The sequence below is a fragment of the Pleurodeles waltl genome, chromosome 2_2 (assembly GCF_031143425.1).
Source record: "Pleurodeles waltl isolate 20211129_DDA chromosome 2_2, aPleWal1.hap1.20221129, whole genome shotgun sequence".
Lineage (NCBI taxonomy): Eukaryota > Metazoa > Chordata > Amphibia > Caudata > Salamandridae > Pleurodeles > Pleurodeles waltl.
In genome coordinates, this window is record NC_090439.1 from 1,153,185,193 (window position 1) to 1,153,257,281 (window position 72,089).

Consider the following 72,089-nt stretch of genomic DNA (forward strand, 5'->3'; position numbering starts at 1 on the left):
TTAGAGCTTAGACAGCAGACTTTGGAGTGCATAGGGGCAGAAACACTGATTTGCACTAAACAATATGTAGGAAAGGCCTCTTTTTTTTGCCTGATCACCCCCACTCTTTTTGGATAGGTACTGGTGGTTACTGACTCTTGGCTGTGCCCTGGGTACTGCTAACCAGTCCCAGGGCCTGTGCTCTGTGTAAAATGGATATGCAAATTAGGCTAATTATAATTGGCTAAGTTAACCTACCTATAAGTCCCTAGTATATGGTAGGGCATGTAGGTTTAGGGACAACAGCATAGGTGGTGCACACCTAGGTGCACTGCTGAGGTGCCCAGTGTCATTTTAAAAGCAAGCCTGCCTTGCTGGCTGCTTGTAAATTAAAGTTATATGCAAATTCGACTTTGGAATTAAAGGTACTTCCAAAGTCTTAAACTACCTTATTTTTACATATAAGTCACCCCTAAGGTGTGCCCTATGTGCCCCTAGGGCTGGGTGCCATGTAACTATAAGCAGGGACTTTATAAAAATAGATTTATAAGCCCTGGTGAGGTAAAAACAGCCAAATTCGTTTTTCCCTCATTGAAGTAAATAGCCTTCATAGGCTAGAATGGGCAGACTTTATTTTAAATGTTAAAGTCTCCTTAAATGTTACATACCAAGAATTTGGTATCAAATTGATTGTTGTAATAAATCCCACAACTTCCAGTTGTTGAATTTAATATAACTTGTCCAGGTAAAAAGTTTAGACTTTACCTAAAAAGTTGCCAATTTCAGCTCTGCATTGTTTTTGCTGCTGTGCTCTGATTGGCCAGCCTGCAGCAGCTTCTGCCAGGCTGCATTGATGAGGTGTGAAGTGGCCTGGCTTCACACAAAGGAATGTGCTTGGGGAGAGAATCTCCCCTCAGCAGATGGTGAGGCAGGAAGGGGGAGGGCTGCCAAACTGGTCTTCAAAGGCAGAGAAGGACATCTGGAGCACCCAGCAACACCCCCACATCCTGCAACCCCAGACAATTAGGTGCCCCCTTGATTAGATTAGGAGAGGGCAGGAGAGGTGTGTGTTTATGATTTTTAGCCACACCAGTGGGTGGGCTCAGCCAGATGTAACCTCCAAAAATCAGATTCATCCATGTTGGATTTTTAGAGACTGTTGCCTTCTGGGATGGATTTTTGCCACACTTCCCAGGAAGTGGTCATCACAGGGGGACTACCCTGTCCCTGATTGGAGAACCAGGGCCCCCCTGCTTTTCACCCAGGAGCAAGGATAAAACTGGCAGACCTGCCCCCACACCTCAGATCCCCACCAAATTTCAAGAAGAAGGAACTAAAGGAGAAGAAGGACTGCCCTGCTGGACCCCTGGCCTGCACCTGGAACCTGCACTCAGAAGGACTGCACCAGCTGCACACTTGGGCTTCACCACAAGAAGGGCTTTGCCTGGCTTCAAATGGTTCAAGGAGGGACTCCCTGTTTGCTACAGGTGAAAAATTGCTATCCAGAGTCCCCTGCACCAACTCCTGAAAAAGTGACCAGCTGACCACTGTCCAGTGGCCAAAAAGGAGTTTGCGCCAGGTGCATTCTGGGAGTTGAAGTCCATCACAGAACTTCTGGACCCTTGGGGTGAGCTGTGGACCCCAAAAGAACCTTAAAAGAACATCTGGGTGAAGCCCCAGAAGTTTGGAGAAGATTTGACAAATTTTGTAAAAAAGCTCCAGAGAGGGACCGACCCGCCGCGGAAATTCTAGCCGGCTTGCCTCAACCGCGACCCGGCCTGACTTCGTGGTTCGTCCCGGTAAAGAAAAACATCCGAAAAAGAGACTAAGTCCGAAGGTAAAAAGTTGACCGGGACCTCCCAGCCATCGTATCCGAGAAGGGCTCCACGGACGTCGGATCAAGATCCAGGTTTACCCCGGTCGAAGGATTTTCATCTCGAAAAAACGACTAAGTCCGAAGGTAAAAATCACCACCGAGGAATCCCACATCGCGTATCCGGACAAGGGCTCCAGGAGGTCGGATTCAACTGGCAGGTTCGTCCCGGTGAAGAAAAACTTCAAAATAAAGACTAAGTCAGAAGGTAACTTTTTAACCGAGGCCTCCCGCGACTTGTAGCCGAGCAGGGCTCCATCGCGGTCGGCCTGAAACTTTGACTTTGCCCCGGTCCTGGTGCAACCAGATGACCCGATTGGCGCTTTTTGTTTCTAAGCGCTAGAAAAATAATAATTCTTTAAAAATTCATATCTCCGGTTCCCCTGAACCGATTTTAATCGTTTTTGTGTCATTTTAAAGATAAAAATATAAACTATTTTTATAAATTGGTTTTGGATTTTTAAACTGTTTCCTGTGTTTTATTTGATTACTGTTTTGTGATATTTGAATGCTTTACACACTGTCTCCTAAGTTAAGCCTTGACGCTCGTTGCCAAGCTACCAAGGGTTGAGCTGGGACTAATTTACTGAGACCTAACTGTACCTAGGTGGAGGTTAGTGGCTTGTTGCTAGGTGTAGGTACCTACCTGCCCTTACCAATAACCCATTTTCCAACATTTTTGGTGGCAGCGGTGGGATGCTGTACTTGTGTTCAGTATCACGTTACAGTTTTAAGTAAAACAAATTAAAAATCCTTTAAATTGTCTTAGTGCAATTTTTTTTTTATTAATTATTAATTTGGATTAATTTCAATTATTGAATTTTTGTAATTTTTCTAAATTCTTGTTTCCAATTTTTGCAAAAAGTTTTTGTTGACACAAAACTAGGGAACCATGGAGCTTGATCTGGCTAGCCTACCCACACTGACAGTAGTCCAGCTTAGGGGGTTGTGTATTGAAAGAGGGTTGCCTGCAACAACAGATCTCAGGAAGCAAATCCTGATTAAATCCCTGACAGCATGGGCTGAGGCCCAAGAGGTAGAGACAGAGGAAGCTCCAGAGGAGGAAGAAAAAGGGGAAGATGCTAACTCTAACCACTCAGGGGAGGGAAGGCATCTGAGCCTAAGTGAGGAAGAGGAAGAACGGTCCTCAGTAGATACAGTCACTAGGGGCAGACCCAAAGCTAGTGGTAGGAAGGGGATCCCTTCAGGAGGAGAGAACCCATCCATCAGAGAAAGAGAGCTGGAGGCCCAGCTAGCATACATAGCTTTGGAAGCAGAGAAGCTGGCCCTAGAAAAGAAAAAGTGGGCAAGCAAAGAGAAAAGAGATGGTGGCAGCGATAAAGAGGCTGAGGTGTCCCTGGGTGGGGGTTTTGCCCCCATATTACCCAAAGGGGTGGTTCCTGCCTATGTAGAAGGAGATGACATAGATAAGTGGCTGGGGGCCTTTGAGAGGGCCCTCCAGATGAGGAAAGTCAAGCCTCAGTACTGGGGTTCTCTTCTTTGGGAGTTAGTTCCCAACTCTGGGAGGGATAGGCTCCTAACCATGAGTGGGGAGGATGCAGACTCATACCCCAGTATGAAGAGTTGCTTGACTAAAAAGTTTGGTCTGACCCCAGAGCAGTATAGGCTCAAGTTTAGGGACACCCAAAAGACAAGCACCCAGTCCTGGGTGGACTTTGTGGACATTTCAGTAAAGGCACTGGAGGGCTGGATACAGGGCAACAGGGTAAGTACCTTTGAGGGGCTGTACAATTTGATTATGAGGGAGCACCTTCTAACTAATTGTGTCCAAGAGAGGCTCCGCCAGTATCTAGTAGACTCTAGGTTGACCAACCCCAGAGAGCTGGGGGAGGCAGCAGATGACTGGTTAAGAACTAGGGTTAACCAGAAACGCCCAGGGGGTGATCAGAAAAAGGGAGGACATGGTTCTTCTCAGGGGAAGAACCAGGGGAAAGATGAAAAAAAACCCAAAGAGTCCTCACAAGAGTCCCCAAAAACTTCTCAGGGAGGGGGAGCCCCGAGCCAATTCACTTTTAAAGGGAAAGGGTATCAGGGAAAGAATTATGATCCTGCTAAAGCAGGAAGGTTTCAGGAGCTTGCTAAGGCCGGCAAGTGTTTTGATTGTCATCAACCTGGACATAAAAGAGGAGATGCTATCTGCTCCAAGAAGCCCCCCACTGGTGGGCAATCCCAGGGGATTGCTAGTGTAGGGTTGGGGGTGGAAGTTGGCCCAGGGGTGGAATCAGGGTACACTGAGGTCACCTTAGTATCCGTGGGTGGGGTGGACATTGCAACTATGGCCACCTTACCTCCCATCATGGAGAGGTATAGGCAGAGGCCTAAAGTCAATGGGACTGAAGTGGAAGCTCTGAGAGATACAGGAGCCAGAGTGACAATGGTCACAGAAAAGCTGGTTTCTCCAGAGCAGGTCTTACCTGGTGTCTTCCACCAGGTGACTTATGCAGATAGCAGAACCAAACTCCATCCCATGGCTATGGTGAGTCTGGAATGGGGAGGTGTGACTGGCCCTAAAAAAGTAGCTGTAGCTCCTGCCCTCCCAGTAGAGTGTCTGCTGGGAAATGATCTTGAAGCATCTGAATGGTCAGAAGTGGAGAGAAGGGTCCATGCATAGATGCTGGACCTCCCTGAATGGGTATGTGCTGTGACCAGGTCACAGGCAGCACAACAGGGAAATGCTGGACACTTGGACCCTGGAACAATGGGCCAAGCCTCCAAGAAAAAGAGAAAGGGCGCTGGGTCTGGATTGCCAGCCCCAACAAGTACAGAGGGTCAGGAAGAATCAAACCCTGAGGGGGAGGATCTGAACTCTGAGGGAGGGACACTTTCCCTGCAAACTATGCTTGACTTGGCAGAACTGCAAGGGTCAGGTGGGCCCACCAGAGAAGATTTGTGCCAGGGACAAAGAGAGTGTCCCACTCTTGAGGGCCTGAGGCAGACTGCTGCCAGGCAAGAACAAGGGGATACCAGTGGGACCCACAAGGTTTACTGGGAGGATGGAGTTCTCTACACTGAGGCAAGGGCCCTCAAACCAGGGGCTACTAGGAGAGTAGTGGTCCCCCAGAAGTATAGAGAATTTCTCCTTACCTTAAGCCATGATATCCCCTTAGCTGGTCATTTGGGACAGACCAAGACCTGGAACAGGCTGGTCAACCATTTTTATTGGCCCCAAATGTCAGAAAAAGTCAGGGAGTTTTGCAGCTCCTGTGTCACCTGTCAAGCCAGTGGCAAGACAGGAGGCAAACCAAAGGCTCCCCTGATACCACTGCCAGTGGTTGGGACTCCCTTTGAGCGGGTGGGGATTGACATTGTTGGTCCCCTAGACCCACCAACTGCTTCAGGTAACAGGTACATTGTGGTGGTAGTGAACCATGCCACCAGGTACCCTGAGGCAATACCCCTCCGGACAGTCACTGCTCCCACAGTGGCTAGGGCCCTACTTGGTGTGTTCACCAGAGTGGGATTCCCAAAGGAGGTGGTCTCAGATAGGGGAACAAACTTTATGTCAGCCTATCTGAAAGCCATGTGGGATGAGTGTGGTGTTACTTATAAGTTCACCACCCCCTACCACCCACAGACCAATGGTCTTGTGGAAAGATTTAATAAGACCCTGAAGGGCATGATCATGGGTTTGTCTGACAAACTCAGGAGGAGATGGGATGTCCTCCTCCCATGCCTGCTGTTTGCCTACAGGGAGGTGCCACAGAAGGGGGTTGGATTCAGCCCCTTTGAGTTACTGTTTGGGCACCCTGTAAGAGGCCCATTGTGCTTGGTGAGAGAGTCTTGGGAAAAGCCTCTCAAAGAATCCAAGGAGAATGTGCTAGATTATGTACTGGGCCTGCGGTCACGCATGGCCGAGTATATGAAGAAGGCAAGCAGAAACCTGGAAGCCAGCCAGGAGCTCATGAAGCTCTGGCATGATCAAAAGGCTACCCTGCCTGAGTATCACCCAGGACAGCTGGTGTGGGTTTTGGAGCCTATGGCTCCTAGGGCACTTCAGGCCAAATGGACTGGGCCCTATCCAATTCTGGAGAAAAAAGGTAAGGTCACCTACTTGGTGGACCTTGGCACCCCCAGGAATCCTCACAGGATCCTGCATGTAAACAGGATGAAACCCCACCAGGACAGGGCAGACATGACCATGCTAATGGTCACTGATGAAGGCAAGGAGGAGGAGGGTGAACCTCTGCCAGACCTCCTGTCCTCAAAAGCAAAAGATGGGTCAGTGGAGGGAGTGGTACTCTCTCCCAAATTGACAGATCAGCAACAAAAAGACTGTAAGCAAGTTTTGGGACAGTTTGCTAGTCTGTTCTCCCTGACCCCAGGACTCACCAATTGGTGTGTCCATGATGTTGACACTGGTGACAGCTTGCCTGTCAAGAACAAGCTGTACAGGCTGTCTGACCAGGTCAAGGCCAACATCAAAGCTGAAGTGGCTAAGATGTTGGACCTCAAGGTAATTGAGCCCTCTGATAGTCCTTGGTCCAGTCCAGTGGTACTGGTGCCCAAAGCTAATCCCCAAGGTGGGAAGAAAGAATTGAGATTCTGTGTGGACTACAGAGGTCTAAACGCAGTCACTAGGACTGATGCTCACCCCATACCTAGAGCTGATGAGCTCATTGACAGGTTGGGGGCTGCCAAATTCCTGAGCACATTTGATCTGACCTCAGGATATTGGCAGATTGCCTTAAGTCCAAGAGCTAAGGAGAGGTCAGCATTTTCCACACCAGAGGGCCACTTTCAGTTCAAGGTGATGCCCTTTGGCATGAAAAATGCTCCTACCACCTTCCAACGGTTGGTGAACAGAGTCCTATTGGGGTTGGAATCTTTCAGTGCAGCTTATCTGGATGATATAGCTGTATTTAGTTCCACCTGGAAGGACCACCTGGTCCACCTGAAGGAAGTGCTTTAGGCCCTGCTTCAAGCAGGCCTGACTATCAAGGCAAGTAAGTGCCAGATAGGGCAAAGCTCTGTTGTGTACCTGGGCCACCTTGTTGGTGGAGGCCATGTACAACCTCTCCAGCCCAAAATCCAGACTATCCTGGATTGGGAGGCTCCAAAAACCCAGACTCAGGTCAGGGCCTTTCTTGGCCTGACTGGGTACTACAGGAGGTTTGTTCAGAATTTTGGGACCATAGTGGCCCCTCTGACTGAGCTTACCTCCAAGAAACAGCCCAAGAAGGTCATTTGGACCCCAGAGTGTCAGAAAGCTTTTGACACCCTAAAGCAGGCTATGTGTTCAGCACCAGTGTTACTGGCCCCTGACTATAGCAAGGAGTTTGTAGTACAAACAGATGCTTCAGAGGAAGGGATTGGGGCAGTGTTAGCACAAGTTAATGAAGAGGGCCATGATCACCCAGTTGCCTTCATCAGCAGGCGACTACTCCCTAGAGAGAAAAAATGGAGTGCCATTGAGAGGGAGGCCTTTGCTGTGGTCTGGTCCCTGAAGAAGTTGAGGCCTTACTTGTTTGGCACTCACTTCCGTGTACAAACTGACCACAGACCTCTCAGATGGTTGATGCAGATGAGGGGGGAAAACCCAAAACTGTTAAGGTGGTCCATTTCACTACAGGGGATGGACTTCACAGTGGAGCACAGACCTGGGACTGCCCATGCTAATGCAGATGGCCTTTCCAGGTTTTTCCACTTAGCTGATGAGGACTACCAGGGTGTAGGTTAGTACCCATCACCTTTCATCTGGGGGGGGCAGTGTAGAAAAGTCCTCTTTTCTTTGCCTGATCACCCCCACTCTTTTTGGATAGGTACTGGTGGTTACTGACTCTTGGCTGTGCCCTGGGTACTGCTAACCAGTCCCAGGGCCTGTGCTCTGTGTAAAATGGATATGCAAATTAGGCTAATTATAATTGGCTAAGTTAACCTACCTATAAGTCCCTAGTATATGGTAGGGCATGTAGGTTTAGGGACCACAGCATAGGTGGTGCACACCTAGGTGCACTGCTGAGGTGCCCAGTGTCATTTTAAAAGCAAGCCTGCCTTGCTGGCTGCTTTTAAATTAAAGTTATATGCAAATTCGACTTTGGAATTAAAGGTACTTCCAAAGTCTTAAACTACCTTATTTTTACATATAAGTCACCCCTAAGGTGTGCCCTATGTGCCCCTAGGGCTGGGTGCCATGTAACTATAAGCAGGGACTTTATAAAAATAGATTTATAAGCCCTGGTGAGGTAAAAACAGCCAAATTTGTTTTTCCCTCATTGAAGTAAATGGCCTTCATAGGCTAGAATGGGCAGACTTTATTTTAAATTTTAAAGTCTCCTTAAATGTTACATACCAAGAATTTGGTATCAAATTGATTGTTGTAATAAATCCCACAACTTCCAGTTGTTGGATTTAATATAACTTGTCCAGGTAAAAAGTTTAGACTTTACCTAAAAAGTTGCCAATTTCAGCTCTGCATTGTTTTTGCTGCTGTGCTCTGATTGGCCAGCCTGCAGCAGCTTCTGCCAGGCTGCCTTGATGAGGTGTGAAGTGGCCTGGCTTCACACAAAGGAATGTGCTTGGGGAAGAGAATCTCCCCTCAGCAGATGGTGAGGCAGGAAGGGGGAGGGCTGCCAAACTGGTCTTCAAAGGCAGAGAAGGACATCTGGAGCACCCAGCAACACCCCCACATCCTGCAACCCCAGACAATTAGGTGCCCCCTTGATTAGATTAGGAGAGGGCAGGAGAGGGGTGTGTTTATGATTTTTAGCCACACCAGTGGGTGGGCTCAGCCAGATGTAACCTCCAAAAATCAGATTCATCCATGTTGGATTTTAAGAGACTGTTGCCTTCTGGGATGGATTTTTGCCACACTTCCCAGGAAGTGGTCATCACAGGGGGACGACCCTGTCCCTGATTGGAGAACCAGGGCCCCCCTGCTTTTCACCCAGGAGCAAGGATAAAACTGGCAGACCTGCCCCCACACCTCAGATCCCCACCAAATTTCAAGAAGAAGGAACTAAAGGAGAAGAAGGACTGCCCTGCTGGACCCCTGGCCTGCACCTGGAACCTGCACTCAGAAGGACTGCATCAGCTGCACACTTGGGCTTCATCACAAGAAGGTCTTTGCCTGGCTTCAAATGGTTCAAGGAGGGACTCCCTGTTTGCTACAGGTGAAAAATTGCTATCCAGAGTCCCCTGCACCAACTCCTGAAAAAGTGACCAGCTGACCACTGTCCAGTGGCCAAAAAGGAGTTTGTGCCAGGTGCATTCTGGGAGTTGAAGTCCGCACCCCCCAAGGACCATCACAGAACTTCTGGACCCTTGGGGTGAGCTGTGGACCCCAAAAGAAACTTAAAAGAACATCTGGGTGAAGCCCCAGAAGTTTGGAGAAGATTTGACAAATTTTGTAAAAAAGCTCCAGAGAGGGACCGACCCGCCACGGAAATTCTAGCCGGCTTGCCTCAACCGCGACCCGGCCTGACTTCGTGGTTCGTCCCGGTAAAGAAAAACATCCGAAAAAGAGACTAAGTCCGAAGGTAAAAAGTTGACCGGGACCTCCCAGCCATCGTATCCGAGAAGGGCTCCACGGACGTCGGATCAAGATCCAGGTTTACCCCGGTCGAAGGATTTTCATCTCGAAAAAACAACTAAGTCCGAAGGTAAAAATCACCACCGAGGAAACCCACATTGCGTATCCGGACAAGGGCTCCAGGAGGTCGGATTCAACTGGCAGGTTCGTCCCGGTGAAGAAAAACTTCAAAATAAAGACTAAGTCAGAAGGTAACTTTTTAACCGAGGCCTCCCGCGACTTGTAGCCGAGCAGGGCTCCATCGCGGTCGGCCTGAAACTTTGACTTTGCCCCGGTCCTGGTGCAACCAGATGACCCGATTGGCGCTTTTTGTTTCTAAGCGCTAGAAAAATAATAATTCTTTAAAAATTCATATCTCCGGTTCCCCTGAACCGATTTTAATCGTTTTTGTGTCATTTTAAAGATAAAAATATAAACTATTTTTATAAATTGGTTTTGGATTTTTAAACTGTTTCCTGTGTTTTATTTGATTACTGTTTTGTGATATTTGAATGCTTTACACACTGTCTCCTAAGTTAAGCCTTGACGCTCGTTGCCAAGCTACCAAGGGTTGAGCTGGGACTAATTTACTGAGACCTAACTGTACCTAGGTTGAGGTTAGTGGCTTGTTGCTAGGTGAAGGTACCTACCAGCCCTTACCAATAACCCATTTTCCAACACAATATAGATACACTTATGATAGAAAGATAATTTCAAGGACCTCTTGAAAGCAAAAAAAATGGATAGGATGTTAGTTGACCTAATGTTCCTTTCTTCAAAGGTGGGGTTCAGCAGTCGTGCACTGTAGACAAAACTGGACCATTGCTTTTCATATTGAAGGTCATCTTAGAGGCTAAGTTGATAATTTGCTAGCATTCAACCATATCCCATACAAGGAAAAAACAGAATCAAAGAGGATCCCTAACATCAGACAGGTTGTATTTTCTTGGGGTCATCATATTAAGATTTTTATATACGTAGAGTGTCAAAATTCAAGAATATCCCTGCATGTTTGTGTCCTAGCAGGGAGATATCAAAAATAGCTGTCCCTCCACACCTAAAACTACCGCAGCAATCCAGTATGATATTCTGGTCTCTGGCAGACTTTGCAGTATTTGCTCAGGTACTTTAATTCTTTGCCTGAGAAAGAAACACACTAAGGGCAGAGCAAGAATCAATTTTTTTCCTAAAAAGTACATACTCTAAGTCTGAATGTTGTAGTGTTTGATATAAAAAAAACTTACAAAGTAGCAACTGGTGATACATATACAATAAACACAATATTTTATATGAATACTGTTAAGTAGTTATTTCTAATTTACTCTAGATACCTTCTGAGCAGTCCCATCAGGATATCGGCAAGCAAACAATAGAGGGGACTAGATGCACAATTGTGCAAAGGACATTTGGAAAAGGCTAGCTGTAAAATTCTTCACGACAATCAGAGACATTACATGCCATATAATTCCACGTCGCTGTATAACATAAAACATTCATCCCTTTATTTACACTGAGATGCAGTAGTTACCTGCTTTCTGCACTGTTGCCACTTTTCTGGTAGTTGGAACAACTAGATCGCCCGCAAAGAGGAAAACAGAAAATTAATGCCAGATGTTGAGATTCCAAGCAATGTATTTAGATGAAAATATATATATTTTTTTTAACTATTTCCAGGCCCGTCTAGAATGGATTTGGGGTTTTGCAGAAAGACATAGATGGTTCTAAAATGCTCCGTCTATAATCAGAACTGATGATAATAAAATTATTAATGCTGTTATTACTTTGAAACTAATGTGGCAAAGATCATAGAGCAACAGAGAATGTGGAACTTTACAAAGTTTTTGGACAACCTTTGGACACTGTTTAATTTTGTTGGAGACAATCTTTGTAATGTTTACAATGCATATAAATCATAAATAATGCAATCTACTAATAAAGAGAGCGGGAAAGCATGAAATATTTACATGTAGTAATGGGCATACATTTATATATCTATTTGTATATACACATGCATACTACTATATAGACTTATTACAAATAGAGCATCTGTCTCTCTGTATTAAGGTGGGCACAACACTTCATAGGAAAGCTAAACTTGACATTTCATAAACTTTTACCTCAATTGACCAATTTGCACAAATTATCTGCTGAACTGTATTTAAAATTACTACTTTGAAACTGGTAAATTTGTAGTATGTTCTACATGGTGAACGTGTAAACTTTGACGTGGGATGTTAGGCAAGGGAACGGGTAGAATTCACACGTGAAATTGCATGGGTACATTCTTGGAAAACATAGCAAGTGTTTTATGAAAGTGTACCAGCTTTCATATCCATGTAATTCTCTATGCCACAAAGAGCCTACTGACATTTTTGGATTTGACCTCTGTATTGAGAGAACATGATTGTAATTGTCCACAGCACTGTGGCCTGAAGTTGTTTTCCTGTACTTGGTAAAAACAGTGATCATAGAACAAGTTTTGAGGATAACAAAACAGCATTATGTGAGCAAGCACAGCAGGTGGCTGCGTGTATCTTAACATTGGATCCAACCTTGCACAAAACAATGGTACTGCATGGATGTCCTAATGGCAATACCAAATACTACTTAAAAGTGGAACATAGGAAAGGAGTTATCCTTTCCTGCAGTTTCTTTTTCTAAAGTACTCAGTATGAATCCTGTGCTACTAAGAAATTTGTAACATTATGCCACTTTTCCAACACTGTTTGAAAATCCATTTTTTGTGTGGTCACCTGTTCATCTGCTGCCTGGTATTTCTGATTCTTCTTCTCTGCACACGCAGGCACTGCTGGTCATTTCTCAATGTATGTGCTTTGACCCTTAAATATGACAAAACTGGCTAATAACCAATTTGCCCATTTGACTTACCAGTAAGGTCTTATTATATGGTGCAGGAGATATACCAGTGACATGGAAGTTATTAATGACTGGTGAACGAAAACACAGACATTGTCATTCACTAGGCTGATAAGCAGAATATGGGTTCAGCCCTACATGGGTAGGTTGACTGGTGCTGCATTTAAACCTGCTGGTGAATCTGTCAAAATAAACTTTTTTGACAGAAAGAGGTCTGCTTTGATATATTCAGTCACGCTACATGTACGTTTTAGACTATATTTTAGGTTGCTATAATTCAAAGGACGGAGATGTAAACATTTCCAATTAATTGCAGTAGTTGGATTTTATATAAATACACAGGAATGTACCATTTATTAACTGACAATTTGTCTGCTTGAAGTTTAAATACGCTAATTATCATTAGCCGGCCTGCTGTTTCCTTTCCACTCTGCGCTGTATTCTTGATGAGAAGTGAAACTGCTCTTGGAACTGAAAGAATGGTTTGAGCACTTTGGTAGAAAAACCTGTTATAAGGTATGTTACTCATGCTCTTCCAGAAAGGAGAGCTGGGGAGGGCTCAGGATCTTCAATAACTTGTAAAGGATCAGGGTGAAGCTTACAATTTGAAAGTAACATGTTGTTGGAAAATGGGTTATTGATAAGGGCAGGTAGGTACCTACACCTAGCAAAAAGCCACTAACCTCAACGTAGGTCCAGTTAGGTCTCAGTAAATTAATCCCAGCTCAACCCTGGGTAGCTTGGCAACGAGTGTCAAGGCTTAACTTAGGAGACAGTGTGTAAAGCATTCAAACATCACAAAACAGTAATTAAATAAAACACAGGAAACAGTTTAAAAATCAAAAACCAATTTATAAAAATAGTTTATATTTGTATCTTTAAAATGACACACAAACGAATAAAATCGGATAAGGGGAACCGGAGATATGAATTTTTAAAGAATTATTATTTTTCTAGCGCTTAGAAACAAAAAGCGCCAATCGGGTCATCTGGTTGCACCTCTACCGGGGCAAAGTCAAAGTTTCAGGCCGACCGCGATGGAGCCCTGCTCGGCTACAAGTCGCGGGAGGCCTCGGTTAAAAAGTGACCTTCTGACTTAGTCTTTATTTTGAAGATTTTCTTCAGCGGGACGAACCTGCCAGTCCTATCCGACCTCCTGGAGCCCTTCTCCGGATACGCAATGCTGGATTCCTCGGTGGAGATTTTTACCTTCTCACGCCCTACCCGCCTCCGCCGCCCGCCAGAATCAGAATGAGGGCCTTAGTCTCTTTTTCGGAGATTTTTCTTTACCGGGAAGAACCACCAAGTCAGGCCGGGTCGCGGTTGAGGCAAGCCGGCTAGAATTTCCGCGGTGGTTCGGTCCCTCTATGGAGCTTTTTTACAAAAATTCTCAAATCTTCTCCAAACTTCTGGGGTTTCACCCAGATGTTCTTTTAAGGTTCTTTTGGGGTCCACAGCTCACCCCAAGGGTCCAGAACTTCTGAGATGGTCCTTGGGGGGTGCGGACTACAACTCCCAGAATGCACCTGGCGCAAACTCCTTTTTGGCCACTGGGCAGTGGTCAGCTGGTCGCTTTCTTCAGGAGTTGGTGCAGGGGACTCTGGTTAGCAATTTTTCACCTGTAGCAAACAGGGAGTACCTCCTTGAACCAGTTGAAGCCAGGCAAAGTCCTTCTTGTGTTGAAGCCCAAGTGTGCAGCTGGTGCAGTCCTTCTGAGTGCAGGTTACAGGTGCAGGCCAGGGGTCCAGCAGGGCAGTCCTTCTTCTCCTTTAGTTCTTTTCTTGTTGAAATCTGATGGGGATCGGAGGTGTGGGTGCAGGTCTGCCAGTTTTATCCTTGCTCCTGGGTGATAAGCAGGGGGGTCCTGGTTCTCCAATCAGGTACAGGGTCGTCCCCCTGTGATGACCACTTCCTGGGAAGTGTGGCAAAAATCCAGCCCAGAAGGAAACATTCTCTAAAAATCCAACATGGCTGAATCTAATTTTTGGAGGTTACATCTGGCTGAGCCCACCCACTGGTGTGGCTAAAAATCATAAACACACCCCTCTCCTGCCCTCTCCTAATCTAATCAAGGGGGCATCTAGTTGTCTGGGGTTGCAGGATGTGGGGGTGTTGCTGGTTGCTCCAAATGTCCTTCTCTGCCTTTGAAGACCAGTTTGGCAGCCCTCCCCCTTCCTGCCTCACCATCTGCTGAGGGGAGATTCTCTCCCACAGGCACATTCCTTTGTGTGAAGCCAGGCCACTTCACACCTCATCAAGGCAGCTTGGCTAAGCTGCTGCAGGCTGGCCAATCAGAGCACAGCAGCAAAAACAATGCAGGGCTGAAATTGGCAACTTTTTAGGTAAAGTCTAAAACTTTTTACCTGAACAAGTTATATTAAATCCAACAACTGGAAGTTGTGGGATTTATTACAACAATTAATTTGATACCAAATTATTGGTATGCAACATTTAAGGAGACTTTAAAATTTAAAATAAAGTCTCCCCATTCTAGCCTATGCAGGTCATTTACTACAATGAGGGAAAAACGAATTTGGCTGTTTTTACCTCACCAGGGCTTATAAAACTATTTTTATAACGTCCCTGCTTATAGTTACATGGCACCCAGCCCTAGGGGCACATAGGGCACACCTTAGGGGTGACTTATATGTAAAAATAAGGTAGTTTAAGACTTTGGAACTACTTTTAATTCCAAGGTTGAATTTGCATATAACTTTAATTTAAAAGCAGCCAGCAAGGCAGGCCTGCCTTTAAAATGACACTGGGCACCTCAGCAGTGCACTTATGGGTGCACTACCTATGCTGTGGTCCCTAAACCTACATGCCCTACCATATACTAGGGACTTATAGGTAGGTTAACTTAGCCAATTATAATTAGCCTAATTTACATATTGATTTTACACAGAGCACAGCCCCTGGGACTGGTTAGCAGTACCCAGGGCACCATCAGCGTCAGGAAAACACCAGCAAAAAGTGGAAAATGGGGGCAAAAAGTTAGGGGGCCTCTGCAATCAGCCCTGTTTTCTCACACATGTCTACCGGTACCGAAGTAAAAGGTGTCCTTGGATCCCAAAAAACAATATAGCCAACCTGGTTCCAATCCAGTGAGGTGGATTGATGGTCTCAGATCCAATTTTGTTTGGTTGAGAAAGAGCCAACCGCCCATTTTCCTATACACACTCCTGCCTCAGGAGCCCATTTCTGTGACAGAGTAATTCTGCCATGCTGGAATTAACTAAGAATAGTACAATGTGGGATAGCGCAAACAAGATGTGCTGAAAAAAAAGGAATGTTTGCCCTTGGAACTTATTACACACTGGTCAGGGACTATTGATGAGTCAACCTACCCACTGTCTCTTAGTTTCAACAAGGTGGCTCTTGACTGACTGCAAATGAGAATTTATTTAGACCTCTGCAAGTAGAAAATCAGACTGCCAGGACCACTGAATGACTCTACTTGTTTTCCCTTACACGCAAAACTAAGAAGTAGATTGCATTTCTCAGACGTCTGACCTCTTGTATGGCTGGAGGGACATCAAAAGTTGCAAGTGATCTTTTCCTCAAGTGACCAGCTGAGCACTTTGCACAAAACCTCAGAATAACGGCGTACACATTTGAAAGTTTGAAATGGCCAAATTTGGTTGAGTATTTCGAAGAAGTAATAGGAAAGGTTGCAATTGGATGTCAAACAAGTAGTTATTAAACTTAAAATGTATCTTAATAGGCTTTTAATGGCATGAGCTAATCTACTGCAAATAAAAAAGAACCCGATGTCATTTGCATGCAGTTTGCACTGCCACATACTGCCCACTGACACCTCAAGTTTAAAGACATTTAAAATATGAATGGAAAGGAACGGAAGTCCGATGACCTCAAGACTGTATTGACTTTTAGTCAAAGTCCTGCATTTGGTGACAACACATGTTATTAATAAGCCTTCGAGGAACATGATACAACATCATTAGAGCTTAGACAGCAGACTGTGGAGTGCATAATGACAGAGACACTGATTTGCACTAAACAATATAGATACACTTATGATATAAAGATAATTTCAAGGACCTTTTAAAAACAAAAAAAATGGATAGGATGTTAGTTGACCTAAAGTTCCTTTCTTCCAAGGTGGGGTTCAGCAGTTGTGCTCTGTTGACAAAACTGGACCATTGCTTTTCATATTGAAGGTCATTTTAGAGGCTAAGTTGATAGTTTGCTGTAATTCAACCATATCCCATACAAGGAAAAAACAGAATCAAAGAGGTTCCCTAGCATCAGACAGGTTGTATTTTCTTGGAGTCATCATATTAAGATTTTTATATACGTAGAGTGTCAAAATTCAAGAAAATCCCTGCATGTTTGTGTCCTAGCAGGGAGATATAAAAAATCGATGTCCCTCCACACCTAAAACTACCGCAGCAATCCAGTATGATATTCTGGTCTCTGGCAGACTTTGCAGTATTTGCTCAGGTACTTTAATTCTTTGCCTGAGAAAGAAACACACTAAGGGCAAAGCAAGAATCTGTTTTGTTTCTAAAAAGTACATACTCTAAGTCTGAATGTTGTAGGGTTTGATATAAAAAAACTTACAAAGTAGCAACTGGTGATACATATACAATAAACACAATATTTTATATAAATACTGTTAAGTAGTTATTTCTAATTTACTCTAGATACCTTCTGAGCGGTCCCATCAGGATATCGGTAAGCAGACAATAGAGGGGACTAGATACACAATTGTGCAAAAGACATCTGGAAAAGGCTAGCTGTAAAATTCTTCAGGACAATCAGAGACATTACATGCCATATGATACTATGTCGCTGTATAACATAAAATATTTACACTGAGATGCAGTAGTTACCTGCTTTCTGCACTGTTGCCACTTTTCTGGTAGTTGGAACAACTAGATCGCCCGCAAAGAGGAAAACAGAAAATTAATGCCAGATGTTGAGATTCCAAGCAATGTATTTAGATGAAAATATTTTTTTTTTTTTAACTATTTCCAGGCCCGTCTAGAATGGAATTGGGGTTTTGTAGAAAAACATAGATGGTTCTAAAATGCTCCGTCTATAATCAGAACTGATGATAATACAATGAGTAATGCTGTTATTACTTTGAAACGAATGTGGCAAAGATCATAGACCAACAGAGAATGTGGAACTTTACAAAGTTTTTGAACAACCTTTGGATACTGTTTAATTTTGTTGGAGACAATCTTTGTAATGTTTACAATGCATATAAATAATCAAAAATGCAATCTACTAACAAAGAGAGCGGGAAAGCATGAAATATGTACATGTAGTTATGGGCATACATTTAGGTATGTATTTGTATATACACATGCATACTACTATATAGACTTATTACAAATAGAGCCTCTGTCTCTCTGTATTAAGGTGGGCACAACACTTCATAGGAAAGCTAAACTTGAAATTTCTTAAACTTTTACCACAATTGACCAATTTGCACAAATTATCTGCTGAACTGTATTTAAAATTACTACTTTGAAACTGGTAAATTTGTTGTATGTTCTACATGGTTAAAGAGTAAACTTTGACATGGGATGTTAGACAAGGGAGCGGATAGAATTCACACGTGAAATTGCATTGGTACATTCTTGGAAAACATAGCAAGTGTTTTATGAAAGTGTACCAGCTTTCACATGCATGTAGTTCTCTATGCCACAAAGAGTCTACTGACATTTTTGGATTGGACCTCTGTAATGAGAGAACATGATGGTAACTGCCCACAGCACTGTGGCCTGAAGTTGCTTTCCTGTACTTGGTAAAAACAGTGACTATAGAACAAGTTTTGAGGATAACAAAACAGCATTATGTGAGCGGGCACAGCAGGTGGTGACATGGAAGTTATTAATGACTGGTGAACGAAAGCACACACATTGTCATTAACTAGGCTGATAAGCAGAATATGGGTTCAGGACTACATGGGTAGGTTGACTGGTGCTGCATTTAAACCTGCTGGTCAATCTGTCAAAATAAACTTTTTTGACAGAAAGAGGTCTGCTTTGATATATTCAGTCACGCTACATGTGCGTTTTAGACTATATTTTAGGTTGCTATAATTCAAACGGCGGAGATGTAAACATTTCCAATTAATTGCAGTAGTTGGATTTTATATAAATACACAGGAAAGTACCATTTATTAACTGACAATTTGTCTGCTTGAAGCTTAAATACGCTAATTATCATTAGCCAGCCTGTTGTTTCCTTTCCATTCAGCGCTGTATTCTTGATGAGAATTGAAACTTCTCTTAGAACAGAAAGAATGATTTGAGCATTTTGGTAGAAAAACCTGTTATAATGTATGTTACTTATACTCTTCCAGAAAGGAGAGCTGGGGAGAGATCAGGATCTTCAATAACTTGTAAAGGATCAGGGTGAAGATTACAAGTTGAAAGTAACATGTCAACTGGCACCGGAGGAAAAGGTGTCCTTGGATCCCGAAACCAATATAGCCAACCTGGTTCCAATCCAGTGAGGTGAAGAGATGGTCCCAGATCCAATTTTGTTTGGTTGAGAAAGAGCCAACCGCCCATTTTCCTATACACACTCCTGGCTCAGGAGCCTATTCCTGTGACAGAGTAATTCTGCTGTGCTGGAATTAACTAAGAATAGTACACTGTGGGATAGCGCAAACAAGATGTGCTGAAAAATAGGGAATGTTTGCCCTTGGAACTTATTACCCACTGGTCAGGGACTATTGATGAGTCAATCTACCCACTGTCTCTTAGTTTCAACAAGGTGGCTCTTGACTGACTGCAAATGAGAATTTATTTAGACCTGTGCAAGTAGAAAATCAGACTGCACCTCTTATTTGTGACCTGCGAGGACCACTGAATGACTCTGCTTGTTTTCCCTTACACGCAACACTAAGAAGTAGATTGCATTTCTCAGATGTCTGACCTCTTCTATGTCTGGAGGGACATCAAAAGTTGCAAGTGATCTTTTCCTCAAGTGACCAGCTGAGCACTTTGCACAAAACCTCAGAATAACGGAGTACACATTTGAAAGTTTGAAATGGCCAAATTGGGTTGAGTATTTCCAAGAAGTAATAGGAAAGGTTGCAATTGGATGTCAAACAAGTATTTATTAAACTTAAAATGTATCTTAATAGGCTTTTAATGGCATGAGCTAATCTTCTGCAAATAAAAAAGCACCCGATGTCATTTGCATGCAGTTTGCACTGCCACATACTGCCCACTGATACCTCAAGTTTAAAGACATTTAAAATATGAATGGAAAGGAATGGAAGTCCGATGACCTCAAGACTGTAGTGACTTTTAGTTAAAGTCCTGCATTTGGTGACAACACATGTCATTAAGAAGCCTTCGAGGAACATGATACAACATCATTAGAGCTTAGACAGCAGACTGTGGAGTGCATGGGGACAGAGACACTGATTTGCACTAAACAATATAGATACACTTATGATATAAAGATAATTTCAAGGACCTCTTGAAAACAAAAAAAATGGATAGGATGTTAGTTGACCTAAAGTTCCTTCCTTCTATGGTGGGGTTCAGCAGTCGTGCACTGTAGACCAAACTGGACCATTGCTTTTCATATTGAAGGTCATTTTAGAGGCTAAGTTGATAGTTTGCTGGCATTCAACCATATCCCATACAAGGAAAACACAGAATCAAAGAGGATCCCTAACATCAGACAGGTTGTATTTTCTTGGAGTCATCATATTAAGATTTTTATATACGTAGAGTGTCAAAATTCAAGAAAATCCCTGAATGTTTGTGTCCTTGCAGGGAGATATCAAAAATAACTGTCCCTCCACACGTAAACTACTGCAGCAATCCAGTATGATATTCTGGTCTCTGGCAGGCTTTGCAGTATTTGCTCAGGTACTTTAATTCTTTGCCTGAGAAAGAAACACACTAAGGGCAGAGCAAGAATTTGTTTTTTTTCTAAAAAGTACATACTCTACGTCTGAATGTTGTAGTGTTTGATATCAAAAAACTTACAAATTAGCAACTGGTGATACATATACAATAAACACAATATTTTATATGAAAACTGTTAAGTAGTTATTTCTAATTTACTCTAGATACCTTCTGAGCGGTCCCATCAGGATATCGGTAAGCAAACAATAGAGGGGACTAGATGCACAATTGTGCAAAGGACATCTGGAAAAGGCTAGCTGTAAAATTCTTTACGACAATCAGAGACATTACATGCCATATGATTCTATGTCGCTGTATAACATAAAACATTCATCCCTTTATTTACACTGAGATGCAGTAGTTACCTGCTTTCTGCACTGTTGCCACTTTTCTGGTAGTTGGAACAACTAGATCGCCCGCAAAGAGGAAAACAGAAAATTTATTCCAGATGTTGAGATTCCAAGCAATATATTTAGATGAAAATACTTTATTTTTTCCACTATTTGCAGGCCCGTCCAGAATGGATTTTGGGTTTTGTAGAAAAACATAGATGGTTCTAAAATGATACGTCTATAATCAGAACTGATGATAATACAATGATTAATGCTGTTATTACTTTGAAACGAATGTGGCAAAGATTATAGAGCAACAGAGAATGTGGGACTTTACAAAGTTTTTGGACAACTTTTAGAGACTGTTTAATTTTGTTGGAGACAAACTTTGTAATGTTTACAATGCATATCAATCATCAAAAATGCAATCTACTAATAAAGAGAGCGGGAAAGCATGAAATATGTACATGTAGTTATGGGCATACATTTATTTATCTATTTGTATATACACATGCATACTACTATATGGACGTATTACAAATAGAGCCTCTGCCTCTCTGTATTAAGGTGGGCACAACACTTCATAGGAAAGCTAAACTTGAAATTTCATAAACGTTTACCTCAATTGACCAATTTGCACAAATTATATGCTGAACTGTATTTAAAATTACTACTTTGAAACCAGTAAATTTGTAGTATGTTCTACATGGTGAAAGTGTAAACTTTGACGTGGGATGTTAGGCAAGGGAGCTGGTAGGATTCACATGTGAAATTGCATGGGTACATTCTTGGAAAACATAGCAAGTGTTTTATAAAAGTGTACCAGCTTTCATATGCATGTAGTTCTCTATGCCACAAAGAGCCTACTGACATTTTTGGATTTGACCTCTGCAGTGAGAGAACATGATGGTAACTGCCCACAGCACTGTGGCCTGAAGTTGTTTTCCTGTACTTGGTAAAAACAGTGATTATAGAACAAGTTTTGAGGATAACAAAACAGCATTATGTGAGCGGGCACAGCAGGTGGCTGTGTGTATGTTAACATTGGATCCAACCTTGCACAAAACAATGGTACTGCATGGATGTTCTAATGGCAATACCACATACTACTTAAAAGTGGAACATAGGAAAGGAGTTATCCTTTCCTGCAGTTCATTTTTTCAAAAGTACTCAGTATGAATCCTGTGCTTCTAAGAAATTTTTAACATTTTGCCACTTTTCCAACACTGTTTGAAAAACCATTTTTTGTGTGGTCACCTGTTCATTTGCTGACTGGTATTTCTGATTATTCTTCTCTGCACACGCAGGCACTGCTGGTCATGTCTCAATGTATGTGCTTTAAGACCTTAAATATGACAAAACTGGTTAATAACCAATTTGCCCATTTGACTTACCAGTAAGGTCTTATTATATGGTGCAGGAGATATACCAGTGATATGAAAGTTATTAATGACTGGTGAACGAAAGCACACACATTGTCATTAACTAGGCTGATAAGCAGAATATGGGTTCAGGCCTACATGGGTAGGTTGACTGGTGCTGCATTTAAACCTGCTGGTCAATCTGTCAAAATAAACTTTTTTGACAGAAAGAGGTCTGCTTTGATATATTCAGTCACGCTACATGTACGTTTTAGACTATATTTTAGGTTGCTATAATTCAAACGACGGAGATGTAAACATTTCCAATTAATTGCAGTAGTTGGATTTTATATAAATACACAGGAAAGTACCATTTATTAACTGACAATTTGTGTGCTTGAAGCTTAAATATGCTAATTATCATTAGCCGGCCTGTTGTTTCCTTTCCATTCAGCGCTGTATTCTTGATGAGAATTGAAACTTCTCTTAGAACAGAAAGAATGCTTTGAGCATTTTGGTAGAAAAACCTGTTATAATGTATGTTACTTATGCTCTTCCAGAAAGGAGAGCTGGGGAGGGATCAGGATCTTCAATAACTTGTAAAGGATCAGGGTGAAGCTTACAAGTTGGAAGTAACATGTCCACTGGCACCGGAGGAAAAGTTGTCCTAGGATCCCAAAACCAATATAGCCAACCTGGTTCCAATCCAGTGAAGTGAAGAGATGGTCCCAGATCCAATTTTGTTTGGTTGAGAAAGAGCCAACCGCCCATTTTACTATGCACACTCCTGGATCAGGAGCCTGTTCCTGTGAAACAGTAATTCTGCCATGCTGGAATTAACTATGAATAGTACACTGTGGGATAGCGCAAACAAGATGTGCTGAAAAATAGGGAATGTTGGCCCTTGGAACTTATTACCCACTGGTCAGGGACTATTGATGAGTCAATCTACCCACTGTCTCTTAGTTTCAACAAGGTGGCTCTTGACTGACTGCAAATGAGAATTTATTTAGACCTGTGCAAGTAGAAAATCAGACTGCACCTCTTATTTGTGACCCGCGAGGACCACTGAATGACTCTGCTTGTTTTCCCTTACACGCAACACTAAGAAGTAGATTGCATTTCTCAGATGTCTGACCTCTTCTATGTCTGGAGGGACATCAAAAGTTGCAAGTGATCTTTTCCTCTAGTGACCAGCTGAGCACTTTGCACAAAACCTCAGAATAACGGAGTACACATTTGAAAGTTTGAAATGGCCAAATTGGGTTGAGTATTTCCAAGAAGTAATAGGAAAGGTTGCAATTGGATGTCAAACAAGTATTTATTAAACTTAAAATGTATCTTAATAGGCTTTTAATGGCATGAGCTAATCTTCTGCAAATAAAAAAGCACCCGATGTCATTTGCATGCAGTTTGCACTGCCACATACTGCCCACTGATACCTCAAGTTTAAAGACATTTAAAATATGAATGGAAAGGAATGGAAGTCCGATGACCTCAAGACTGTAGTGACTTTTAGTTAAAGTCCTGCATTTGGTGACAACACATGTCATTAAGAAGCCTTCGAGGAACATGATACAACATCATTAGAGCTTAGACAGCAGACTGTGGAGTGCATGGGGACAGAGACACTGATTTGCACTAAACAATATACATACACTTATGATATAAAGATAATTTCAAGGACCTCTTGAAAACAAAAAAAATGGATAGGATGTTAGTTGACCTAAAGTTCCTTCCTTCTATGGTGGGGTTCAGCAGTCGTGCACTGTAGACCAAACTGGACCATTGCTTTTCATATTGAAGGTCATTTTAGAGGCTAAGTTGATAGTTTGCTGGCATTCAACCATATCCCATACAAGGAAAACACAGAATCAAAGAGGATCCCTAACATCAGACAGGTTGTGTTTTCTTGGAGTCATCATATTAAGATTTTTATATACGTAGAGTGTCAAAATTCAAGAAAATCCCTGAATGTTTGTGTCCTTGCAGGGAGATATCAAAAATAACTGTCCCTCCACACGTAAACTACTGCAGCAATCCAGTATGATATTCTGGTCTCTGGCAGACTTTGCAGTATTTGCTCAGGTACTTTAATTCTTTGCCTGAGAAAGAAACACACTAAGGGCAGAGCAAGAATTTGTTTTTTTTCTAAAAAGTACATACTCTACGTCTGAATGTTGTAGTGTTTGATATCAAAAAACTTACAAAGTAGCAACTGGTGATACATATACAATAAACACAATATTTTATATGAATACTGTTAAGTAGTTATTTCTAATTTACTCTAGATACCTTCTGAGCGGTCCCATCAGGATATTGGTAAGCAAACAATAGAGGGGACTAGATGCACAATTGTGCAAAGGACATCTGGAAAAGGCTAGCTGTAAAATTCTTCACGACAATCAGAGACATTACATGCCATATGATTCTATGTCGCTGTATAACATAAAACATTCATCCCTTTATTTACACTGAGATGCAGTAGTTACCTGCTTTCTGCACTGATGCCACTTTTCTGGTAGTTGGAACAACTAGATCGCCCGCAAAGAGGAAAACAGAAAATTTATGCCAGATGTTGAGATTCCAAGCAATATATTTAGATGAAAATACTTTATTTTTTCCACTATTTCCAGGCCCGTCTAGAATGGATTTTGGGTTTTGTAGAAAAACATAGATGGTTCTAAAATGCTCCGTCTATAATCAGAACTGATGATAACACAATGATTAATTCTGTTATTACTTTGAAACGAATGTGGCAAAGATTATAGAGCAACAGAGAACGTGGGACTTTACAAAGTTTTTGGACAACTTTTAGACACTGTTTAATTTTGTTGGAGACAAACTTTGTAATCTTTACAATGCATATCAATCATCAAAAATGCAATCTACTAATTAAGAGAGCGGGAAAGCATGAAATATGTACATGGAGTTATGGGCATACATTTATATATCTATTTGTATATACACATGCATACTACTATATAGACTTATTACAAATATAGCCTCTGTCTCTCTGTATTAAGGTGGGCACAACACTTCATAGGAAAGCTAAACTTGAAATTTCATAAACTTTTACCTCAATTGAACAATTTGCACAAATTATCTGCTGAACTGTATTTAAAATTACTACTTTGAAATTGGTAAATTTGTAGTATGTTCTACATGGTTAAAGTGTAAACTTTGACGTGGGATGTTAGGCAAGGGAGCGGGTAGAATTCACACGTGAAATTGCATGGGTACATTCTTGGAAAACATAGCAAGTGTTTTATAAAATTGTACAAGCTTTCACATGCATGTAGTTCTCTATGCCACAAAGAGCCTACTGACATTTTTGGATTTGACCTCTGCAATTACAGAACATGATGGTAACTGCCCACAGCACTGTGGACTGAAGTTGTTTTACTGTACTTGGTTAAAACAGTGATTATAGAACAAGTTTTGAGGATAACAAAACAGCATTATGTGAGCAGTCACAGCAGGTGGCTGTGTGTATCTTAACATTGGATCCAACCTTGCACAAAACAATGGTACTGCATGGATGTCCTAATGGCAATACCAAATACTACTTAAAAGTGGAGCATAGGAAAGGAGTTATCCTTTCCTGCAGTTCCATTTATCTAAAGTACTCAGTATGAATCCTGTGCTCCTAAGAAATTTGTAACATTATGCCACTTTTCCAACACCGAAAATCAATTATTTGTGTGGTCACCTGTTCATCTGCTGACTGGTATTTCTGATTCTTCTTCTCTGCACACGCAGGCACTGCTGGTCATGTCTCAATGTATGTGCTTTAAGACCTTAAATATGACAAAACCGGCTAATAACCAATTTGTCCATTTGACTTACCAGTAAGGTCTTATTATATGGTGCAGGAGATATACCAGTGACATGGAAGTTATTAATGACTGGTGAACGAAAGCACACACATTGTCATTCACTAGGCTGATAAGCAGAATATGGGTTCAGGCCTACATGGGTAGGTTGACTGGTGCTGCATTTAAACCTGCTGGTGAATCTGTCAAAATAAACTTTTTGGACAGAAAGAGGTCTGCTTTGATCTTTTCAGTCACGCTACATGTGCATTTTAGCCTATATTTTAGGTTGCTATAATTCAAGCGACGGAGATGTAAACATTTCCAATTAATTTGCAGTAGTTGGATTTTATATGAATACACAGGAAAGTAACATTTATTAACTGACAATTTGTCTGCTTGAAGCTTAAATACGATAATTATCATTAGCCGGCCTGTTGTTTCCTTTCGACTCAGCGCTGTATTCTTGATGAGAAATGAAACTGCTCTCAGAGCAGAAAGAATGGCTTGAGCCTTTTGGAAGGAAAACCTGTTATAAGGTATGTTACTCATGCTCTTCCAGAAAGGAGAGCTGGGGAGGGTTCAGGATCTTCAATAACTTGTAAAGGATCAGGGTGAAGCTTACAGGTTGAAAGTAACATGTCTACTGGCACCGGAGGAAAAGGTGTACTTGGATCCCGAAACCAATGTAGCCAACCTGTTTCCAATCCAGTGAGGTGAAGAGATGGTCCCAGATCCAATTTTGTTTGGTTGAGAAAGAGCCAACCGCCCATTTTTCTATACACACTCCTGGCTCAGGAGCCTATTCCTGTAACAGAGTAATTCTGCCATGCTGGAATTAACTAAGAATAGTACACTGTGGGATAGCGCAAACAAGATGTGCTGAAAAATAGGGAATGTTTGCCCTTGGAACTTATTACCTACTGGTCAGGGACTATTGATGAGTAACCTACCCACTGTCACTTAGTTTCAACAAGGTGGCTCTTGACTAACTGCAAATGAGAATTTATTAAGACCTGTGCAAATAGAAAATCAGACTGCACCTCATATTTGTGACCTGCCAGGAGCACCGAATGACTCTACTTGTTTTCCCCTACATGCAAGACTAAGAAGTAGATTGCATTTCTCAAATGTCTGACCTCTTGTATGGCTGGAGGGACATCAAAAGTTGCAAGTGATCTTTTCCTCAAGTGACCAGCTGAGCATTTTGCACAAAACCTCAGAATAAAGGCGTACACAATTGAAAGTTTGAAACGGCCAAATTGGGTTGAGTGCTTCCAAGAAGTAATAGGAAAGGTTGCAATTGGATGTCAAACAAGTAGTTATTTAACTTAAAATGTATCTTAATAGGCTTTTGATGGCATGAGCTAATCTACTGCAAATAAAAAAGCACCCAATGTCATTTGCATGCAGTTTGCACTGCCACATACTGCCCACTGATACCTCAAGTTTAAAGACATTTAAAATATGAATGGAAAGGAAAGGAAGTCCGAGGACCTCACGATTGTAGTGACTTTTAGTTCAAGTCCTACATTTGGTGACAACACATGTTATTAATAAGCCTTCGAGGAACATGGTACAACATCATTAGAGCTTAGGCAGCAAACTGTGCAGTGCACAGGGACAGAGACACTGATTTGCACTAAACAATATAGATACACTTATGATATAAAGATCATTTTAAGGACCTCTTGAAAAAAAAAAAAATGGATAGGATGTTAGTGGACCTAAAGTTCCTTTCTTCCAAGGTGGGGTTCAGCAGTTGTGCACTGTAGACAAAACTGGAACATTGCTTTTCATATTGAAGGTCATCTTAGAGGCTAAATTGATAGTTTGCTGGCATTCAACCATATCCCATACAAGGAAAAAACAGAATCAAAGAGGATCTCTAACATCAGACAGGTTGTATTTTCTTGGAGTCATCATATTAAGATTTTTATATACGTAGAGTGTCAAAATTCAAGACAATCCCTGCATGTTTGTGTCCTAGCAGGAAGATATCAAAAATAGCTGTCCCTCCACACCTAAAACTACCGCAGCAATCCAGTATTATATTCTAGTCTCTGGCAGACTTTGCAGTATTTGCTCAGGTACTTTAATTCTTTGCCTGACAAAGAAACACACTAAGGGCAGAGCAAGAATTTGTTTTTTTTCTAAAAGTCCATACTCTAGGTCTGAATGTTGTAGTGATTGATATCAAAAAACTTACAAAGTAGCAACTCGTGATACATATACAATAAACACAATATTTTATATGAATACTGTTAAGTAGTTATTTCTAATTTACTCTAGATACCTTCTGAGCGGTCCCATCAGGATATCGGTAAACAAACAATAGAGGGGACTAGATGCACAATTTTGCAAAGGACATCTGGAAAAGGCTAGCTGTAAAATTCTTCAGGACAATCAGAGACATCACGTGCCATATGATTTTATGTCGCTGTATAACATAAAACATTCATCCCTTTATTTACACTGAGATGCAGTAGTTACCTGCTTTCTGCACTGTTGCCACTTTTCTGGTAGTTGGAACAACTAGATCACCCGCAAAGAGGAAAACAGAAAATTAATGCCAGATTTTGAGATTCCAAGCAATGTATTTAGATTAAAATATTTATTTTTTTCAACTATTTCTAGGCCCGTCTAGAATGGATTTTGGGTTTTGTAGAAAAACATAGATGGTTCTAAAATGCTCCATCTATAATCAGAACTGATGACAATACAATGATTAATGCTGTTATTACTTTGAAACGAATGTGGTAAAGATCATTGAGCAACAGAGAATGTGGAACTTTACAGAGTTTTTGGACAACCTTTGGACACGGTTTAATTTTGTTGGAGACAATCTTTGTAATGTTTACAATGCATAAAAATCATAAAAAATGCACTCTACTAATAAAGAGAGCGGGAAAGCATGAAATATGTACATGTAGTTAAGGGCGTACATTTATATATGTATTTGCATATACACATGCATACTACTATATAGACGTATTACAACTAGAGCTTCTGTCTCTCTGTATTAAGGTGGGCACAACACTTCATAGGGAAGCTTAACTTGAAATTTCATAAACTTTTACCTCAATTGACCAATTTGCACAAATTATCTGCTGAACTGTATTTAAAATTACTAATTTGAAACTGGTAAATTTGTAGCATGTTCTACATGGTGAAAGTGTAAACTTTTACGTGGGATGTTAGGCATAGGAACGGGTAGAATTCACACGTGAAATTGCATGGGTACATTCTTGGAAAACATAGCAAGTTTTTTAAGAAAGTGTACCAGCTTTCATATGCATGTAGTTGTCTATGCCACAAAGGGCCTACTGACATTTTTGGAGTTGACCTCTGTAATTAGAGAACATGATGGTGATTGCCCACAGCACTGTGGCCTGAAGTTGTTTTCCTGTACTTGGTCAAAACAGTGATTATAGAACAAGTTTTGAGGATGAAAAAACAGCAATATGTGAGCAAGCACAGCAGGTGGCTGTGTGTATCTTAACATGGGATCCAACCTTGCAGAAAACAATGGTACTGCATGGATGTCCTAATGGCAATGCCAAATACTACTGAAAAGTGGAACATAGGAAAGGAGTTATCCTTTCCTGCAGTTCTTTTTTTCTAAAGTACTCAGTATGAATCCTGTGTTACTAAGAAATTTGTAACATCATGCCACTTTTCCAACAATGTTTGAAAATCCATTTTTTGTGTGGTCACCTGTTCATCTGCTGATTGGTATTTCTGATTCTTCTACTCTGCACATGCAGGCACTGCTGGTCATGTCTCAATCTTTTTGCTTTGACCCTTAAATATGACAAAACTGGCTAATAACCAATTTGCCCATTTGACTTACCAGTAAGGTCTTATTATATGGTGCAGGAGATATACCAGTGTCATGGAAGTTATTAATGAGTGGTGAACGAAAGCACACACATTGTCATTAACTAGACTGATAAGCAGAATATGGGTTCAGGCCTACATGGGTAGGTTGACTGGTGGTGCATTTAAACCTGCTAGTGAATCTGTCATAATAAACTTTTTTGACAGAAAGAGGTCTGCTTTGATATATTCAGTCACGCTACATGTGCGTTTTAGACTATATTTCAGGTTGCTATAATTCAAACGACGGAGATGTAAACATTTCCAATTAATTTCAGTAGTTGGATTTTATATAAATACACAGGTAAGTACCATTTATTAACTGACAATTCGTCTGCTTGAAGCTTAAATACTCTAATTATCATTAGCAGGCCTGTTGTTTCCTTTCCATTCAGCGCTGTATTCTTGATGAGAAGTGAAACTGCTCTTAGAACAGAAAGAAAGGTTTGAGCATTTTGGTAGAAAAACCTGTTATAAGGTATGTTACTCATGCTATTAAAGAAAGGAGAGCTGGGGAGGGCTCAGGATCTTCAATAACTTGTAAAGGATCAGGGTGAAGCTTACAAGTTGAAAGTAACATGTCCCCTGGCACCGGAGGAAAAGGTGTCCTTGGATCCTGAAACCAATATAGCCAACCTGGTTCCAATCCAGTGAGGTGAAGAGATGGTCCCATATGTAATTTTGTTTGGTTGAGAAAGAGCCAACCACCCATTTTCCTATACACACTCCTGGCTCAGGAACCCATTCCTGTGACAGAGTAATTCTGCCATGCTGGAATTAACTTAGATTAGTACACTATGGGATAGCACAAACAAGATGTGCTGAAAAATATGGAATGTTTGCCCTTGGAACTTATTACCCACTGGTCATGGACTATTGATGAGTCAACCTACCCACTGTCTCTTAGTTTCAACAAGGTGGCTCTTGACTGACTGCAAATGAGAATTTATTTAGACCTGTGCAAATAGAAAATCAGACTGCACCTCATATTTGTGACCTGCCAGGACCACCGAATGACTCTACTTGTTTTCCCCTACATGCAAGACTAAGAAGTAGATTGCATTTCTCAGATGTCTAGCCTCTTGTATGGCTGGAGGGACATCAAAAGTTGCAAGTGATCTTTTCCTCAAGTGACCAGCTGAGCACTTTGCACAAAACCACAGAATAAAGGCGTACACATTTGAAAGTTTGAAATGGCCAAATTGGGCTGAGTATTTCCAAGAAGTAATAGGAAAGGTTGCAATTGGATGTCAAACAAGTAGTTATTAAACTTAAAATGTATCTTAATAGGCCTTTAATGGCATGAGCTAATCTACTGCAAATAAAAAAGCACCCAATGTCATTTGCATGCACTTTGCACTGCCACATACTGCCCACTGATACCTCAAGTTTAAAGACATTTAAAATATGAATGAAAAGGAAAGGAAGTCCAATGACCTCAAGACTGTAGTGACTTTTAGTTCAAGTCCTACATTTGGTGACAACACATGTTATCAAGAAGCCTTCGAGGGACATGATACAACATCATTAGAGTTTAGACAGCAGTCTGTGGAGTGCATAGGGACAGAGACACTGATTTGCACTAAACAATATAGATACACTTATGATAGAAAGATAATTTCAAGGACCTCTTGAAGACAAAAAAAATAGATAGGATGTTAGTTGATCTAAAGTTCCTTTCTTCCAAGGTGGGGTTCAGCAGTCGTGCACTTTAGACAAAACTGGACCATTGCTTTTCATATTGAAGGTCATCTTAGAGTATAAGTTATTAGTTTGCTGGCATTCAACCATATCCCATACAAGGAAAAAACTGAATCAAAGAGGATCCCTAACATCAGACAGGTTGTATTTTCTTGGAGTCATCACATTAAGATTTTTATATACATAGAGAGTCAAAATTCAAGAAAATCCCTGCATGTTTGTGTCCTATCAGGGAGATATAAAAAATAGCGGTCCCCCCAACACCTAAAACTACCGCAGCAATCCAGTATGATATTCTGGTCTCTGGAAGACTTTGCAGTATTTGCTCAGGTACTTTAATTCTTTGCCTGAGAAAGAAACACACTAAGGGCAGAGCAAGGATGTGTTTTTTTTCTAAAAAGTACATACTCTAAGTCTGAATGTTGTAATGTTTGATATAAAAAAACTTACAAAGTAGCAACTGGTGATACATATACAATAAACACAATATTTTATGTGAATACTGTTAAGTAGTTATTTCTAATTTACTCTAGATACCTTCTGAGCGGTCCCATCAGGATATCGGTAAGCAAACAATAGAGGGAACTAGATGCACAATTGTGCAAAGGACATCTGGAAAAGGCTAGCTGTAAAATTCTTCAGGACAATCAGATACATTACAAATCATATGATTCTATGTTGCTGTATAACATAAAACATTCATCCCTTTATTTACACTGAGATGCAGTAGTTACCTGCTTTCTGCACTGTTGCCACTTTTCTGGTAGTTGGAACAACTAGATAGCCCGCAAAGAGGAAAACAGAAAATTAATGCCAGATTTTGAGATTTGAAGCAATGTATTTAGATGGAACTATTTTATTTTTTTCAACTATTTCCAGGCCCGTCTAGAATGGATTTTGGGTTTTGTAGAAAAACATAGATGGTTCTAAAAGGCTCCGTCTACAATCAGAACTGAAGATAATAAAATGATTAATGCTGTTATTACTTTGAAACGAATGCGGCAAAGATCATAGAGCAACAGAGAATGTGGAACTTTACAAAGTTTTTGGACAACCTTTGGACACTGTTTAATTTTGTTGGAGACAATCTTTGTAATGTTTACAATGCATAAAAATCATCAAAAATGCACTCTACTGATAAAGAGAGCGGGAAAGCATGAAATATGTACATGTAGTTATGGGCATATATTTATATATCTAATTGTATATACATATGCATACTACTATGTAGACTTTATACAAATAGAGCTACTGTCTCTCTGTATTAAGGTGGGAACAACACTTCATAGGAAAGCTAAACTTGAAATTTCATAAACTTTTACCTCAATTGACCAATTTGCACAAATTATCTGCTGAACTGCATTTAAAATTACTACTTAAAAACTGGTAAATTTGTAGTATGTTCTACATGGTGAAAGTGTAAACTTTGACATGGGATGTTAGGCATGGGAACGGGTAGAATTCACACGTGAAATTGCATGGGTACATTCTTGGAAAACATAGCAAGTGTTTTCTGAATGTTGAAGTGTTTGATATAAAAAAACTTACAAAGTAGCAACTGGTGATACATATTTAATGAACACAATATTTTATATGAATACTGTTGAGTAGTTATTTCTAATTTACTCTAGATACCTTCTGAGCGGTCCCATCAGGATATCGGTAAGCAAACAATAGAGGGGACTAGATGCACAATTTTGCAAAGGACATCTGGAAAAGGCTAGCTGTAAAATTCTTCAGGACAATCAGAGACATGACATGCCATATGATTCTATGTCGCTGTATAACATAAAACATTCATCCCTTTATTTACACTGAGATGCAGTAGTTACCTGCTTTCTGCACTGTTGCCACTTTTCTGGTAGTTGGAACAACTAGATCACCCGCAAAGAGGAAAACAGAAAATTAATGCCAGATGTTGAGATTCCAAGCAATGTATTTAGATGAAAATATTTATTTTTTTAAACTATTTCCAGGCCCGTCTAGAATGGATTTTGGGTTTTGTAGAAAAACATGGATGGTTCTACAATGCTCTGTCTATAATCAGAACTGATGACGATACAATGATTAATGCTGTTATTACTTTGAAAGGAATGTGGTAAAGATCATAGAGCAACAGAGAATGTGGAACTTTACAAAGTTTTTGGACAACCTTTGGACACTGTTTAATTTTGTTGGAGACAATCTTTGTAATGTTTACAATGCATAAAAATCATCAAAAATGCACCCTACTAATAAAGAGAGCGGGAAAGCATGAAATATGTACATGTTGTTATGGCCATACATTTATATATCTATTTGTATATACACATGAATACTACTATATAGACGTATTACAAATAGAGCTTCTGTCTCTCTGTATTAAGGTGGGCACAACACTTCATAGGAAAGCTAAACTTGAAATTTCATAAACTTTTACCTCAATTGGCCAATTTGCACAAATTATCTGCTGAACTGTATTTAAAATTACTACTTTGAAACTGGTAAATTTGTAGTATGTTCTACATGGTGAAAGTGTAAACTTTGACGTGGGATGTTAGGCATGGGAACGGGAAGAATTCACACGTGAAATTGCATGGGTACATTCTTGGAAAACATAGCAAGTGTTTTATGAAAGTGTACCAGCTTTCATATGCATGTAGTTCTCTATGCCACAAAGAGCCTACTAACATTTTGGGATTTGACCTCTGTAATGAGAGAACATGATGGTAATTGCCCACAGCACTGTGGCCTGAAGTTGTTTTCCTGTACTTGGTAAAAACAGTGATTATAGAACAAGTTTTGAGGATAACAAAACAGCATTATGTGAGCAAGCACAGCAGGTGGCTGTGTGTGTCTTAACATTGGATCCAATCTTGCAAAAAAAACGGGTACTGCATGGATGTCCTAATGGCAATACCAAATACTACTTAAAAGTGGAACATAGGAAAGGAGTTATACTTTCCTGCAGTTCCTTTTGTCTAAAGTACTCAGTATGAATCCTGTGCTACTAAGAAATTTGTAACATTATGCCACTTTTCCAACACTGTTTGAAAATCCATTTTTTGTGTGGTCACCTGTTCAGCTGCTGACTGGTATTTCTGATTCTTCATCTCTGCACACGCAGGCACTGCTGGTCATGTCTCAATGTATGTGCTTTGACACTTAAATATGACAAAACTGGCTAATAACCAACTTGCCCATTTGAATTACCAGTAAGGTCTTATTATATGGTGCAGGAGATATACCAGTGATATCGAAGTTATTAATGACTGGTGAACGAAAGCACACCCATTGTCATTCACTAGGCTGATAAGCAGAATATGGGTTCAGGCCTAAATGGGTAGGTTGACTGGTGCTGCATTTAAACCTGCTGGTATATCTGTCAAAATAAACTTTTTTGACAGAAAGAGGTCTGCTTTGATATATTCAGTCACCCTACATGTGCGTTTTTAGTCTATATTTTAGGTTGCTATAATTCAAACAACAGAGATTTAAACATTTCCAATTAATTTCAGTAGTTGGATTTTATATAAATACACAGGAAAGTACCATTTATTAACTGACAATGTGTCTGCTTGAAGCTTAAATACGCTAATTATCATTAGCCGGCCTGTTGTTTCCTTTCCATTCAGCGCTGTATTCTTGATGAGAAGTGAAACTGCTCTTAGAACAGAAAGAATGGTTTGAGCATTTTGGTAGAAAAGCCTGTCATAAGGTATGTTACTCATGTTCTTAAAGAAAGGAGAGCTGGGGAGGGCTCAGGATCTTCATTAACTTGTAAAGGATCAGGGTGAAGCTTACAAGTTGAAAGTAACATGTCCACTGGCATCGGAGGAAAATGTGTCCTTGGATCCCGAAACCAATATTGCCAACCTGGTTCCAATCCAATGAGATGAAGAGATGGTCCCAGATCCAATTTTGTTTGGTTGAGAAAGAGCCAACCTCCCATTTTCCTATACACTCTCCTGGCTCAGGACGCTATTCCTGTGACAGATTAATTCTGTCACGCTGGAATTAACTAAGAATAGTACACTGTGGGATAGCGCAAACAAAATGTGCTGAAAAATAGAGAATGTTTGCCCTTGGAACTTATTACCCACTGGTCAGGGACTATTGATGAGTCAACCTACCCACTGTCTCTTAGTTTCAACAAGGTGGCTCTTGACTGACTGCAAATGAGAATTTTTTTAGACCTGTGCAAGTAGAAAATCAGACTGCACCTCGTATTTGTGACCTGCCAGGACCACTGAATGACTCTACTTGTTTTCCCTTACACCCAAGACAAAGAAGTAGATTGCATTTCTCAGATGTCTGACCTCTTGTATGGCTGGAGGGACATCAAAAGTTGCAAGTGATTTTTTCCTCAAGTGACCAGCTGAGCACTTTGCACAAAACCTCAGAATAACGGTGTACACATTTGAAAGTTTGAAATGGCCAAATTAAGATGAGTATTTCCAAGAAGTAATAGGAAAGGTTGCAATTGGATGTCAAACAAGTAGTTATTAAACTTAAAATGTATCTTAATAGGCTTTTAATGGCATGAGCTAATGTACTGCAAATAAAAAAGAACCCGATGTCATTTGCATGCAGTTTGCACTGCCACATACTGCCCACTGATACCTCAAGTTTAAAGACATTTAAAATATGAATGGAAAGGAACGGAAGTCCGATGACCTCAAGACTGTAGTGACTTTTAGTTAAAGTCCTGCATTTGGTGACAACACATGTTATTAATAAGCCTTCGAGGAACATGATACAACATCATTAGAGCTTAGACAGCAGACTGTGGAGTGCATAATGACAGAGACACTGATTTGCACTAAACAATATAGATACACTTATGATATAAAGATAATTTCAAGGACCTCTTGAAAACCAAAAAAATGGGTAAGATGATAGTTGACCTAAAGTTCCTTTCTTCCAAGGTGGGTTTCAGCAGTCGTGCACTGTGGACAAAACTGGACCATTGCTTTTCATATTGACGGTCATCTTAGAGTCTAAGTTGATAATTTGCTGGCATTCAACCATATCCCATACAAGGAAAAAACAGAATCAAAGAGGATCCCTAACATCAGAGAGGTTGTATTTTCTTGGAGTCATCATATTAAGATTTTTATATACGTAGAGTGTCAAAATTCAAGACAATCACTGCATGTTTGTGTCCTAGCAGGGAGATATCAAAAATAGCTGTCCCTCCACACCTAAAACTACCGCAGCAATCCAGTATTATATTCTGGTCTCTGGCAGACTTTGCAGTATTTGCTCAGGTACTTTAATTCTTTGCCTGAGAAAGAAACACACTAAGGGCAGAGCAAGAATTAGTTTTTTTTCTAAAAAGTACATACTCTAAGTCTGAATGTTGTAGTGTTTGATATCAAAAAACTTACAAAGTAGCAACTGGTGATACATATACAATAAACACAATATTTTATATGAACACTGTTATTTCTAATTTACTCCAGATACCTTCTGAGCGGTCCCATCAGGATATCGGTAAGCAAACAATAGAAGGGACTAGATGCACAATTGTGCAAAGGACATCTAGAAAAAGCTAGCTGTAAAATTCTTCAGGACAATCAGAGACATTACATGCCATATGATTCTATGTCGCTTTATAACATAAAACATTCATCCCTTTATTTACACTGAGATGCAGTAGTTACCTGCTTTCTGCACTGTTGCCACTTTTCTGGTAGTTGGAACGACTAGATCGCCTGCAAAGAGGAAAACAGAAAGCATGAAATATGTACATGTAGTTATGGGCATACATTTATATATCTATTTGTATATACACATGCATACTACTATATAGACTTATTACAAATAGAGCCTCTGTCTCTCTGTATTAAGGTGGGCACAACACTTCATAGGAAAGCTAAACTTGAAATTTCATAAACTTTTACCTCAATTGACCAATTTGCACATATTATCTTCTGAACTGTATTTAAAATTACTACTTTGAAACTGCTAAATTTGCAGTATGTTCTACATGGTGAAAGTGTAAATTTTGACGTGGGATGTTAGGCAAGGGAGTCGGTAGAATTCACACGTGAAATTGCATGGGTACATTCTTGGAAAACATAGCAAGTGTTTTATGAAAGTGTACCAGCTTTCATATGCATGTAGTTCTCTATGCCACAAAGAGCCTGCTGACATTTTTGGATTTGACCTCTGTAATGAGAGAACATGATGGTAATAGCACACAACACTGTGGCCTGAAGTTGTTTTCCTGTACTTGGTAAAAACAGTGATTATAGAACAAGTTTTGAGGATAACAAAACAGCATTATGTGAGCAAGCACAGCAGGTGGCTGTGTGTATCTTAACATTGGATCCAACCTCGCACAAAACAATGGTACTGCATGGATGTCCTAATGGCAATACCAAATACTACTTAAAAGTGGAACATAGGAAAGGAGTTATCTTTTCCTGCAGTTCCTTTTTTCTAAAGTACTCAGTATGAATCCTGTGCTGCTAAGAAATTTGTAACATTATGGCACTTTTCCAACACTGTTTGAAAATCCATTTTTTGTGTGGTCACCTGTTCATCTGCTGACTGGTATTTCTGATTCTTCTTCTCTGAACACGCAGGCACTGCTGGTCATGTCTCAATGTATGTGCTTTGACCCTTAAATATGACAAAACTGGCTAATAACCAATTTGCCCATTTGACTTACCAGTAAGGTCTTATTATACGGTGCAGGAGATATACCAGTGACATGGACGTTATTAATGACTGGTGAACGAAAGCACACACATTGTCATTCACTAGGCTGATAAGCAGAATATGGGTTCAGGCATACATGGGTAGGCTGACTGGTGCTGCATTTAAACTTGCTGGTGAATCTGTCAAAATAAACTTTTTTGACAGAAAGAGGTCTGCTTTGATATATTCACTCACGCTACATGTGCGTTTTAGACTATATTTTAGGGTGCTATAATTCAAACGACGGAGATGTAAACATTTCCAATTAATTGCGGTAGTTGGATTTTATAGAAATACACAGGAAAGTACCATTTATTAACTGACAATTTGTCTGCTTGAAGCTTAAATACATTAAATATCATTAGCCGGCCTGTTGTTTCCTTTCCATTCAACGCTGTATTCTTGATGAGAAGTGAAACTGCTCTTAGAACAGAAGGAATGGTTTGAGCCTTTTCGTAGGAAAACCTGTTATAAGGTATATTACTCATGCTCTTCCAGAAAGGAGAGCTGGGGAGGGCTCAGGATCTTCAATAACTTGTAAAGGATCAGGGTGAAGCTTACATGTTAAAAGCAACATGTCAACGGGCACCGGAGGAAAAGGTGTCCTTGGATCCCGAAACCAATACAGCCAACCTGGTTCCAATCCAGTGAGGTGAAGAGATGGTCCCAGATCCAATTTTGTTTGGTTGAGAAAGAGCCAACCGCCAATTTTCCTATACACACTCCTGGCTCAGGAGCCTATTCTTGTGACAGAGTAATTCTGCCATGCTGGAATTAACTAAGAATAGTACACTGTGAGATAGCGTAAACAAAATGTGCTGAAAAATAGGGAATGTTTGCCCTTGGAACTTATTATCCACTGGTCAGGGACTATTGACGAGTTAACCTACCCACTGTCTCTTAGTTTCAACAAGGTGGCTCTTGACTGACTGCAAATCTGAATTTTTTTAGACCTGTGCAAGTAGAAAATCAGACTGCACCTCGTATTTGTGACCTGCCAGGACCACTGAATGTTTCTACTTGATTTCCTTTACACGCAAGACTAAGAAGTAGATTGCATTTCTCAGATGTCTGACCTCTTGTATGGCTGGAGGGACATCAAAAGTTGCAAGTGATCTTTTTCCTCAAGTGACCAGCTGAGCACTTTGCACAAAACCTCAGAATAACGGCATACACATTTGAAAGTTTGAAATGGCCAAATTGGGTTGAGCATTTCCAAGAAGTAATAGGAAAGGTTGCAATTGGATGTCAAACAAGTAGTTATTAAACTTAAAATGTATCTTAATTTGCTTTTAATGGCATGAGCTAATCTATTGCAAATAAAAAAGTACCCAATGTCATTTGCATGCAGTTTGCACAGCCACATATTGCCCACTGATACCTCAAGTTTAAAGACATTTAAAATAGGAATGGAAAGGAACGAAAGTCCGATGACCTCAAGACTGAAGTGACTATTAGTTAAAGTCCTACATTTGGCGACAACACATTTTATTAAGAATCCTTCGAGGAACATGATACAACATCATTTGAGCTTAGACCGCAGACTGTGAAGTTCATGGGGACAGAGACACTGATTTGCACTAAACAATATAGATACACTTATGATATAAAGATAATTTCAAGGACCTCTTGAAAACAAAAACAAAAATGGATAGTATGTTAGTTGACCTAAAGTTCCTTTCTTCCAAGGTGGGGTTCAGCAGTCGTGCACTGTAGACAAAACTGGAACATTGCTTTTCATATTGAAGGTCATTTTAGAGGCTTATGGCCATATTTATACTTTTTGACGCAAAGCTGCGCCGCCGCAGTGTTGTGTCAAAAATGTTACCGCCGGCTAACGCCATTTCGATGCGCCGTGCGGGCATCAAATTTATACTTTGACGCACGGCGGTGCAATCAACAGGTGGGAGTCATTTTTTTTTACGCACATCGCGGTGTCAAGTCGTAAAGGAAAACTACGTTAGCGCGACGTAAATGACTGTGGGTCGATTTACGAGACCGCAACCCGGATATGCGCCGTTTCTTTTGATGCAATAGCGTCAAAAATACCCGCGAACACTGCCCTTTCATTTTGAGAGCCAAAATGGATCCCAGATGCCACTACAGACCCCAGGAAGATGACAGCAGACCAGGAACCAGCCAGGATGATCCATACAAGAACCAGGACATATATAGAAAAAAAAGAAAGTGTCGCTTCAGTGCAGAGGAGCAGGAAATCCTGGTTAAAGAGGTGACGGAACACCAGCACCAACTGTTCATCACCTCTAAGTTGCCAATCAGTAGGAGAGAGGCCATATGGCAACAAATTGTTGACAAGATCAACAGTGTGGCTGAAGTACGCAGGACAGTCACTGAGTGTAAGAAACGCTGGCATGACTGCAAACGTAGGACAAAGGAAAAAATGGCCAGGAACAGGAAGGCAGCACTGCAGACTGGAGGTGGGAGTCCAGCACACCAGGAGGCCCTGGACCACATGAAGGAGATGGTCGCATCATCATCCCTGAGGAGATCGTCAGAGGGATTCAAGGACAGGACAGCGCAGACTACCAGGAGACAACGCACATGCAGGGTAAGTTGCATGGGGGTTTAAAATACAATAATGTTGACTGTAAGCAGGGGGGAAATACCTACCACACATTGCATGTAAGTCAGCATATACATGGAGTGGCATGGGTAAAGGGGTATGGCAGGGGGGCATGCCCTGCACATACAGAAGTTGGGGCACAACATAACACAACACCAACAACAGTCCCATGGGGGCATCCTGTCATGACAACAATGGAGCTAAGGGAAAGCCTCGACAGAAGGGAAGGCCACTACTTCAAACTTTTATCCTGGCACTCGTCAGCCAAAATATCTCCTACATTAACTAGGGCCCTATCAGCAATCCACTAGCCAAAACAACAACTGCAATGTAACTGCAACAACAGTTGCCACTAACACCTCTGATCTCTGTGCAGCTATAGTAGCCAATGGCAGTAACCTCCCCATGGAACATACATACCTAAATTAGGGGGTGAGGATGACATCTGCAACAATCTCCTGAAACAAGACAAAGGCCCCAGTACACTCATATGTCAATGCCCATAGTTGTCACAGACATCAGCCAAAGTAAACAGCAATAGGAGCGACACAGCACTAAGGACACACACATGCTGCATATGTCAGGGTCCTTCACGTGCCTGGCTAACAAGGCAACATCACAAATGTCATACTGCTCAGACAACAGCATTGAGGAGGGGACACATGCAACTGGTCACTGAAATACACCTGCACAGTCAGAGGACCAAATAGGACATTGATACGATAAACAGGGCAATCCAATGTAACACACATTACCCAACATCAGCAGGACACATTAACAATGTCTACATCCATATCACATCATAACATTGCCATGCATAGGATATGCCACATGTCAATTACAATGAAGTCAATGTGAACAATCAGGGATTGGGGCAGGTCCTGAGAGGCAAGTGTGCTGCCAGGGCAATCAGAACAACCACAGCCAGTGAAAGGTCTCACCATAAGAATAGATATACACGGAGGGTCGAGTAGGACAAAAAGATGGCTATTCCCTTTTTGGTACAAAGCAACACCTAGAGGCGATTAGGCAGACAAGTCTGATAACTCAATATCATACATGTGACACACAGGTGGGCCATAGGCCTATAACAATGCCCAAATGAAGGACAGCAGGTACCAATACCAAACAAGATCACAAAGTAAATTCATCAAAAGGCTGGCATGTTACGTAAAAATTGTCACAACACAGACACACTAATTGTACCCTGTTTCATTGCAGAGGAACATGGATCTCCTGCCGATATGCCTGTCCCTGATTTCCCTGATGACATGGATGACGAGCCCATAAACAATCCCCAGGAGACCATCCAAAAGGTCCTTGAAACCCTCCAGACCCCACCTTCAGTCACAAGGAGGAGCACAGAACAAGCAGCCATCACAGAAGAACCACCCACCACCCCAATTGCAAGACCTGCCAGCTCCTACACAGCTGAGGACTCTGACGACACTGGCACCAGCTTTGAAAGAACTGTAGTTGGAGTACAGCGGGAGCTGGCCAAGGAGGTGCGGATGGCAATGCAAAATATGGCAGCCAGCCTTGAGGGGGTGCGCTCGTGCATGATGTCATCTGCAGATCAGGCACCAGCTATGCAAGCCCTAACATCCATACTGCAAGGACTACAAGAAACTATAAAGGAATTCACCACTGCAGTAAGGGAGTTGCCACAACACCTCGCACCCCAAACTTTCCACTGCATGCCCGAATGCAATCATGACTCCCTCAGGGCCGACCTGGCTGCCTACCATCGTGATGTAGCTGCTATTCTCAAAAACCAGCAGTCCCTCCTTGCTGCAGTACTGCCCTTAAGATCTTCACAGGGAGCAGCCACCGGGATGTCTGACTCCACATCTTCTAACACTGAGGTGTGTGTTGCCCCTTCACAACCAACAACAACAAGGACAAAGCAGGCAACACACACCTCAGAAGAAGAAGACATGGAACAGATCACATTCACACGGAAGAGTACCCGGAAGCACTAGTCCCTGCACCATGGCCTACTTTGACCAAGGTCCTACGTTTTGTCAATTTGCCAGTCTCACTACAACTATACTCAATGACTGTTCTGCTAACCACTGTATGACTTGTCAGCATTGCCAGTGAATGTCTCTCTCCTACTAATCGGCAAATCCTGTCCCTCTCCACTGTTGGTAACATCACCCCAGCATGTCAGGAGCATCATCCACACCCCTTCTGTAGGATCACCATGTAACAATGCACTAGAACAGACTCAGCAAACATGGACAATGTACATTTTGCACTACAGCACCTATCAATAAATAGCACTTGCACACCTAATATGTCTCTGTGTAATTTGACACATCAACTGTGCAGTAGATAACTCAAAAGTGCCTGTGTGACAACCATGAAGCTTGTCAATACAACTGTCCTGACATCATGTAGTATGATACATCTGTGCAGTGGCCAGGATTGCATCATAGCCTGACCATCCTGAGGAGAATAACTGATGAAGGGAGAAACCACACACAATCATGCTGTGTTGGACAGAATAATGCTCCATCAATAGCAATCAAAGTCAACTAATGGTGGCTGATAAATGTGGGCACCATGCAATACTAAAACATTAAATTATGCAGTCTAATATAAGCAAACACAACTAAACACAGCATCAATCACCCTTTCTGAGTATACATCCAAGAGGGAAGTCATGCTAAATTGTTGCACACATGATCTATGTCAGTAATGAAGACAAGAAGACAAGAGTGTTAACAACACCTCATCTACAAAGATGTCCCTGAACATCACACTGCAGTCCGACCTAATAAATTACCCACAATACCAAGTCTGGAAGCATACTTTGTGATGTAGAAAACATACTCATCAACACAAATCCTTTCTGATCCATGTAAACTCCAAATGGTGGTTCTATCAAATGGTGGATACTTACCAAGTTAGCACAGGTGTAGCTGCCATTTTAAACCTCTTTTTTCTTCGGTGTGTAGCATAGGACACAAATGTCATAGAACAGCAATCACCTACACTGATGGCAAGGCCATGATTAAGTAGCAGTTAACACATAATGCAAAGGGTTAACTACATATTTATTCATAAGTATTCACACCAGAGGCAACTAAAGGAAAAGTCATACCTACACTAATCTAACCTGACTACTCCTAACCCACAACTGTCCCTAACTAACCTAAGCTAAACTTACTCTACACATATAACAAATCGATCTAAACATCAACCCCCCACCCACCATTATGAGACAGGACACATGCAGGGCAACACATACTAACCTACACAGTATCCTAAACAATCATATATTTGTTTGTATTTTTTAATTATTTTTTTTAATTTTTTTTTTTTTTTTTTTTTTTCTAAACAGACAGGAATCCTAACATTGACCCCCACCCACACACTCAAAAATGAAAAATAGAAAGAATAAGGACCCCCCCCACCCTCCTACCCTAACACTAACTAAGCTAACAACCTATACTAACCTAACACTAATCCCCAAAACCCACCTATCATGATAAAAAGGAAAGAGGAGAGAGGGGAGGGATAAATTAAAATAGACCATATAAGTCCTAGAGGTTGGCCCTCCGTAGGGTCCGCCTGATGGACCTGACCCGCTTCTTTATGTACGCCACATCCTGGCTCAGCTTGTCCACCTTCCGAATGAACTTGTCCATTTTGCGGTCTAAAGCCTGGAGTGCCGCAGGGTCAATTGGAGGTGCTGCTGCTGTCTGTGTGCTGGCAGAGGTGCTCTGTGTGGGAGTTGTTTGTAGCCTACTGGACTGTCCTGCAGCTCTGATATTGCTGGGTCCAGGTCGTGCTGCAGAGGCAGGGACAACTGTCCCCGCCGTTGCTGGGGCCACTTGGGGAGAACTGGTGGTTGTGGTGGTGGTGGCTGTACTGGGCAACGTTGGGCCACCCTGTGGTGAGGCCCACCATGCTCCGGAGGCCCGATCCGCCTGGTATTTTCGGGCCATCCGTCGGAACCCCGACTGCACCTGCAGGATATGCCGGTATCTCATGGCCCGCCTCTCAAATTCATGCTTCTGTGTGGCACTCATGTTTGCAGCTGTGAAGAGAAAGGGCAACTATTTACCATAGGAAATGCATTGGGTGGAATAGCACAATGGGTCAATTGGAAATTACTTTTACTGTAGTTGTAACAGCTCATATCACCACATAGATCATTGAAAGTCTCAGAGGAAGTACATGGGAAGCATGCTTACAAAGGGCATCTCACACCTAGCATACACATGTCTCTACATGATGGGTGACATCTGCCTAAACTTATCATCAAAATAATTAGTAATGCAGCTGACATTATGGCTGCACCTCCTCCGCCTATTGCCTGGACTACATATGTCAGTGTATGTGATAACAATAACAACCCTCAATATCTGCGATTTGAAATTGGATTTGCTAGTATAGAACTCATGTGCCATAACCGAGTGTGTACACTAGGTTCAAAACAAAGTTTCAAATGGTCACAAGTATGTGTAACATACTGGTTGCTACAGTCCTAGGTACCCTATTCCCAAACACATGGCTGACTTTGAGGGGGGGTGGGAAGAACATCCAACAATCCCATAATCAATGCACACCCAGGAGTGTATAGAAAGCTCAACAAGTTTTTGCCTCCACACACACACCACCAGTGAAGGGCTATCAACAAATCGGAGTCAGCTAAACCTTGTCCTATCCAAGGTCCACACATGTAAAAATGTACTGACTTAGGCCAACATCACATACTACTAGTGAGGCATTTTTTTCTACAGACACAGAGGAGCAAGAACACCCATGATCATGAGTAGAATGTACACCTAGGGCATTGCACTCTAGTCCCACACACTTCTAGTACAACTTGCGGAAGTACATGCCCCCGGAAGATACAACCTACTGTACAGTGTACTCAGTCCATCGTTAACTAGGGAAGCAGCAGATTTCAGGCAAGCCATTTGCAGAAGCTATCTGGGAGAATGTCAGTCTGACATGCAGACTCAGTCCGAAACAAGTCCCAGAGCAACTCTTACATTAACCAGTGTATTCCACATGACTCACCCCATTCCCCATAGCGGGCCCTACTAGAATGGCCTACAGTCCCAAAATCTGAGAAATGGATAAGCATAGGTCAACTCAAAATGAAGTGATAACTGAAATCCCACTAATGGAACAATACTAATGAATGGGCAGCGCATCAAACCTTGAATTCTGTTGAACACACAGTAGTCCATCATGCATCGCCAGCAAACATTAATAATAGCACACATGCAACACTCACTGTAGGTGTCGGGGTCCTCAAAATGAGCCACCTCTCCCACTGTGTACGGTGCAGGTCCACCTGTAAAGCATGGAAGGAAGAATATACTCAGAATCAGTGCACTGACAAACAATTGCAATCACAAAGACAATGTGAGAATATGACATGAGTAATGAAACCCTTTCACACATGCTCATACTGCATGGAATTATTCATGAGCAACATTTACATTGGATGAGTCTCCTGCTACAGTTACACACCCTACTACACACATGCAGTGGCCTGGACAGTCGAATATAGGGGTGCATTCATCACATCATGTGCATCCAAGAGAGACATCCAAAAGCTGGTTACTTGAGGCCTGCATGACCTCTCAAACTCAATCAGCCTATGTGGTAATTTTCCATACACACTAACCAGACAGACATGTGACATATGTGTGGACAACATTGCTAACTTCAATTGACGTGAAGGCAGCACTCATTTATAGCATCATGTAGGGTTTACAAATGTCAGTCTAGCTATGGCGTCTACATATAGGTATGATGTTTCAACATCCATTTTTCACTGGATATTGTGACCTGTAGAGTCCTAGTTGCGTCATTAATGTGTCGCTTGTCTGACACAAAGGCAGCACTACATTACATACTGCTACAGGCAACCGGTATGTGTAGAAAACATGAGCTACCTGACTGCTAGCATTTGTCTTCCTTCCCATTGTGCATCAATTACCCAGTAGGTTTCCCTAGCATTACACACAGTCAGCTACTTATCTGGCAGATTGGGTAACAATCATCACATGTCGCCACACAGCTTTAAATTGTGCACATGTAATTGATCTGTACTCACCAACATGGCCACCAATCCTGATTCCCAGGTGGTCCAGCAGATCTTGCTCCCTGGATATCAGATCAGCCCAGCGGTGCTTCAGTTGATGGTCATTCCTTTGGCTACCATATACACAGACCAAGTGATGGCACACCTTCACCCACCGGACTTTACGGGCCTCCGTGTGATACCCCTGTATCACCCTACCCCCAGCCTCCAGCATGAGTGGGATGAAATGGCAAACAAGCCATATAAATCCCCCCAATTCCTCCTCACCCATCCTGGAAAGCCATGGCCTACCAGACATGTCAGCACTGACAAAGGGGAAAAAGTTGTAGAAAAAGGAAAAGGGGGAAATGGGGAAAGGTAGGGTGGTGAAATACAAAGAAAACTTAAGAAGAAGAGCCCAACTAACCCCTATATTACAGTGCCCACAACAGACTCCCACAGACAATAAATAAAACACTGGACTTGACAAAATAATACAACACAGACTCAGACAGTATTCAACAACAAGACAATGATGACAAAAGCACAATTGAGATGGTACACTGGACACAAAAGCACTAATACACAGGACAACACTTTCCACACAGCCACACAGTCTAGAATAATCTGAGACTGCAAAGTGAAAGTGAAAGTACACCCACTGTACAGATTCTGTAAACAGGATATCCTATTACATCACACCCTGCATAAGATGGCCGCCGTTTTTTTTCCCGCTATGCGTCATTTTTTCACGCATACAGCTTGTGCGTCATATTTGTTGATGCATAGGAGTGCAAATAATACAGAGTCAAAAAAAAAATCTTCATTGGTCTATTATATTTGTTTGAGGCATATTTGACAGTTCTAGAGTTGAAAATTAAGCCGCTGGAAAATATGATCTCTAAATATGAAAAATATTTTTGACTCTGCATTATCTGTACTCCTGTGCGTCAAAAATTATGACGCACAAGCTGTATGCATGGAAATATGATGGATTATGGAAAAAAATTAGGCCATGTTATGCAGGATATTATGATATCTATTTTTGTAATAATTTTTTGACTCTGCATTATTTGCACTCCTGTGCATCAAAAATTATGACGCACAAGCTGTATGCGTGGAAATATGACGCATTATGACAAATATGTCTTTCATTTGTCAAATTGAGAAATGAATTTTGTCATGACCAAACGGTGCTAAGTGATACACATTTGGGGTTAGCTATGGCAAATGTCCCTTATAGGATGTATAGAAGGTATTCACAGTGCAATGGTAATGATTGGTCAGAATGGATATTACTCATAATTGTACACATATGTGGGTAATTGCTGATGGCTATTTTCAAAATATGAATGGGATACCAGGATCTATTCCTTCGCAAAAATGTGTCCACATTTATCACGGTAATCAAAATTATATAAAGGCCAAATAGGTAGTGCAATTGTCGCCTACACTTTTTTAGGGGGTAACCATGTCCTAATTACGAGTTAATGTATCTTAAATGTGTTTTACTTTTGACACGTAGGGCACACATGCGCCTTATGCATGTGTGTGCTTCACATGTGCATAAATAATGTATATTTGGGGGGCAGTAGAGGTGGACTTAGGCCCCCAGCACCCTAGGGTTTGCTCTTCCAGACTTGCAAATTTATCCAAGGTTTTCCCAAATTCAGTAATGCTAAACCTTCAGCAGCAGGCTCATGGAAGCAAATAGGGTATGATTCACTGTTTGCCATTCTGTAATCCCATTTGCCCATTTTACATTTGCCCTATTGATTCTTTGGAGAAATCTGACATACCATTTTGCATTGATATTTTTTGCAAAATCTCAACGTTCCTCATGTCATGATAGCAAATAGGTTGTTGATGTATGTGGCCCTTTATGCATTATCTGGTTTAGTGGCATGTTTCATTCTTCCTGCTAGGTTACAACTGGGACACTACTGTGATCGGCTGCTTGCAAATATTTTGTTGATTGGATGGTACATGTACATGTGTGTGGTCCAATATTGATCCAGTATCAACTGTCAGGGTGTATGTTGTTACTGTAACTTCCAGGTCTCCGCATGAGTTAGTGGCAGCTAATCTTGTTTCTATTGGGTATTGTTTGTAGCAAAATTTGAGAGAAGCCATTGAGGACATGGTCACCTACACATGGATGGTCCCACCCTGTCACTGAAAACGTGTAATGAGACTTTCAACTGGGCAACCTTGGTGTGCTGAGTGAGAGAATGTCTCAGGTGTCTGGATCCGGAATGTGTCATTGCAACATTTGTACTCCAGTTGGCCTCTGTGGATGGTAATGTATCAGGAAACATCATAGCCTCTGTGCAGAAGTAAATGGCTGGTATTCGACACACACGACTCATCTTTATCATTTGAACAATGTTACTTAGCGTTTGAACAGTCAGGGTCCTCATATCTGTTGACTTTTCATGGATATTATCTGAGGTTGCTGGTTTTGATGGAGGCCATTTACACCATCATACACTATGGTCCTGGTCCACTGTCACACTTTGTAGTTTAGGCATTAATGAGGGCCAGACAACGGAAGGGCCAAGATTTGGCTATTCAAGGGCACTGTCACAAATCGGATGCAAATAACAGTCAGATGATGCAATACTATGTATTTGAGTATACATTGATGAGACTAATGACAAATTAGTGTCTGAGGTACAAGAGGTTTTGGACAGCACGTGTGGTCCATAGGTGGACCCCAGGTATCTGTAGAGTGACCCACGGACAGGTGCCAGTCAGGCTGACAGGATGCTGGGTCAATCAGGAGCAAGTTCTTTCAGTAATTACATGATCAAGTGTTCTGACTAGACTGGTCAGAGGGAGCAGTAGACAGTTGAGATGTCACACTGTTTATGTCCTGTGTTGTTTTGAAGGTGACAAGTGAACCCTGATAAAGTTTTCTACGGCAACATTAGTGTCAAAGCTTAATGATGTAATAGCTCAAATTCAAACATGTATGCAGTAGGAGGCATCAGCAGGGACGGGGCATGTACATTTGGGTGGTGTGCATGGAGAGGATCACTGGTGTGGCCTCCATCAGTGGCTCACTAGTCCTGTTAGATGGGATTTGCTGATAATTAGCCTACAGTACCTTTCACAGAAGAATCAATCTACAGGTGATTCCAGGCCTCAAAAAATCCAAGCCAGTGTATTATATGACCTGAGTTCCATGCAGTGAGATGGTACTATGACAATGGTAGGCATAGGAAAGGATGTGGCACACTGGATGACTCTTGTGAGTGTGTGTGTGTGTAGATGAGGGAATCTCAGCGTACACAAATCGGCATTCCAGGGTCCTCTTCAGACAGGTGGGGTGTGAGCATCTGCAAGTGTGTGTAATGTTTTTAGAAAAGGGCTGACATGTAGATGGGATGTGATGTGCTGGATGCTTGTCATAGGTGTAGCACTTGTGCTGTGTATGTTCTGCTTATGTGTAACTCTAGTGACAGATAGTCATTGCAATGATAGTAAGTATTTGGAATTACTGTTGGCAAGAGTCTAGTACTACATTCCTGTTCCTGAAGCATTAGCATGTGAACTGCCTGATGTATGAGGCCTGTTTTCCCCTAGTTGAGTGATGGTGTTTTAGTTGTGTGCCATGTGCTGCGATGATCCATGTTTACTACATGTATGTGAGTCTTATGTGTGGTCCTCAGCTATTGCCCTTCAAAGGTGAACTGTACAGGATGTCTGCCATTTACATTGTGTGTGTATTTGACCATTGTATGGTGGCCATTACATGTGTGGTGTATTTGTTTTGTGTGATGATTGTTATATCATTATTGCTCAATGAGACGACATTCTTCTTCTGATATTTCAAGCTAAAGGTGGGCAGAAATGAATAGGCCAAACCATGATGTGGTGTTTATTTACAATAGTGCATTAAGTGGTGATGGTGATAATTATGCAAAGAAATTATTTACAATGCGTTTGCGCCTACGCACTCCAGCAGCCGTGTTTGCCCTCCGGTTGCAGGCCAGCATCCTCCTCTTCTTCGTCTTCAGGCATGTATGGGTCTGGTTCGAGGAGGGGAATGTTCCTTTTTACACAAATGTTGTGCAATATTGCACATGTGAGTATGATCCTACAGACCATCTCAGGGAAATATAGTAGGCTACCACCAGTGATGTCAAGGCAGCGGAACCTTGACTTGAGGATCCCAAAGGTCCGCTCGACAATGCTGCGTGTCCTCTTATGGGCCTCGTTGTATGCCCGCTCTGCAGCAGTACTCGGGTTCCCAAATGGTGTTATTAGCCATGGCTGGATGCCATAACCCTGATAAGCTGAAAGAATAACACAGAATGGGATCATGTAGATGTAGCTGGCACTATTGAAAAGACCTTTAATGGCAGTAGTTGTCTTGTGTTGTCTCTGACTCTTTTGTGTACTAATGTGACATCCTATACTTGTAGGCTATACCATCTGCATTGTGTTGTTTCCTTGGCTGAGCAAGTGTTTGTCTGCTAACCGTTTGTCAGCAGTATCTTTTGGGATTTGCAGTACAGTGTGCCCTCCCTAGCATTGTGACTTGTGATACAGGTGTCCGTGTGTCTTCACTGAGGGTGAGATGATAGTTCCATGCACATTTAAAATTGTAAGTGTTGTTAACACGTTCATATCAAAGTACCCTGTACATCCCATACCTTGAAACGTATGCAATGTATTAATGTAAAGGTCATTGGGACACTTACAATTTGCAAGGTGACATTTAGGCAACCCCACTCATTAATGTCTTCACATTAGCCTGTACAGTAAATTCCGATGTGTGACAGGTTCAATGGTGAGTTAAGAAACATGGCTAGTGATGTCAGGACCTCAGTGTGTTCCTGTCTAGATGTTGCTGTTGTGGTGTATGTGTTGTGTGTCCTAGAACGTTGCTGTGCAGTGTGTATATAAGTAGGTTTCTGTACTTACCAACAAGTAGTCCATTGCCATACCGTCCATCCTGGAAGTGTTGGTTGATGGTGCAGTGACGGAAGATGAATGAGTCATGTACACTCCCAGGATATTTTGCCACGATGTTGGTGATCAATCCCTGGTGATCGACTATGGCCTGCACGTTGATTGAATGTGTGTGCTTCCTGTTGCGGTGGAGGTGTTCTGTTGCAGCAGGTGGCACAAGGCGTACATGTGTGCAGTCGATTGCACCAAGGACGTGTGGGAAGCCACTGATTAGGTAGAACCCCTGTTTTGTTTCCTGCTGCTTCTGCAGTGTGTTAGGGAAGCAGATGGGAAGGGGTGTCAGGCGAATGATGGCATCCAGTACTTTTGGCGGAAATGCAGAGAATGATGGTTTTGAGATTCCGCCAACCAGGGCACCAGTTGTTTGAAATGATCCACTTGCCAGCAGGTGAAGTACGGCAAGTAGCTTTGTTTCTGTTGGGATGGTGTGGGGTGTCACTAAAGTGGGGGCCAACTGCGGTTCAATGTTGCGCAGCAGCTGCTGAATGGCCTGCCAGTTCAACGGGTACCTCTGTATGATGACGTGTTCCCTGAGGCCATGCAGGGTTGTTCTTGGGCGGAATATCCTCTCCTGCCTTCTACGCTGCCTTTGGGGTCCCTGCTGGTGTTGTGGTAGCTGCTGTTGTTGCTGCTGGGCTCTGCGTCTACGTGCACGCTGGATAAGAATCACCTCCATTTCTCCCTGTTGCTGCTCTGCTGTTTGTTCTGTGTGTTCTGATTAAATACAGGTGTGTTTGCCCCATTTAAACGCCTGCCCTGACCCAGGCGTTAAATTTTGACGCACATCGGGCTGTGCGTCATTATTTTGCCCGCCTACCTGCCGAGAGTCATTTTTGCCCGGAAGCATAAATAAGACGCACGGCAGTTTGCGTCGTTTTTTGGACGGGAACGCCTACCTTGCAAATCATTAATGCAGGGTGGGTTGCCACATCCAAGAAATGACGCACACGGCGGAATTTTGACGTCCGCGGGCTCAGGCGTCAGAGTTTAAATATGGGGCAACGTTTGCACTGATTGTGGTGCAAACGGAGCATACATATGCCCCTAAGTTGATGGTTTGATAGTTTGCTGGCATTCAACCATATCCCATACAAGGAAAAAACAGAATCAAAGAGGATCCCTAACATCAGACAGGTTGTATTTTCTTGGAGTCATCATATTAAGATTTTTATATACGTAGTGTGTCAAAATTCAAGAAAATCCCTGCATGTTTGTGTCCTGGCAGGGATATATATAAAATAGCTGTCCCTCCACACCTAAAACTACCGCAGCAATCCAGTATGATATTCTGGTCTCGGGATGACTTTGCAGTATTTGCTCAGGTACTTTAATTCTTTGCCTGAGAAAGAAACACACTAAGGACAGAGCAATAATTTTTTTTTTTTTCTAAAAAGTCCATACTCTAAGTCTGAATGTTGTAGTGTTTGATATCAAAAGACTTACAAAGTAGCAACTGCTGATACATATACAATAAACACAATATTTTATATGAATATTGTTATTTCTAATTTACTCTAGATACCTTCTGAGCGGTCCCATCAGGATATCGGTAAGCAAACACTACAGGGGACTAGATGCACAATTGTGCAAAGGACATCTGGGAAAGGCTAGCTGTAAACTTCTTCAGGACAATCAGAGACATTACATGCCATATTATGCTATGTCGCTGTATAATATAAAACATTCATCCCTTTATTTACACTGAGATGCAGTAGTTACCTGCTTTCTGCACTGTTGACACTTTTCTGGTAGTTGGAACAACTAGATCACCCGCAAAGAGGAAAACAGAAAATTAATGCCAGATGAAGAGATTCCAAGCAATGCATTTAGATAAAAATATTTTACTTTTTTCAACTATTTCCTGGCCAGTCTAGAATGGATTTTGGGTTTTGTAGAAAAACATAGATGGTTCTAAGATGCTCGTCTATAATCAAAACTGAGGATAATACAATGATTAATGCTGTTAATACTTTGAAACGAATGTGGCAAAGATCATAGAGCAACATAGAATGTGGAACGTTACAAAGTTTTTGGACAACCTTTGGACACTGTTTAATTTTGTTGGAGACAATCTTTGTAACGTTTACAATGCATATAAATCATCAAAAATGCACTCTACTAATAAAGAGAGCGGGAAAGCATGAAATATGTACATGTAGTTATGGGCATACATTTATATATCTAATTGTATATACACATGCATACTACTATATAGACTTATTACAAATAGAGCCTCTGTCTCTCTGTATTAAGGTGGGCACAACACTTCATAGGAAAGCTAAACTTGAAATTTCATGAACTTTTATCTCAATTGACCAATTTGCACAAATTATCTGCTGAACTGTATTTAAAATTACTACTTTGAAACTGGTAAATTTGTACTATGTTCTACATGGTGAAAGTGTCATTTTTGACGTGGGATGTTAGGCAAGGGAGCGCATAGAATTCACACGTGAAATTGCATGGGTACATTCTTGGAAAACATAGCAAGTTTTTTATGAATGTGTACCATCTTTCATATGCATGTAGTTCTCTATTCCACAAAGATCCTGCTGACATTTTTGGATTTGACCTCTGTAATGAGAGAACATGATGGTAATTGCCCACAGCACTGTGGCCTGAACTTGTTTTCCTGTACTTGGTAAAAACAGTGATTGTAGAACAAGTTTTGAGGATAACAAAACAGCATTATGTGAGCAAGCAAAGCAGGTGGCTGTGTGTATCTTAACATTGGATCCAACCTTGCACAAAACAATGGTACTGCATGGATGTCCTAATTACAATACCAAATACTATTTAAAAGTGGAACATAGGAAAGGAGTTCTCCTTTCCTGCAGTTCCTTTTTTCTAAAGTACTCAGTATGAATCATGTGCTACTAAGAAATTTGTAACATTATACCACTTTTCCAACACTGTTTGAAAATCCATGTTTTGTGTGGTCACCTGTTCATCTGCTGACTGGTATTTCTGATTCTTCTTCTCTGCACACGCAGGCACTGCTGGTCATGTCTCAATGTATGTGCTTTGACCCTTAAATATGACAAAACTGGCTAATAACCAATTTGCCCACTTGGCTTACCAATAAGGTCTTATTATATGGTGCAGGAGATATACCAGTAACATGGAAGTTATTAATGACTGGTGAAGGAACGCACACACATCGTCATTCACTAGGCTGATAAGCAGAATATGGGTTCAGGCCTACATGGGTAGGTTGGCTGGTGCTGCATTTAAACCTGCTGGTGAATCTGTCAAATTAAACTTTTTGGACAGAAAGAGGTCTGCTTTGATATATTCAGTCACGCTACATGTGCGTTTTAGACTATATTTTAGGTTGCTATAATTCAAACGACGGAGATGTAAACATTTCCAATTAATTGCAGTAGTTGTATTTTATATAAATACACAGGAAAGTACCATTTATTAACTGACAATTTGTCTGCTTGAAGCTTAAATATGCTAATTATCATTAGCAGGCCTGTTGTTTCCTTTCCATTCAGTGCTGTATTCTTGATGAGAAGTGAAACTGCTCTTATAACAGAAAGAATGGTTTGAGCATTTTGGTAGAAAAACCTGTTATAAGGTATGTTACTCATGTTTTTAAAGAAAGGAGAGCTGGGGAGGTCACAGGATCTTTAATAACTTGTAAAGGATCAGGGTGAAGCTTACAAATTGAAAGTAACATGTCAACTGGCACCGGAGGAAAAGGTGTCCTTGGATCCCGAAACCAATATAGCCAACCTGGTTCCAATCCAGTGAGGTGAAGAGATGGTCCCAGATCCAATTTTGTTTGGTTGAGAAAGAGCCAACTGCAAATTTTCCTATGCACACTCCTGGCTCAGGAGCATATTCCTGTGACACAGTAATTCTGCCATGCTGGAATTAACTAAGAATAGTACACTGTGGGATAGCGCAAACAAAATGTGCTGAAAAATAGGGAATGTTTGCCCTTGGAACCTATTACCCACTGGTCAGGGACTATTGATGAGTCAACCTGCCCACTGTCTCTTAGTTTCAACAAGGTGGCTCTTGACTGACTGCAAATGAGAATTTATATAGACCTGTGGAAGTAGAAGATTAGACTGCACCTCGTATTTGTGACCTGCCAGGACCACTGAATGACTCTACTTGTTTTCCTTTACACGCAAGACTAAGAAGTACATTGCATTTCTCAGATGTCTGACCTCTTGTATGCCTGGAGGGACATCAAAAGTTGCAAGTGATCTTTTCCTGAAGTGACCAGCAGAGTACTTTGCACAAAACCTCAGAATAACGGCGTACACATTGGAAAGTTTGAAATGGCCAAATTGGGTTGAGTATTTCCAAGAAGTAATAGGAAAGGTTGCAATTGGATGTCAAACAAGTAGTTATTAAACTTAACATGTATCTTAATAGGCTTTTAATGGCATGAGCTAATCTACTGCAAGTAAAAAAGCACCCGATGTCATTTGCATGCAGTTTGCACTGCCACATACTATCCACTGATACCTTAAGTTTAAAGACATTTAAAATATGAATGGAAAGCAACGGAAGTCCGATGACCTCAAGACTGTAGTGACTTTTAGTTAAAGTCCTGCATTTAGTGACAACATATGTCATTAATAAGCCTTCGGGGAACATGATACAACATCATTAGAGCTTAAACAGCAGACTGTGGAGTGCATAGGGGCAGACACACTGATTTGCACTAAACAATATAGATACACTTAGGCCCATATTTATACTTTTTGACGCTAAACTGCGCTAACGCAGTTTAGCGTCAAAAAGTTTTGCGCCGGCTAACGCCATTCTGAAGCGCCATGCGGGCGCCGTATTTATTGAATGGCGTTAGCCGGCGCAAGCAGACCGGCACTGCCTGGTGTGCGTGAGAAAAACCACGTACACCAGGCAGCGCCGGCGTAGGGGGAAAATGGCGCATGGGCGTCTTAAAATGGGGCAAGTCAGGGTACGTCGAAAAAATCGTCGTAACCCGACTTGCGCCATTTATTTTCGACGCCCATCCCCCATCAACATGACTCCTATCATTGTAAAGATAGGAGTCATGCCCCCTTGCCCAATGGCCATGCCCAGGGGACTTCTGTCCCCTGGGCATGGTCATTGGGCATAGTGGCATGTAGGGGGGCACAAATCAGGCCCCCCTATGCCACAAAAAATTATTAAAAAAAAATAAAAAAATACTTACCTGAATGTCCCTGGGGTGGGTCCCTCCAGCCTTGGGTGTCCTCCTGGGGTGGGCAAGGGTGGCAGGGGGGGTCCCTGGGGGCAGGGGAGGGCACTCTGGGCTCATTTTGAGCCCACTTGTCCCTTAACGCCATGCCTGACCCAGGCGTTAAAAAGCGGCGCAAATGCGCCGTTTTTAGCCACGCCCACTCCCGGGCGTCTCTTTTGCCCGGGAGTATAAATACCACGTAAAGGCCTGGGAGTCATTTTTTAGACGGGAACGCCTCCCTTGCATATCATTAACGCAAGGAAGGGGTTCACGCTAAAAAATGACGCACATTCCGGGAACTTTGGCGCTATTCGCCTCTAACGCCATAGTATAAATATGGCGTTAGTTGGCGTTAGTTTAGCGTCGAATTTGCGTCGAAAAAAACGACGCAAATTCGGCGCAAACGGAGTATAAATACGGCCCTTATTATATAAAGATAATTTCAAGGACCTCTTGAAAACAAAAAAAATGCATAGGATGTTAGTTGACCTAAAGTTCCTTTCTTCCAAGGTGGGGTTCAGCAGTCGTGCACTGTAGACAAAACTGGAACATTGCTTTTCATATTGAAGGTCATCATAGAGGCTAAGTTGATAGTTTGCTGGTATTCAACCAGGTCCCATACAAGGAAGAAAGAGAATCAAAGAGGATCCCTAACATCAGACAGGTTGTATTTTCTTGGAGTCATCATGTTAAGATTTTTATATACGTAGAGTGTCAAAATTCAAGAAAATCCCTGCATGTTTGTGTCCTAGCAGGTAGATATCAAAAATAGCTGTCCCTCCACACCTAAAACTACCACAGCAATCCAGTATGATATTCTGGTCTCTGGCAGACTTTGCAGTATTTGCTCAGGTACTTTAATTCTTTACCTGAGAAAGAAACACACTAAGGGCAGAGCAAGAATTTGTTTTTTTTCTAAAAAGTACATACTCTAAGTCTGAATGTTGTAGTGTTTGATATCCAAAAACTTACAACGTAGCAACTGGTGATACATATACAATAAACACAATATTTTATATGAATACTGTTAAGCAGTTATTTCTAATTTACTCTAGATACGTTCTGAGCGCTCCCATATCGGTAAGCAAACAATAGAGAGGACTAGATGCACCATTGTGCAAAAGACATCTGGAAAAAGCTAGCTGTAAAATTCTTCAGGGCAATCAGAGACATTACATGCCATATGATTCTATGATGCTGTATAACATAAAACATTCATCCCTTTATTTACACTGAGATGCAGTAGTTACCTGCTTTCTGCACAGTTGCCACTTTTATGGTAGTTGGAACGACTAGATCGCCCGCAAAGAGGAAAACAGAAAATTAATGCCAGATGTTGAGATTCCAAGCAATGTATTTAGATGAAAATATTTTATTTTTTTCAACTATTTCCAGGCCTGTCTGAATGGATTTTAGGTTTTGTAGAAAAACATAGATGGTTCTAAAATACTCCGTCTATAATCAAAACTGATGATAATACAATGATTAATGCTGTTATTACTTTGAAACAAATGTGGCAAAGATCATAGAGCAACAGAGAATGTGGAACTTTACAAAGTTTTTGGACAACCTTTGGATAATGTTTAATTTTGTTGGAGACAATCTTTGTAATGTTTACAATGCATATAAATCATCAAAAATGCAATCTACTAATAAAGAGAGCAGGAAAGCATGAAATATGTACATGTAGGTATGGGCATACATTTATATATCTATTTGTATATACACATGCATACTACTATATAGACTTATTACAAATAGATCCTCTGTCTCTCTGTATTAAGGGGGGCACAATACTTCATAGGAAAGCTAATCTTGAAATTTCATAAACTTTTACCTCATTTGACCAATTTGCACAAATTATCTGCTGAACTGTATTTAAAATTACTACTTCGAAACCGGTAAATTTGTAGTATGTTCTACATTGTGAAAGTGTAAACTTTGACGTGGGATGTTAGGCAAGGGAGCGGATAGGATTAACACGTGAAATTGCATGGGTACATTCTTGGAAAACATGGCAAGTGTTTTATGAAAGTGTACCATCTTTCATATGCATGTAGTTCTCTATGCCACAAAGAGCCTACTGACATTTTTGGATTTGACCTCTGTAATGAGAGAACATGATGGTAATTGCCCACAGCACTGTGGCCTGAAGTTGTTTTCCTGTACTTGGTCAAAACAGTGATTATAGAACAAGTTTTGAGGATAACAAAACAGCATTATGTGAGTAAGCACAGCAGGTGGCTGTGTGTATTTTAACCCCTTAGCTGCTGGGCCGTTTCCCCCCCAGTGCTGAGCCCTTTTTTGGCTATTTGGGGTAGTTCGCGCTTAGGCCTTCATAACTTTTTGTCCACATAAGCTATCAACGTCAAATTTGTGTCCTTTTTTTCCAACATCCTAGGGATTCTAATGGTACCCAGAGTTTGTGGTTTCCCCTGGAGGAGACCAAGAAAATAGCCAAAATACAGTGAAAATTTCGTTTTTTCCCAAAAAATGGGAAAAAAGGGCTGCGGACTAAGGCTTGTGGTTTTTTCCCTGAAAATGCCATCAACAAAGGGTTTCTGGTGCTGAAATCACTATCTTCCCACCTTTCAGGAACGGGCAGACTTGAATCAGAAAACCACATTTTCCAACACAAATTTGGCATTTTACTGGGACATACCCCATTTTTACTATTTTTGGTGCTTTCAACCTCCTTCCAGTTAGTGACAGGAATGGGTGTGAAACCAATGCTGGATTCCCAAAAGCTAAACATTTCTGAAAACTAGACAAAATTCTGAATTCAGCAAGGGGTCATTTGTGTAGATCCTACAAGCTTTTCTTATAGAAAATAACAGCTGAACTAAAAAAATATTGAAATTGAGCTGAAAACAACAGCCATTTTTCTTTATGGTTTACTCTGTAACTTTTTCCTGCGATGTCAGATTTCTGAAACCAATATACTGTTTTGTCTGCTGGACTCTTCTGGTTGCGGGGATATAAAGGGCTTGTAGTTTCATTAAGAACCCTAGGTACCCAGAGCCAATAAATGAGCTGCACCCTGCAGTTGTTTTTCATTCTATACTGGGTATACAGCAATTCATTTGCTGAAATATGAACAGTGAAAAAGAGGTATCAAGAAAACCTTTGCATTTCTAAAATGGGATCAAGACAAGGTTTTTAGGAGCAGTGGTTATTTGCACATCTCTGAATTCCGAGGTGCCCATACTAGCATGGGAATTGCAGGGCATTTCTCAAATAGACGTCTTGTTTACACACTCTCTTATATTTGGAAGGAAAAAATGTAGAGAAAGATAAGGGGCAATAACACTTGTTTTGCTATTCTGTGTTCCCCCAAGTCTCCCGATAAAAATGATACCTCACTTGTGTGGGTAGGCCTAGTACCCGCGACAGGAAATGCCCCAAAACACAACATGGACACATCCCATTTTTTGATAGAAAACACAGCTGTTTTTTCCAAAGTGCCTACCTGTAGATTTTGGCCTCTAGTTCAGCCGGCAAATAGTGAAACCTACCAAACCTGTGCATTTTTTAAAACTAGAGACCTAGGGGAATCTAAGATGGGGTGACTCGTGGGGCTCTGACCAGGTTCTGTTACCCAGAATCCTTTGCAAACCTCAAAAAGTGGCTAAAAAACAAGTTTTCCTCACATTTCGGTGACAGAAAGTTCTGGAATCTGAGACGAGCCACAAATTTCCTTCTACCCATCGTTCCCCCAAGTCTCCCGATAAAAATGATACCTCACTTGTGTGGGTAGGGCTAGCGCCAGCGACAGGAAATGCCCCAAAACACAACATGGACACATCCCATTTTTTGACAAAATGCAGAGCTGTTTTTTGCAAAGTGCCTACCTGTAGATTTTGGCCTCTAGCTCAGCCGGCACATAGTGAAACCTACCAAACCTGTGCATTTTTGAAAACTAGAGTCCTAGGGGAATCCAAGATGGGGTGACTCGTGGGGCAATGACCAGGTTCTGTTACCCAGAATCCTTTGCAAACCTCAAAAAGTGGCTACAAAAAATAAGTTTTCCTCACATTTCGGTGACAGAAAGTTCTGGAATCTGAGAGGAGCCACAAATTTCCTTCCACCCAGCGTTCTCCTAAGTCTCCCGATAAAAATGATACCTCACTTGTGTGGGTAGGCCTAGCGCCCGTGACAGGAAATGCCCCAAAACACAACGTGGACACATCCCATTTTTTGACAAAATACAGAGCTGTTTTTTGCAAAGTGCCTACCTGTAGATTTTGGCCTAGCTCAGCCGGCACATAGGGAAACCTACCAAACCTGTGCATTTTTTAAAACTAGAGACCTAGGGGAATCCAAGATGGGGTGACTCGTGGGGCTCTGACCAGGGTCTGTTACCCAGAATCCTTTGCAAACCTCAAAATTTGCCTAAAAAAACAAGTTTTCCTCACATTTCGGTGACAGAAAGTTCTGGAATCTGAGAGGAGCCACAAATTTCCTTCCACCCAGCGTTCCCCCAAGTCTCCCAATAAAAATGATAACTCACTTGTGTGGGTAGGCCTAGCGCCCGCGACAGGAAATGCCCCAAAACACAACGTGGACACATCCCATGTTTTGACAAAATACAGAGCTGTTTTTTGCAAAGTGCCTACCTGTAGATTTTGGCCTAGCTCAGCCGGCACATAGGGAAACCTACCAATCCTGTGCATTTTTGAAAACTAAAGACCGAGGGGAATCCAAGATGGGGTGACTCGTGGGGCTCTGACCAGGTTCTGTTACCCAGAATCCTTTGCAAACCTCAAAAAGTGGCTAAAAAAACAAGTTTTCCTCACATTTCGGTGACAGAAAGTTCTGGAATCTGAGAGGAGCCACAAATTTTTTTCCACCCACCGTTCCCCCAAGTCTCCTGATAAAAATGATACCTCACTTGTGTGGGTAGGCCTAGCGCCTGCGACAGGAAATGCCCCAAAACACAACGTGGACACATCCCATTTTTTGACAAAATACAGAGCTGTTTTTTGCAAAGTGCCTACCTGGAGATTTTGGCCTCTAGCTCAGCCGGCAACTAGGGAAACCTACCAAACCTGTGCATTTGTGAAAACTAGAGACCTAGGGGAATCCAAGATGGGGTGACTCGTGGGGCTCTGACCAGGTTCTGTTACCCAGAATCCTTTGCAAACCTCAAAATTTGGCTAACAAAACACATGTTCCTCACATTTTTGTGGCAGAAAGTTCTGGAATCAGAGAGGAGCCACAAATTTCCTTCCACCCAGCGTTCCCCCACGTCTCCCGATAAAAATGATACCTCACTTGTGTGGGTAGGCCTAGCGCCCGCGACAGGAAATGCCCCAAAACACAACGTGGACACATCACATTTTTTCATAGAAAACACTGCCTACCTGTGGATTTTGGCCTCTAGCTCAGCCGCCACCTTTGGAAACCTAGCAAACCAGCACATTTTTGAAAACTAGAAACCCAGGGGAATCCAAGATGAGGTGACTTGTGGGGCTCTGACCAGGTTCTGTTACTTAGAATCCTTTGCAAACCTCAAAATGTGGCTAAAATAACACATTTCCCTCACATTTCGGTGACAGAAAGTTCTGGAATCTGAGAGGAGCCACAAATTTCCTTCCACCCAGTGTTCCCCCAAGTCTCCCGATAAAAATGATACCTCACTTGTGTGGTTAGGCCTGGTGCCTGCGACAGGAATAGATCACACAACGGTCAATGTTGGTCCTTACGTGAGGCAGCTGTTGACCCTGGGGTGATCCATTCCTGACACAGGCACTAGGTGTAGGCACTCAAGTGGGGTAGTATTTTTATCAGGACAGGTGAGAAGTCACTGGGTGGTAGGAATGTTGTGGATTCCAGCATATTCCTGTAGTTTGTGTGACAGAAATGCGAGAAAAATTGAGTTTTTTTTCAACATTTCAGCTTTGCAGGGTATTCTGGGTAAGAAAACTTTGGGGAATCCACACAAGTCACACCTCTGTGGACTCCGCCGAATGTCTAGTTTCCAGAAATGTTTGGGTTTAGTGTGTTTCTCTATATGGCCGCCGAATCCAGGACCAAAAACACAGGTGCCTGCCTTACAAAACAAGTTTGTTTTGCAATAGATAATTTTGATGTCTCCACAATACGATTTGGGCGGTGGAATTTGTGGCTGAACTAAATTGGGGAGCTCCCAAGAGAGCACTCTCTCTCGCTCTGCTTGCCGCCGCATTCACCTGCTCTCTGGGTTGGGCTAACCCACTATTACCCAGTTGCACAAACAGCTTGCGAAGGGACAGCAGGACTGTCCTCATCACCTTCCTCATAATGTACTGGAAGAGGAGTTATCGAATGGGACTCCTTCGACTGAAAAATCACTCCCAGAGTCTGCGCCATAGTCCTATCCCTCAGATGCTGTCTCAGTATCTGATATCTCAGTCTCTGATCCTATGTCAGAGCGGTCCTCTATAACCTGAGTGCAGGCAGCAGTCATCCATCAAGATGCCATCTCTGCTATTGGCTAAACTGTTGCTCTAAAACACTAAGCCTACGTAGACAGTCACAAAATCGGTGGTGTGTGTGAGATACGTGCAACAGTAGAGGCCACCTTACCTGCGCTTCTTCCCTCCATCAGCACGTTCTTTCAAGACACTCAAAAAACACCTTGTCACATACCATTCGTCACAGTCTTTAGCACCTCCTGCGCCCAGTCCAACAATCATTATTGTTGCTCCCACTCCCTCCTCCTAGGATTCCCTTATTACCACCCAGCAAAAGTGCCCTTCATCTCTCCATAGCCGCCCTCCACCCTGCACATACATTTCATTGGTACTATAGCGCAGGTAATGGCTGACTTTATTAATGTACTCAGCTATTTACATAAAATACAGATTTGCTCTTTGCAGTAGGCATATAAACCTTCTGTGCTTCTTTATGGCACTAAAACTGCCACTAGACAAGTCTGACCCTTTTCCCCCCAGGGAAACCACACACATATTGACAAAAGTGATATATATATGACAGCCAACCACCTGAAACTCAACTCAAGCAAAACCGAAATAATCCTCTTTGGCCCACACAAAAACACCTGGTACCCCTCATGGTGGCCCACCACGCTAGGCCCTGCACCCACCCCGCCAACCACGCACGCAACCTCATCATCATCCTAGACTCCTCCCTCTCGATGACCCAACAAATCAATGCTCTCACCTCCTCATGCTTCAACACACTCCATATACTGAAAAAAACATTCAAATGGATCCCCACAGAGACCAGAAAAACTGTCACTCATGCACTCATCAGCAGCAGACTTGATTACGGAAACGCCGTCTATGCCGGCACCACTCTAAAACTCAAGCGCAAACTACACACATCCAGAACTCAGCAGCACGACTCATCCTCGACCTCCCCGGACACATCTCTCCACACCTCAAATCGCTCCACTGGCTCCCCATTGACAAAAGGATCACCTTCAAGATCCTCATCCTCGCACACAAATCACTCCACAACACAGGCCCTGCCTACCTCAACGAGAGTCACCTTCCACACCCCTACAGGAAACCTCCGCTCAGCTGACCTCTCTCTCGCCTTTGTCCCCCGCATCAAACAAACCACCACCGGGGGCAGATCCTTCTCCTACCTTGCACCCAAAACCTGGAACGCCCTCCCAACCCACCTTCGCAAGACCCAAAACCTACTTCTTTTCAGGAAGGGCCTCAACACCTGACTTTTCGAACAGTGAACCTCCCAGCCCCTTTCCCTCCCCCCCCAAAGCGCCTTGAGACCCTCACGGGTGAGTAACGCGCTTTATAAATCTCTTTGATTGATGTATATAGATCTATCTATATATATATCTACATAGATATATCTATCGATATATCCATGTACATAGATATATCTACATAGATATATCTATATATATAGATCTACATATAGTTCTATTTTTTTTTGTTGTTGTTGTATGGTTCTTTGGGAGCCAAAATGGCCACGGGCGACCCCCTGTCTTTTTATTTTATTCATTTTTATTTAAAAAAAAAAATACAATTTGCCCGGGGGGGGGGGGGGGGGGGGGCACCTACCCTACCTACCTCTCCCCTTTCTTACGAGGCCTTCTGAAACTGTTTCCTGGCCCACGATCGCAGTTGTGCTGCACTCGAGGATTTATTAATACCCTTCCTGGTGTCGCCCACTGGTCGTGACTGGCACCAGGGAGGGTATGTGGGCGTCGGCCAGTGGCCAACACCCGCACCAAAAAGGTTAACATTGGATCCAACCTTGCACAAAGCAATGGTACTGCATGGTTGTCCTTGGAGTGGGGGGGCGGCACGTTTTCAGAGGAGGCCGACCCCCCCAAGTGAAATCCCTGGCGTCTAGTGGTGTTTCCTGGCCGCTTATCGCAGCACAGCTGCGATCGGGGGCCAGGAAACACTTTCAGAAGGCCTCGTAAGAAACGGGAGACTCTCCCCTTTCTTACCAGGCCTTCTGAAACTGTTTCCTAGCCCACGATCGCAGCTGTGCTGCACTCGAGGATTTATTAACACCCTTCCTGGTGTCGCCCACTGGTCGTGACCCGCACCAGGGAGGGTGTGTGGGCGTCGGCCAGTGACCGACACCCGCACCAAAAAGGTTAACATTGGATCCAACCTTGCACAAAACAATGGTACTGCATGGATGTCCTAATGGCAATACCAAATACTACTTAAAAGTGGAACATAGGAAAGGAGTTATCCTTTCCTGTAGTTCCTTTTTTCTAAAGTACTCAGTATGAATCCTGTGCTACTAACAAATTTGTAACATTATGCAACTTTTCCAACACTGTTTGAAAATCCATTTTTTGTGTGGTCACCTGTTCATCTGCTGACTGGTATTTCTGATTCTTCTTCTCTGCACACGCAGGCACTGCTGGTCATATCTCAATGTATGTGCTTTGACCCTTAAATATGAGAAAACTGGCTAATAACCAATTTGCCCACTTGACTTACCAGTAAGGTCTTATTATATGGTGCAGGAGATATACTAGTGACATGGAAGTTATTAATGACTGGTGAACGAACGCACACACATTGCCATTCACTAGGCTGATAAGCAGAATATGGGTTCAGGCCTACATGGGTAGGTTGGCTGGTGCTGCATTTAAACCTGCTGGTGAAACTGTCAAAATAAACTTTTTGGACAGAAAGAGGTCTGCTTTGATATATTCAGTCACGCTACATGTGCGTTTTAGACTATATTTTAGGTTCCTATAATTCAAACGACGGAGATGTAAACATTTCCAATTAATTTCAGTAGTTGGATTTTATATAAATACACAGGAAAGTACCATTTATTAACTGACAATTTGTCTGCTTGAAGCTTAAATACGCTAATTATCATTAGCCAGCCTGTTGTTTCCTTTCCATTCAGCGCTGTATTCTTGATGAGAAGTAAAACTGCTCTTAGAACAGAAAGAATGGTTTGAGCATTTTGGTAGAAAAACCTGTTATAAGGTATGTTACTCAGGTTTTTAAAGAAAGGAGAGCTGGGGAGGGCACAGGATCTTCAATAACTTGTAAATGATCAGGGTGAAGCTTACAAGTTGAAAGTAACATGTCCACTGGCACCGGAGGAAAAGGTGTCCTTGGATCCCGAAACCAATATAGCCAACCTGGTTCCAATCCGGTGAGGTGAAGAGATGGTCCCAGATCCAATTTTGTTTGGTTGAGAAAGAGCCAACCGCCCATTTTCCTATACACACTCCTGGCTCAGGAGCACATTCCTGTGACACAGTTATTCTGCCATGCTGGAATTAACTAAGAATAGTACACTGTGGGATAGCGCAAACAAGATGTGCTGAAAAATAGGGAATGTTTGCCCTTGGAACTTATTACCCACTGGTCAGGGACTATTGATGAGTCAACCTACCCACTGTCTCTTAATTTCAACAAGGTGGCTCCTGACTGACTGCAAATGAGAATTTATTTAGACCTTTGCAAGTAGAAAATCAGACAGCACCTCGTATTTGTGACCTGCCAAGACTACTGAATGACTCTACTTGTTTTCCCTTACACGCAAGACTAAGAAGTAGATTGCATTTCTCAGATGTCTGACCTCTTGTATGCCTGGCGGGACATCAAAAGTTGCAAGTGATCTTTTCCTCAAGTGACCAGCTGAGCACTTTGCACAAAACCTCAGAATAACGGCGTGCACATTTGAAAGTTTGAAATGGCCGATTTGGGTTGAGTATTTCCAAGAAGTAATAGGAAAGGTTGCAATTGGATGTCAAACAAGTAGTTATTAAACTTAAAATGTATCTTAATAGGCTTATAATGGCATGAGCTAATCTACTGCAAATAAAAAAGCACCCAATGTCATTTGCATGCAGTTTGCACTGCCACATACTGCCCACTGATACCTTAAGTTTAAAGACATTTAAAATATGAATGGAGAGGAACGGAAGACCGATGACCTCAAGACTGTAGTGACTTCTAGTTAAAGTCCTGCATTCGGTGATAACATATGTCATTAATAAGCCTTCGAGGAACATAATGCAATATCATTAGAGCTTAGACAGCAGACTGTGGAGTGCATAGAGACAGAGACACTGATTTGCACTAAACAATATAGATACAATTATGATATAAAGATAATTTCAAGGACCTCTTGAAAACAAAAAAAATGGATAGGATGTTAGTTGACCTAAAGTTCCTTTCTTCCAAGGTGGGGTTCAGCAGTCGTGCACTGTAGACAAAACTGGACCATTGCTTTTCATATTGAATTTCATCTTAGAGGCTAAGTTGATAGTTTGCTGGCATTCAACCATATCCCATACAAGACAAAAACAGAATCAAACAGGATCCCTAACATAAGACAGGTTGTATTGTCTTGGAGTCATCATATTAAGATTTTTATATACGTAGAGTGTCAAAATTCAAGAAAATCCCTGCATGTTTGTGTCCTAGCAGGGAGATATAAAAAATTGCTGTCCCTCCACACCTAAAATTACCACAGCAATCCAGTATGATATTCTGGTCTCTGGCAGACTTTGCAGTATTAGCTCAGGTACTTTAATTCTTTGCCTGAGAAAGAAACACACTAAGGGCAGAGCCAGAATTTGTTTTTTTTCTAAAAAGTACATACTCTAAGTCTGAATGTTGTAGTGTTTGATATCAAAAAACTTACAAAGTAGCAACTGGTGATACATATACAATAAACACAATTTTTTATATGAATACTGTTAAGTAGTTATTTCTAATTTACTCTAGATACCTTCTGAGCGGTCACATCAGGATATCGGTAAGCAAACAATAGATGGGACTACATGCACAAATGTGCAAAGGACATCTAGAAAAAGCTAGCTGTAAAATTCTTCAGGACAATCAGAGAGCATCACATGCCATATGATTCTATGTCGCTGTATAACTTAAAACATTCATCCCTTTATTTACACTGAGATACAGTAGTTACCTGCTTTCTGCACTGTTGCCACTTTTCTGGTAGTTGGAACAACTAGATCGCCCGCAAAGAGGAAAACAGAAAATTAATGCCAGATGTTGAGATTCCAAGCAATGTATTTAGAGGAAAATATTTTATTTTTTTCAACTATTTCCAGGCCCGTCTAGAATGGATTTTGGGTTTTGTAGAAAAACATAGATGGTTCTAAAATTCTCAGTCTATAATCAGAACTGATGATAATACAATGATTAATGCTGTTATTACTTTGAAACAAATGTTGCAAAGATCATAGAGCAACAGAGAATGTGGAACTTTGCAAAGTTTTTGGACAACCTTTGGACACTGTTTAATTTTGTTGGAGACAATCTTTGTAATGTTTCCAATGCATATAAATCATCAAAAATGCAATCTATTAATAAAGAGAGCAGGAAAGCATGAAATATGTACATGTAGCTATGGGCATACATTTATATATCTATTTGTATATACACATGCATACTACTATATAGACTTATTACAAATAGAGCCTCTGTCTCTCTGTATTAAGGTGGGCACAACACTTCATAGGAAAGCTAAACTTGAAATTTCATAAACTTTTACCTCAATTGACCAATTTGCACAAATTATCTGCTGAACTGTATTTAAAATTACTAATTTGAAACCGTTAAATTTGTAGTATGTTCTACATTGTGAAAGTGTAAACTTTGACGTGGGATGTTAGGCAAGAGAGCGGGTAGGATTCACACGTGAAATTGCATGGGTACATTTTTGGAAAACATAGCAAGTGTCTTATGAAAGTGTACCAGGTTTCATTTCCATGTAATTCTCTATGCCACAAAGAGCCTACTGACATTTTTGGATTTGACCACTGTAATGAGAGAACATGATGGTAATTGCCCACAGCACTGTGGCCTGAAGTTGTTTTCCTGTACTTGGTCAAAACAGTGATTATAGAACACGTTTTGAGGATAACAAAACAGCATTATGTGAGCAAGCACAGCAGGTGGCTGTGTGTATCTTAACATTGGATCCAACCTTGCACAAAACAATGGTACTGCATGGATGTCCTAATGGCAATACCAAATACTACTTAAAAGTGGAACATAGGAAAGGAGTTATCCTTTCCTGTAGTTCCTTTTTTCTAAAGTACTCAGGCCCATATTTATACTTTTTGACTCTAAACTGCGCTAACGCAGTTTAGCGTCAAAAAATTTAGCGCCGTCTAACGCCATTCTGAAGCGCCATGCGGGCGCCGTATTTATGGAATGGCGTTAGCCGGCGCTAGCAGACCGGCGCTGCCTGGTGTGCGTGGAAAAAAAACACGTAGACCAGGCAGCGCCGGCGTAGGGGGAAAATGGCGTTAGGGCGTCTTAAAATGGGGCAAGTCAGGTTGAGGCAAAAAAATCGCCTCAACCCGATTTGCGCCATTATTTTCGACGCCCAGACGCCATTTAAATGACTCCTGTCTTAGTAAAGACAGGAGTCATGCCCCCTTGCCCAATGGCCATGCCCAGGGGACTTATGTCCCCTGGGCATGGTCATTGGGCATAGTGGCATGTAGGGGGGCACAAATAAGGCCCCCCTATGCCACCCAAAAAAATTTAAAAAATATAAAAAATTATACTTACCTGAACTTACCTGAATGTCCCTGGGGTGGGTCCCTCCATCCTTGGGTGTCCTCCTGGGGTGGGCAGGGGTGGCAGGGGGGGTCCCTGGGGGCAGGGGAGGGCACCTGTGGGCTCATTTTGAGCCCACAGGCCCCTTAACGCCTACCCTGACCCAGGCGTTAAATAGTGGCGCAAATGCGGGGTTTTTTGACCCGCCACCTCCCGGGCGTGATTTTTGCCCGGGAGTATAAATACGACGCATTTGCGTCGCCGTCATTTTTTTAGACGGGAACGCCTTCCTTGCATCTCATTAACGCAAGGAAGGCGTTCACGCAAAAAAATGACGCTATTTGCCCATACTTTGGCGCTAGATGCGTCTAACGCCAAAGTATAAATATGGCGTTAGTTTTGCGCCGAATTTGCGTCGAAAAAAACGATGCTAATTCGGCGCAAACGGAGTATAAATACGGGCCTCAGTATGAATTCTGTGCTACTAAGAAATTTGTGACATTATGCCACTTTTCCAACACTGTTTGAAAATCCATTTTTTGTGTGGTCACCTGTTCATCTGCTGACTGGTATTTCTGATTCTTCTTCTCTGCACACGCAGGCACTGCTGGTCATGTCTCAATGTATGTGCTTTGACCCTTAAATGTGACAAAACTGGCTAATAACCAATTTGCCCACTTGACTTACTGTAAGGTCTTATTATATGGTGCAGGAGATATACCAGTGACATGGAAGTTATTAATGACTGGTGAACGAACGCACACACATTGTCATTCACTAGGCTGATAAGCAGAATTTGGGTTCAGGCCTACATGGGTAGGTTGGCTGGTGCTGCATTTAAACCTGCTGGTGAATCTGTCAAAATAAACTTTTTTGGACAGAAAGAGGTCTGCTTTGATGTATTCAGTCACGCTACATGTGCATTTTAGACTATATTTTAGGTTGCTATAATTCAAATGACGGAGATGTAAACATTTCCAATTAATTGCAGTAGTTGGATTTTATATAAATACACAGGAAAGTACCATTTATTAACTGACAATTTGTCTGCTTGAAGCTTAAATACGCTAATTATCATTAGCCGGCCTGTTGTTTCCTTTCCATTCAGCGCTGTATTCTTCATGAGAAGTGAAACTGCTCTTAGAACAGAAAGAATGGTTTGAGTATTTTGGTAGAAAAACCTGTTATAAGGTATGTTACTCATGCTCTTAAAGAAAGGAGAGCTGGGGAGGGCTTAGGATCTTCAATAACTTGTAAAGGATCAGGGTGAAGCTTACAAGTTGAAAGTAACATGTCAACTGGCACCGGAGGAAAAGGTGTCCTTAGATCCCGAAACCAATATAGCCAACCTGGTTCCAATCCGGTGAGGTGAAGAGATGGTCCCAGATCCAATTTTGTTTGGTTGAGAAAGAGCCAACCGCCCATTTTCCTATACACACTCCTGGCTCAGGAGCATATTCCTGTGACACAATAATTCTGCTATGCTGGAATTAACTAAGAATAGTACACTGTGGGATAGCGCAAACAAGATGTGCTGAAAAAGAGGGAATGTTTGCCCTTGGAACTTAGTACCCACTGGTCAGGGACTATTGATGAAACAACCTACCCACTGTCTCTTAGTTTCAACAAGGTGGCTCTTGACTGACTGCAAATGAGAATTTATTTAGACCTGTGCAAGTAGAAAATCAGACTGCACCTCGTATTTGTGACCTGCCAGGACCACTGAATGACGCTACTTGTTTTCCTTTACACGCAAAACTAAGAAGTAGATCGCATTTCTCAGATGTCTGACCTCTTGTATGCCTGGAGGGACATCAAAAGTTGCAAGTGATCTTTTCCTCAAGTGACCAGCTGAGCAACTTGCACAAAACCTCAGAATAACGGCGTACACATTTGAAAGTTTGAAATGGCCAAATTGGGTTGAGTATTTCCAAGAAGTAATAGGAAAGGTTGCAATTGGATGTCAAACAAGTAGTTATTAAACTTAAAATGTATCTTAATAGGCTTTTAATGGCATGAGCTAATCTACTGCAAATAAAAAAGCACCCAATGTCATTTGCATGCAGTTTGCACGGCCACATACTGCCCACTGATACCTTACGTTTAAAGACATTTAAAATATGAATGGAAAGCAACGGAAGTCCGATGACCTCAAGACTGTAGTGACTTTTAGTTAAAGTCCTGCATTTGGTGACAACATATGTCATTAATAAGCCTTCGAGGAACATATTACAACATCATTAGAGCTTAGACAGCAGACTTTGGAGTGCATAGGGGCAGACACACTGATTGGCACTAAACAATATAGATACACTTATGATATA